The sequence below is a fragment of the Nicotiana tabacum genome, chromosome 4, assembly GCF_000715075.1.
Source record: "Nicotiana tabacum cultivar K326 chromosome 4, ASM71507v2, whole genome shotgun sequence".
Lineage (NCBI taxonomy): Eukaryota > Viridiplantae > Streptophyta > Magnoliopsida > Solanales > Solanaceae > Nicotiana > Nicotiana tabacum.
The window spans coordinates 82731133-82803221 of NC_134083.1; the positions used below are offsets into that span (position 1 = coordinate 82731133).

A 72089-nucleotide genomic window follows, 5' to 3' on the forward strand; every position below is an offset into this window, starting at 1 on the left:
GTAGGAACTGCGGCTAGAGTAGAGATCACTGAGTCTGGGAAACTTGGTGGTAAAAATAAAAAGAGGAAAGAAAAGGAGAATGAGGGTATTCAAGGCGATGTGAGGGGAACGGGACAAGGAGTGGATGAATCTTTACCCACTTCTATTGGTTTGACTGAAGAAACAGGAGCTATGGTAGTATAGAGTGAGGAATTTACTGGAGAAGAAGAAAGTGTGAGAGAAAACTGGGGAAATGGGTCTGGAGAAGCTGCTAAGGGGTTGGTTAGGTTGAGAAAGAGGTTCCAAGAACCTGTTCCATAAAGAAGTCACCTTCGAAATTAAAGTTAGCAGAAACTTCTACCTTGGCAAAAAGAACCAGGTCTGCCTTGAAGTCTAGAAAATTGAAAGTAGTGGAAGAAGAAGAAGAAGAAGAAGAAGAATATGAGGCAGAGAAGGAAAAGATGGTTAAGTTTGAGAAAAGAACCATCCTGAAAGGTAGACTCCTCGGGGACTTGGAGGAGGAAGGCATGATGATGCTACTGAAAAAACTACAACTGCAAGGTTGGAAAGACATAGTCCTTCAGATGGATGGAAAGCTTGCCAGAACTGAGATTGTGGAGTTTATGGCAAACTGTGAGATCAAGAATTGCAGAGTCACCAGTATGGTAAAGAGGGTGACTGTGAGCTTTGATGATAAGGAATTGAGAGAAATTCTGGGAGTACCTACTGAAGGGTACAATGACTACAAAAAGTTAAAATGACCAAGCCTAGAAAACCTTCCCACATCACTTGCCATTACAAGGAAGTTTGGTGACAATGAAGAAGAGCTTCAGCCCAAGGCATTATACAAAAGTGAGATGAAGACTCCCCACAAAGTACTGTTTGAATTTGTTAACAAGGTTGTGCTGCCTAGGCAGGACAGAAGGCACAATGCCACAATCATGGACCTAGTTCTTATTAAATGTTTGGACAGTAGAAGGCAAATCAACTGGCCTGGGTTTATCATCTAGTTTCTTGATAGGGTTCTGACTGGCACCAAAACTCATGCCATACCTTATGGTTTCATTCTCATGGTTGTACTTGCACACTTCAAGGTATCCATCAAGAAATAGGAAGTTGGTACAAGCAAGGATCACTTTAGGACAAACACTTTGACTGCATGTGACTATGAAGTCCACACCACTCATAAAGAACCTGGTTCATCCAAGAAGATACCTATGAACAACAAAGTGCGAGCTTTGGTGCAAGAGAGTGGGGCTATGGATGCTGAGATTGAGAAGCTAAAGAAGAGGCTGGCTGAAGTAGAATCTGAGAGGGATGCTCTCATAGCTGAACTTGCAAAGAAGAAAGACCAAGAACCAAGAACTTGGTCCTTCCTAACCTTGAAACCTTTCTAGCCTAGTTAGACAAACCAGTGACCCGGATGAGATTTCTTTTTATTCTTTTTGGTCATGATCCAGTATCTTTATTTTTCTTTATGCTTTGTGGATGACTAGTATCAATGTTAATCAACTGTTTTTGTGCTCTAACTGTTTGTTGATACTTCTTAGATAACTAATATCATTAGATTGATATATGATGCTTGACTCCATGAATGCATTTGAAGTAGCCCCAGTGACCATGAGTAATTTCTATTAAAATCTAGTTATCTAATATAATTATGTAACTTTTTGATGATGCCAAAAGGGGGAAGATAAGTTGTGCTTTTTACTTTGGATTGTGATGTTTTTAACCTAATGAACCTGGTCCTTGATGATTTATGACTTTAAAATGGAAAGTGTTCTTAACATTGTGTTGATGTTGAGCTGAGTTGACACAGTGTCTATGCTTATGAAAAGCAAAAAGTTTGTTATCATCAAAAAGGGGAAATTTGTTGGCCCAAGTGAAGATTCAAGCACAAGACATGCACGTGAAGGGGATAAGCTTAAGTAGTTATATGTGATATCTCCTGAAATAAAAGGTTGCATAAATGATAAGGAGAAGGACTCCTTACTCGAGAGAACTCTATCCTAGATAAGGGAGGAGTTAGAAGTTGAAGATAACTAGAACTCTTCCACCATGGAAGAGTATAACATTAGAACTCTAGTTATTTCCTATTCTACTAACTCTATATATTGCAGGATATTCTCATTTTACAGGTACGCACAAACGCTGAAGTTAAACATGAGTTGAGAGCAAAATAGCAAGCCATTTTACAAGCAATTCTTTTGTGATTCAAGTGTGCAAACCTGAAACTACATGAACCAGATAGAAGAACCAATTTCAAGTGTCTGTCTTTTATTCGCATTTCATTGTAGTATGTGTTTCAAGTTGTACCTTTCAACTTTATCTAGAAATAATTGTATTAGGTATTCTAAGTATTGTATTCAAGTTAGAGTTAACTTGAAATTGTCGCAACAGTTAGAGGTTGGTTGCCACAACGGGATTAGAGGTAATCCTTAGGTTTACAAAGAGTTTATAAATGTTGTTTTGGCTCAGTGATTTAGTAAAGTATTGAAAAACATTCTACTGAGTAGTAAATCGTGGTTTTTTTACCTTTTGAGCCGGGTATTTTTCACGTAAAAATACTTGTATTCTTTACTTTTCGCATTTACTATTTCCGCAACAGTAGTATAAGGAACACATAGAAGAAGCAGGTTCTTCTATAATGTATGCACGCAAAAAATTGAACACCACACAAATCATACTCCCCTCTCGTGTGGCATTGAAGTATAACATCAGTATTATATTGGTAGAACCCATTCACATTATCACCATCACTGTCTTATTATGTTATCAACGAGCACTCAGTGTTTAAATAGTTTCATACCAGGAATCATTGTTATCATTGTTAACAAAACATAGTAACAAGGACATGAATTTATATCTGTTAACGCAGCAGAATCAAATCTCAATCCAGAAATTGCTTTTAAGTCCACTTTATTTCACTTAGAAACAAATCAAAATTACTATGGAACTAAATGTCCTTTTGTTTTGATTGAGAAGAAGATGAGAAAGAATTTTCTGATGTCACTGTTACTCTTTCTTCTGTCGTATTTTTGAAGAAGAAAAATAACGCTTAAGAACAGAAGGAAATAGCAGTTATGGAAAAACTGCTCCCTCTCCGCTTAAACATGTAGTAGATTCTCTGAAAAAAGTTATTTTAAACCTTATCTCTTTTAAAATTCTTTCTTTTCCAAATGGGTTGGATCAACCCACGTGAAGCTACCCGATACCCGAATCCAATATCCAACAAATATTTTTGAATTTTTGAAGCAAACGCTTAAAATCTGTTTAGGCTCTAGCCTGGCCAAAATCAGAAGAAAATAAGATACGCACTTTTTGGACCGTTTAAACAATACTTGAAGCAGAGTATGAAAAATCAGGAGTCTGTAGAGTAGAATTGTGCTTGAATAGTGATAAGTTAGAATTGTGCTTGAATAGTGATAAGTCTTTGAAAAAAGGAATATTTGTGAAAGTGAGAAGATTTGAATATTTGTCCTTTGAATAACTTCACTTGAAACACACCTTAAAACCAATATTTAAACAGAAACAATAAAGACATATGTAGTTAATTAGCTTTGACCAAACTCAATTACATGTGTGACCCGTGCTGTGACATGTTTATACAGGCATACTAAAAAGGATAGTAGTTCGATGAAGTATAAATCGTCCGTTAAAGTAACTTTTTACGAATTAGCCTAACTAAGAAATCAAATAAAAATTCTCATAATTGTCCTTATGATACGTATAAATTCTCATAATTGTCCTTTTGTTCGTTATTTGTTTCTTCCTCTGTGTTGCTCAGCCTAAGACTTTTATACTGGTGTACACAGAATTTTTCGTCTTATAAAACAAAAAATTGAATAAAATACTATGATGACAACCAATATTTTTTATTTATTTATTTATATTCAATATTTTTATTTTGCTTAATATCTATATATACGTATTTAGTAAAAAGAATTTGACGGAAGTGAAATCACATGATACCGCTTTGGGTGAAGTGTATCAGCCCCTGGGGTCATATACCAACACATAGTAATCACAATTGCTAACTTGATCATAAAATTAATTGGAGGTCATAATGTTAGATGATAATGGAAACTAGCATATTTTTTATTTCCATCTATTTTGCATATTCTCATGTGTAAGTTTAATGTACGAGGAGGAAGTGGTCCGCACCGAATTTGGTTATGAGATATTTTAGTATTCTGTTCAAAGTCAAATCAAATTAGGAATAGCTACAATTTGTAACCAAAATGAGTATGAAATTAAAGTTGCAGTTTAATGCAATTGAATTCAGTAATAATCACCTTAAGTGCAAGATTTCCAATTTTCAATACCAACAAATCTTTCTCTTCTACTGCACCTTTTTACCTTTTCGTCCACTAGATTTTCCAGCCTACCTTTCCAATATATTTTTATTGGAAAAGTGAGTAATACTAAAATCCTTAATCATTCGTTACTCGTTAGATGTTTAAAAAATATATACTTGAAAATTGCATAACTAATTAACATATTGGTAGAACTCATTCAATATATAATTTCTTTTTGGGTAAATATCATTTTTAGCCCGTGACCGAAACTATTTACATTCGATAGCCGCAAAAAGGTATAAAGTTTGTATATAACATTAATATATATATAACAACAACAACAACAACAACAACAACAACAACAACAACAACCCAGTAAAATTCCACTAATGGGTTTTGGGGAGAGTAGTGTGTACGCAGACCTTACCCCTACCCCAAAGGAGTAGAGAGGCTGCTTCTGAAAGATCCTCGGCTCAAGAAAACAAAAAGACAAAAGGACAAAAGGAGACAATATTAGTATCACCACAACAATCATAGAAAAAATAGGAACACCATGAAATGCAGAAGAAAGATGCAAAGCAAAAGCGATAGCTAGTAAATAAGATATGCACTGAAAAGCGAAGTAGTAAAACACAACATTGTCACTAGCTATCTTAGATAAAAATCCTACCTGGCTAGTCCCACAATGGTACGAAGTAAGTCAAGACTTAACTACATCCTAAGCTACAACTCTAATACTCGACCTCCACATCTTCCTATCAAGTGTCATGTCCTCGGAAATCTGGAGCCTCGCCATATCCTGTATGATCATCTCTCCCCAATACTTATTAGGCCACCCTCTACCTCTTCTCGTGCCCTCCATAACCAGCCGCTCACACCTTCGTACCGTAGCATCTGGGCTTCTCCTTTGAACATGTCCAAACTATCTAAGCCTCGTTTCCCGCATCTTGTCATCAATGGGAGCCACATGCACCTTCTCCCGAATAACATCATTCCTAATCTTATCTATCCTAGCGTGCCCGCACATCCACCTCAACATCCTCATTTCTGCTACTTTCATCTTCTGGATATGTGAGTTCTTAACGGGCCAACACTCAACCCCATACAACATGGTCGGTCTAACCACCGCTTTATAGAACTTACCTTTGAGTATTGGTGGCACTCTCTTGTCACACAGGACTCCAGATGCTAACCTCCACTTCATCCATCCTACCCCAATACGGTGTGTGACATCCTCGTCGATCTCCCCTCCCCCTGGATAACCGAACCAAGGTACTTGAAGCTACCTCTACTCGGGATGACCTGTGATTCAAGTCTCACATCCACGCCCACTTCCCCTGGCTCAGTGCTGAATTTACACTCCAGGTATTCCGTCTTCGTCCTGCTCATCTTGAAACCCTTCGACTCAAGAGCATGTCTCCAAACCTATAGCCTCTCTTTAACACCGGCTCACGACTCATCAATCAGAACTATGTCATCGGCGAATAGCATGCACCATGGCACCTCCCCTTGAATATGGTGTGTTAACGCATCTATCACCAGTGCGAATAAGAACGGACTGAGTACAGAACCTTGGTGTAATCCCATTACAACCAGAAAATACTCAGAGTCGCCTCCTACTGTCCTAACCCGAGTCTTAGCCCCATCATACATGTCTTTAATCGCTATAATGTAGGGAACCGACACACCTTTTGCCTCCAGGCATCTCCAGAGAACTTCTCTAGCAACTTTGTAATACGCTTTCTCTAGGTCAATAAAGACCATGTGCAGATCCTTCTTCCTCTCTCTGTACAATTCCACCAACCTCCTAACAAGGTGTATAGCTTCTGTAGTTGAACGACCCGGCATGAACCCGAACTGGTTGTCGGATACAGACACTATCATCCTCACCCTCACTTCAACCACCCTCTCCCACACTTTCACGGTATGACTCAGTAATTTGATACCCCTATAATTGTTACAACTCTGGATATCACCTTTATTCTTATACAATGGGACCAACGTACTCTACCTCCACTCATCCGACATCCTCTTCGCCTTAAAAATAACATTAAACAACCTAGCCAACCACTCCAAACTTGCTCTCCCCACACACTTCCAAAATTCCACCGGAATCTCGTCTGGCCCGGTCGCTCTGCCCCTACTCATCTTACGCATAGCTCCCACGACCTCATCAACCTTGATACACATGCAGTACCCAAAGTCACGGTGACTCTCGGAATGCTCCAATTCGCCTAGCACAATATCCTGATCCCCTTCTTCATTAAGAAGTTTATGAAAGTAAGTTTGTCATCTCCTCTTAATCTGGGCATCTTCCATTAATACTCTACCATCTTCGTCCTTGATGCATCTCAGTTGGTCCAAATCCCGAGCCTTCCTCTCTCTCAACTTGGCCAACCGGAATAACTTCTTCTCCCCGCCTTTTTTCCCCAGTTCCTCGTACATACAACTATAAGCCGCAGTCTTAGCCTCTGTGACCGCCAGCTTAGCCTCCTTCCTAGCTGTCTTATACCTTTCCATGCATGCTCGCTTCTCCCCCTCATCTATGCTCCATACTAACTTCAGGTACGCCACCTTCTTAGCTTCCACTTTACCTTGAACCACTTCATTCCATCACCAGTCTCCTTTGTGCCCACTAGAGATGCCCGTCGAGACTCCTAACACCTCTCTCGCAGCCTCCCTAATACAGTCTGCTGTCGCTGACCACATAGTGCTCGCGTTACCACTGCTCCTCCAAGCTCCCATAGCCGACAACCGCGCCTCCAACTCTTGGGCTTTATCCTTAATTAAGGCTCCCCACCTGATTCTCGGACTTCCTCGAGTAGACCTTTTCCTCCTCTTTAACATAATACCAACGTCCATCACTAAGAGCCTATGTTGTGTCACGAGTATCTCACCCGGAATCACCTTGCAATCCTTGCACAGTCCTCTATCACCTCTCCTGAGGAGGAGATAGTCAATCTGAGTCTTCGCCACCGCATTTTGAAAAGTTACCAAATGCCTCTCCCTCTTTGGAAAGCTAGAGTTCGCAATCACCAACCCAAAAGCCTTAGCAAAGTCCAACAGCGATGTACCTCCTCCGTTCCTCTCCCCAAAACCGAAGCCTCCATGCACCTCGCCATAACCACCTGCAGTTGATCCAATATGCCCATTGAAATCCCCTCCTATGAATAGCTTCTTAGTAGGCGAAACCTGACGCACAATCTCATCTAACCCCTCCCAGAAGCGTCGTTTAACGTCCTCATCTAGGCCCACATGCGGCGCATAGGCGCTAAGGACGTTTAGGGTGCACTCTCGAACCACCAATTTAATAATCATCAATCTATCATTCACTCGTCTAACCTCGACCACAGACTCTCTGAGTTCCCTATCCACCAAGATGCCCACTCCATTTTTACCTTTCTGGACTCCTGAGTACCAAAGTTTATACTCGTCTGCGTCCTTCGCCCTCGACCCTACCCACCTAGTCTCCTGGACACACGCTATATTGACCCTCCTCTTCTTGAGGATCTTCGCTAACTCTATAGACTTACCCGTCAATGTACCTACGTTCCATGACCCAATTCTTAACCTACAGACACTCTTGTTCCCTTTACCTCCCTTGCCTCCCGCCCCACCCTCTAACCCCTGCCCTACCTCCCGCCCTACCCCACCCCCTCCCCCCCTCCCCTCCCCCCGAGGACATGACCTCACTCGACCATCCCAGACCACAGCCACTATATCTACGGCAGAGTAAGGGGAATCACTATCACACACAATATAACAGACCAAACCAGAAGAAGACAAGTTGCAGCTACAGGCACACTAATACGGTGAATAAACTAATACGAACTAAGCTGACAACAATTTAACTAAAATAACAAAGGAAAACTAGGAAACGGGAGGTACCAACTCACACGAGTCCAATATTAACAAATAACAAATTCTAAGCAAGAACAATAGAACCTGAAGTCACAACGAGTGTCGAGAAAGGTATTGTCCACAGCAGCTATGTTTTGGAAGTTCTCGCCCGCTTCGCCCGAGGCTCGCTGGAAAATTATCTCAGTCGCCGCCAGGTTAAGTCAGTGCGCCAGAAAATAGGGGGACGAGGTGGAAGAGACGAGGTATAGGGGAGAGAAAGAAGGAAAAAGAAGAAAAGGAAAATATAAAGGGGGGGGGGGGGAGGGCAGATCTGGAAAGCAAAAGGGGGACAAGAAAACAAGAAAGAAAGGGAGGGGGGAAAGGGAAGTAATGAGGAAGAGGGAGAAAGAGAGGAAAAGAAGACAAGGGGTGGTGTGGTGGCCGGGAGTCTTACCTGGTCCGGTGTTCGCCGGAGGTCCGGTGATAGGGATGATGGAGCGACAGGAGAAAGACGTTAGAGAGAGATTGATTTATCAAAGAAAGAATGACAGAGTTCAAATAACATAGATATATATATAAAAAAAAATATTTGGTTATTATTTTAAAAGCGACCATAAAATATTACTTTTCCTTTTCTCATAAAGATGACGGAACCATCTCAGAACCTTAGGATACACGTTTAAAATGAGTCCCTTTCGTACACTACTCAATAAAAGATCTGCTTTAACGATCTTCTAGTAAAATTATGGAATAACCAAATCAAATATGAATTGTTGTTATTTATGTATTATATTATGTTGTTTGATAAATACAATATTTTGATAGATTGTATTGTATACCGTTGTTGTTTCATGATGATATATACTAACAATATAAAAATAAACATGCAATATTACTTAAAAAAAATGATACAAAATAAAATTATTATATAAAAAATAGGATAAAAGATAAAATATACTTATTTAATAATAAAAAAGTATAAAATAAGAGAAAAAAATAAAGAAAAAAATGTCACCACACCAAATTTATTGTTTCTAACATTTTTGGATGACAAATGAATTTAATAATATGATTTTATAAATTTTAAATAAAAATATAAATAAATATTATATTTAAAGTAACAATAATAAGATAGAATAGGTAACAATTATCCAAATTCGTGAATAAAATGTAGTATTACTCTAATAAAATAATATATATAAAAAAGAGAACTAAGAAGAAGTGAAATGCAGCAATCGATTAGTAGTATTCATTTCAGTAAAATCTTTACATTTTAACAACCTTTAGTCATAATCACAACAACAATGGTTTTTTCCGTTGAGAAAAATTCAATCAGTTATTGCAACAACCAACAATCTTTAAGCTGTCCAAGAGCACTGTCCCTAAAATTCTGTACTCTTGCTAAACAGAAATGAGTGCAAAACAATCCCATTCCTAAACCAGCACCAACTCTACTCGTCTTCAACAAATAACAAGCTGGTGAACATTCTACCCCTTTCCCTTGTACTACTACTCCCCATGCTTTTGTTATACCTGATTCCTCTGATTCCTCTGCAATTTTCCCATTTTTCAATTCTTCTTCAGTCCCAAGTTCTTCAATAAAAATAAGCCCATCTGGGGATCTTTTTGCTCCACTTTCCCATTCACTTTTTACCACCGGCCAATCTTCCACAACGGCTCTCTCTGTCTTGATCTTGACTTGTCCTTCACCATCGTAAACGTGGACTAACAACGGCGCTTGCTTCAAATTCTTTACAATATCCACCATTGATTCTTTCATCCATTCTTCAAGCTTTCCAGATAATACAGCTTCTGAACTTTTTTGATCTTCTTTGAAAACTCCGCCAGAAGAATTAGAAGGTGGATTTGATAGAGATAGAGAGGCAGAAACACGATGAGAATACACCCTTTTGGAAACTGAGAGACAAGTGGTCAAGTTCAAATCAGAAATTAAATTGGGTTTGTTTACATGAATCAATGAATGGGTTCTAGGATGAATCTTTAACGATGCCATATTTGAGGGTTGAAAGATAGATTTTAATTTTCCGGGAAAACTATATGATCAATCTGTAAACCAATAAAAGATTGTTTTCCCGGAAATAAAAAGAAGTGGGATTGAGTAAAAAGGAAGAAAAGGATTTTTGGAGGCTGAGTAAAAATGGAGTCAGATTTGATGTGCTTCCGAATGAAGAGGGATTAGCTTGGTTTTTGGGAGGTTGCATTAACAAGAAAAAGGGGACCTCCCCCTTTTAAAGGGTCGTGTCCTAATGTATTTACAAGTACACGCCAAAGCAAATTGATAAAAGTGAGAAATTGCCACGAACAAGCAAATAGTAGGTGCGGACACTATTTTCACATGCCTATTTTCCCATGAGTCAAATCTATGTATTTTTCACGCGTAGGCCAATATTTACTAATTCTTGGTTTAGATTAAAAGAAAAAGACTAGTGAAATGAAATATTAGTTGTTATTCCGCATTTCTGCTTATAAATTTCTTGGTACTTAAGTTGTTATAAAGTTATATCGAGTAATAATATTATGCGCTGTAATTTTGTTATTTTTCGTCAAAACTTTTGAGTGGTTTAAATGGAGAGCAAGGACGTAAGTAGAATACGTGGAATAAAAAGGTGGCACGCGATTGGATTGCGCAGTTCGAGCAACGGCACAAGCTTTGGATGGGTCGGTCGACGATAGCACACGCCTTTCGCGTGACATGGATCCCATGAGCCCAATGCCATTCGTTTGTTTATTTTGCTGACGTGGCGACACTGACGTTTTGTACATTTATCAACTATTATGACGTTAGAAGGTTATGTTTTCTTGGATATTTTATGTATAAGTGTATAATCAGTTCATTAAAAAGAAGGAGATAATTTTATTTATTCAATTATTCTTAACACGAGTTTCATATGTCTATTTTATTATTTTTAATGAATCAAACATGTGATAACACGAGTTTCTCTGATCTTATATCATGTTGAAGTGTATGATTATTTAATCAAAAATTTTAAACAATTAAAAAATATACTTTCAATTACTTAATTACATCTTCAATGCACTTTCAATATTTCTTTTTTGGTTCGAGCTCGATTACCCTACTTTCTCTTGTGGACCAATAAATTTTGAGTGTTTTAGGAATAAAGTAGAGAATTAATTCTATGGATAACGATAACGACGGTATATCATAATGAGTACTATATGGTTGAATTTAGTTTAGAAAAATGAGCATTACTTTGGTATGGATTAAAAATAATAAGCATTCTAGTTTTTTATTATATAGAACCCCAAGTAGCAGATACAATGATAGATATAGAACCTTCGTCGGAATAAATTACCTGTATTATTTTTATATGTATATCAACAATGAAAAATTATAAAGTGCATAAGGAAATCGACATTCCAGAATCGTAGTCTAGTATTAATTAAGATTTTTAATCTAAGAGTCAACAGTAACAACCATGTTAATTACTTGTAAAGTGTTTGTTCAGTCAGTGCTTAAATAGAACTAAACTCCTAACTTCTGTGTACATAAAACAATTTTCAAGACCATCACCAATATTGAAGTGTCTTTTGGTGTTCTTTACATATTTAGAGTTTATTTACGTATATCAGTAATTAGAAATGTTGAGTGGTCATTCACTTTAAAATTCAATGGATCTTATTTTGGATCTTCAGATTTTATAACGCTACAAGAAATTAACTTTAAAAGATAGTTTGTTTCATTGAAAATTAGTTTGTTTTGAAGCTTCACTTATGAAGCAAAAAAAAAAAAAAAAAAAAATTCAAAGAAGAAGAAGAAGAAGAAGAGAGCAGTGATATAACTCAATTGGCATGCCTTGTGTTGTTCCCCCCGCTACTTCCTCTGATACTACTAGTTATATGCTATAGCCATATAGCTTACAGCTTGTTTGGCCAAGCTTCTTTAACGTTAAAAACATATTTTTTAAAAATATTTTTTTAAAAGTTAAAGTATTTGATCAAACTTTTAGAATAAAAAAATATATTTTTGAGTAGAAACAGAAGTAGTTGGAGAAGCAGCAAAAATAGTTTCTATCCAAAAATACTTTTTTGAAAAGTACTTTTGAGAAAAATACACTTAGAAGCACTATTTAAAAGGTTGGCCAAACACTAATTCCTGCTCAGAAGTATTTTTCAAATCAATTAGCCAAATATAAACTGTTTCTCACCAAAAATACTTTTTAAAAAAGCACTTATCTAAAGTAAGTTGATTTTTAGAAATTTGGCCAAACTATGCCTAGAGCTGAATATTCTTGTTCAATAAGTCCTCTGCATACTGATGGCCAGTGTAAGTGTTTTAAATTTTCACTTATAGGTAGAATCAAGGATGAGGATTCTTTAACATCTTGCTCATTGCTTTCTTTCCAACTCTGCGCTATCCAACAGAAAATGAACGTATTGACTATATATCAAACTACTCGTATCATATTTTTGGTCTTGTTATAAATTATAAGAACTAAACTAGTAACGAACTTGAAAAACTTAGATTATACCATTTTAAGGTTCGTAACTAAAAAAGCATAACTGCAAGGGGAAAAAAAAAGACATTTATTTCAGAATATTTTTTTTTTTAAAAAAGGTTACATCCTTAGTCTCATTTTGTGTGAAAATGTTTGGTTGAACACCATGTTGTATGACCCAAATTTAGATCTAGGTGTATACGATCAGATTTTATAATAAAGTAGGGTTAATCTTAGCCAATATTAATATCCAAAAGATAGACCAAATATTTTTGTAATAAGATCCCATGTGTGCTGTTGAGTAGCAATAAATGACAACAATAATGATATGATCAATGATTTAAGAATATGGAAGATAGCAATAAACAAGAATAAATGTCATTTAAATAAATAAATAGGTGAAGGTCACCCAAAAAGGGTGAGATTCCCCAATAATTGTACCTTGTGGGTGTAGGCATAAGTTGTTGCAGCTGGTTGAGGTTGGTACCATGTGTGGATGTAGGAATCGAGTCTTTCGAAAGTAAACTGATGGTGAGAAATTTAGTTCTAAGGCCTATCAGTATGAATGGATGGAATAATCTTTAGTTGAGATGGTGTCATCGGGCCTATATGGATTGGGGTGACGTGGGATCACCCGCGAGTATATGTATGGTAAGTTCACTCAGTGATTTGACGACCTCAGAATGGTTATTGACACGTTCGAGGATGAACGTTTATTTAAGAGGGGGAGGATGTAACGACCTGACCTGTTATTTTGAGAATTAGCGTCCCGTTTGGTGGCTTTAGGTCTCGAGAAGCTTCGTATTATATGTTATAGCTTGCATGTGTGGCCGAGTTCGGTTTTCGGATGATTCGGGGTCAATTTGAAAGAAGGATTCTTGTTTCTGAAGCTTAAGTGGTAAGAATTGACCAGAATTTGAGTTTTGTGTAGACGACACCGAAATGGTATTTTGATGATTCCAACAGCATCGTATGGTGATTTTGGACTTAGGCGTGCGTCGGGATTTGGATTTGGAGGTCCGTAGGATAATTTGATATATTTTGGCAAAAATTGAAAAGTTGAAGTTTTGGAAGGTTAAGAGGTTTGACCGGGATTGACTTTGTTTATATAGGGCTCGAATTGCGATTCTGAGAGTTGGACTAGCTTCGTTATGTCATTTGAAACTTGCATGCAAAAATTGACGTCATCCGGGTTGATTTGATATGTTTCGGCACGAATTTTGAAAGTTGAAAGATTTGAAAGTTCGTAAGTTCGATTCGAGGTGCGATTCGTAGTTTCGACGTTATTTGAGGCCTTGAGTAGATCCGTGTATTGTTATAAGATGTATTGGTATATTTGGTTGAGGTCCCGTGGGCCTCGGGTGGATTTCGGATGATTAACTGTTTGGATATTGGACTTAGGAGATTTCTGGGTTGCTGGTTCTGGACCGTCGCACCTGCGAGTTTTGGTGCGCAGGTGCGTGACCGCTTCTGCTAGATTCTTGGTCGCTTCTGCGATGTTGGTGTAGGTCTTGTTGCGTCGCTTCTGCGGAGAGGGGAGCGCAGATGCGAGCTCGTATCTACAGAAGGTCGATCGCAGATACGCGATATGTGTTCCAGGTGGTCGTCTACTTCTACGGTGTTTGTCATGCTTCTGCCCAATCACAGATGCGATTATTGGATCACAAGTGCGAGCTCTGGGCTCTCAAGTGAAGGCCGCATGTGTGGTGCTTTCCTCGCAAAAAGCGAGGCCGCACGTACGACATTTTTGTGCGCAAATGCGAAGAGCGCTGGGCGAAACACATATATGTCGAGGGGTTTGATATTTTCAACATATTTTGAGTTGTTGACCTCGGCTTTGGGAGATTTTTCGTGGATGTTTCAAGAAATTCATTGGGTTAAGTGACCTCTACTCGAATATTATTATATTTCATGAATCCATTTCTATTTTCATCATTTAATTAGTGAATTAAGTTGGAAATTTGGGAAAACTTCATAAAAAATCTTTCAAAATGTAAAATGATGATTTGAACAACGACTTGATGTCGGAAATTGATAATTTTGGTATGGTTGAACTCGTATCGGAATGGATGTTCGGGTTTTGTAAATTTTATCGGGTTCCGAGGTGCGGACCCAGGGGTTGACTTTTTAGATTTGTTAAAGACTGAAGCTTCATTATCCGGAATTGTTTCCTATGAGTTTGTTTTATGATTTGAAGTTATTTTGGCTACATTTAAACCGTCCGGAGGTTGTTTCACTCGAGAAGGTCATTTTAGAGTAACAGTCTAGTTTCTTTGAGGTAAGCATCTTGCCTAACTTTGTGTGGGGAAACTACCCCTTAGGATTTAAGTCACTTGTGCTAATTGTATCATGTGAAGGCCGTGTACGCGAGGTGACGAGTACGTACTCAGGCTTATTTGTGAAAATTTGACCGTTTAGGGCTCTTAGGTTCTTATGTCCATTAAATATGAAGTTGTTTTGTCATGTTAAATTTTCCCATTTACTAAATTCACCCTTACGTGTCTTATTTGGAATTAATTGCTTCATGTTTTACCCTTATTGCCGATTAAAACTCTTATGTGCCTTAATTGAAGTGTTGCCTCTTTTATTGCCATGCTATCCTTTCCGTAATTGTTTATCCTTGATTGAAGTTATTATTACCTTTTCCATAATCCGCTTATCCTTAATTGAATTTATTGTATCTCTTCCGTAATTGCTCAATCCTAAATGAAGTTTTGTTATCCCTTGTCATTGTTGACTTATCCTTATTTGGAATCATTGATTCATGTTATCCCTCTTATCGTTGAATTGTAATTTTGTGGAATCATTGCTGCACAACCACCCCGGCAAGTCACATAGTAACAAATGAGCACACAATGAGCAATAAATTGGGGGGGGGGGGGGGAGGGGGGAGAGGAGGGGAAGGGGGAGGTTCCGGGTCTATAGTACTCTAAACGATCGACCAGGTCGTTATATTCTTCCTCTCTTAAACAAACGTTTATCCTCGAACGAGTCTAGAATCATACCTAAAGTCTTAAATAGGTGTGGATATCTGCTCTGCATTTCCCGCTCGATCTCCCAAGTAGCCTCCTTGACTGGCTGCCCTATCCACTACACCTTCACTAATGTTATATTCTTTGACCTCAACTTCTGAACCTACCGGTCCAAAATGGCCACCGGCTCCACATCATAAGTTAAATCACCATCTAACTGAACCATGATGAAGTCTAAAACATGAGATGGATCTCCAAAATACTTCTGGAGCATGGAAACATGAAACATTAGATGAACACTTGATAGACTAGACGTCAATACAAGCTTGTAAGCCACCTTTTCAATCCTCTCAAGCACCTCAAACGGACCAATATACCGATGGCTCAACTTGACCTTCTTCCCGAACCTCATAACACCCTTCATGGGTGAAACTCTGAGCAATACCTTCTTTTTCACCGTGTAAGAAACATCACGAACCTTCCGATCGGCGTAACTCTTCTGCCTAGACTGTGACGTGCGAAGTCGATCCTGAATCAACTTAACCTTGTCCAAAGCATCCTGGACCAAGTCGGTACCAAATAGCCTAGCCTCACCCGGCTCAAACCAACCAACTTGAGACTGAAACCCTCTCCCATACAAAGCCTCATACGGAACCATCTGAATACTCGATTGGTAGCTGTTGTTGTAGGCAAAGTTTGCAAGCGGCAGAAACTGATCCTAAGAACCCCCAAAATCTATGACATAAGCGTGTAGCATATCCTCCAATATCTGAATAGTGCGCTCGGATTGTCGGTCCGTCTGAGGATGGAATGTTGTACTCAACTCAACCTGTGTGCCCAACTCTCGCTGCACTGCTCTCCAAAACTGTAATGTAAACTGCGTGCCCCGATCTGAAATGATAGACATCGACACACCGTGAAGGTGAACAATCTCACGGATATAAATCTCAGCCAACTACTTTGAAGAATAGGTAGTCCCAACTGGAATGAAATGCGCGAACTTGTTTAACCGATCCACAATCACCCAAATAACATCAAACTTCTTCAAAGTCCATGGGAGCCCAACTATAAAGTCCATGGTGATACGCTCCCATTTCCACTCCGGAATCTCAATCCTCTGAAGAAAACTGCCCGGCCTCTAATGCTCGTACTTCACATGCTGATATTCAAGCACCGAGCTACAAACTCCACTATGTCTTTCTTCATCCTCATCCACCAATAGTGCTGCCTCAAGTCATGATACATATTTGCGGCACCCGGATGAATGGAATACCGCGAACTGTGGGCCTCCTCAAGAATCAACTCACGTAACCCATCTACATTGGAGACACAAATCCGATCCTACATCCGCAACACTCTATCTTCCCCGATAGAAACTTCCTTGGCATCACCGTGTTGAACCGTATCCTTAAGGACAAGCAAATGGGGGTCATCATATTGACGCTCTCTGATGCGATCATATAAGAAAGACCGAGAAACCACACAAGCTAGAACCCGACTAGGCTCCGAAATATCTAACCTCACAAACTATTTGGCCAAGGCCTGAACATCTGATGCAAGCGGTCTCTCACCTATCATAATAAATGCAAGGCTACACATACTCACTGCCTTCCTACTCAAGGCATCCGCCAACACATTGGCCTTCTCAGGATGATACAGAATGGTAATATCATAGTTCTTTAGTAGCTCCAACCATCTCTACTGCCTCAAATTTTGTTCCTTTTGCTTGAACAAGTGCTCGAGACTCCGATGAAACGTATATACCTCACAAGATATATTGTAGAGATAATGCCTCCAAATCTTCAATGCGTGAACGATTGTTGCCAACTCCAAATCATGAACATGGTAGTTTTTCTCATGAGGCTTCAACTGGCGTGAAACATAAGAAATCACTCTACCCTCCTGCATCAAGACACACCAAATACCAATCCGAGAAGCTTCACAATACACTATAAACGAACCCGATGCTGAAGGAAAACCTAGAGCTGGAGCTGTGGTCAAGGCAGTCTTGAGCTTCTGAAAGCTCTCCTCACACTTATCTGACCACCTGAATGGAGCACCCTTATGGGTCAACCTAGTCAAAGGCGCTGCAATGGACAAGAAACTCTCCACGAAGCGACGATAATATCTGGCCAAGCCGAGAAAACTCTGAATCTCAGTAGTTGAAGACGATCTGGGACAACTCTGAACCGCCTCTATCTTCTTTGGATCCACCTTAATCTCGTCACTGGATACCACATGCCCAAAGAATGCCACCGAACTGAGCCAAAACTCACACTTAGAGAACTTGACATAAAGCTTCTTTTCCCTCAACCTCTGTAGTACAATCCTCAAATGCTGCACATGCTCCTTCTAGCTACGTGAGTACACCAGGATATCATCAATAAATACTATGACAAACTAATAAAAATATAGCTGAAATACACTGTTCATCAGATGCATGAATGCTATTGGGGCATTTGTCTGCCCAAAAGACATCACAAGGAACTCATAGTGACCATAGCAGGTCCTGAATGTCGTCTTCAGAATATCTGAGTCCTAAATCTTCAACTGGTAATACTTAGACCTCAAATCAATCTTGGAGAACACTCTCTCTCCCTGAAGCTGGTCAAATAAATCATCAATGCACGGCAAAGGATACTTGTTATTAACTATAACTTTATTCAATTGCCTATAGTCGATGCACATCCGCATAGTACCATCCTTCTTCTTCACAAACAGAACCGGTGCACCTCAAGGCGACACACTAGGCCTAATGAACCCTTATCAAGAAGCTCATGAAGCTGCTCTTTCAATTCCTTCAAGTCTGCTGGTGCCATACGATATGGAGGAATAGAAATAGGTTGAGTGACCAACACTAAGTCAATACCAAAATCAATATCCCTGTCGGGTGGCAATCCCCGCAGGTCTACAGGAAACACATTCGGAAAGTCTCGCACAACCGGAACAGTATGAATAGTAAGGGTATCAGCACCAACATCCCTCACAAAAGCCAAATATGACAAGCAACCCCTTCCCAACCATCCGTTGGGCCTTCAGATATGAAATCATCCTGCTGGGAACATAATATAGAGAACCTCTCAAGTCGATCCTCGGCAACCCCGACATTGCCAAAGTCACCGTCTTAGCGTGACAATCCAGAATAGCATAACATGGGGACAACCAATCCATACCCAAAATCACATCGAAATCAACAATACTAAGCAATAATAGATCGACTCTAGTCTCTAAACCTCTAATGGTCACCACACACGACCGATATACACAGTCTGCAACAATAGTATCGCCCACCGACATAGATACATGAACATGCGAAACTAAGGACTCACGGGGCATATATATATAACGAGTAAACAAGGATGGTACATATGAAGAAGTAGAACCAGTGTCAAATAATGTGGAAGCATCTCTGTGGCACACTGAAACAATACATGTGATCACAACGTTTGAAGCAATGGCCTTTGGCCTGGCAGGAATAGCATAGAATCGAGCTTGACCGCCACCTAATCAACCTCCCCCTCTAGGGTGACCACAAGCTTCCTGAGCCCTACCCAGAGCTGGCTGGGCGGGTGCTGATGTAACTGGTGTGGAAGTTGTAGCCTGACCCCTCTGCTGAATTGGACCTCCCAAGCGACGAGGACACTGCCCCCGCATATGACAAAACTCCTCGCACTCGAAGCAACTCCCCGATGGTGGTGAGGACTGAATAGGACCTCGAGAACTAGAATAACTGCTAGAAAAACCTAGCACAGATGAACCCTAAACAGATGGAGCACGAGGCAAACTCTAAGATGGGAGGGTACTAAGAGATGACTGACACAGACGAGCATTGTAAGAACCATGGCTAGCTGAGGTACCATAATGAACCGGACAAGCCATCTGAGCGGGCCTATAAGGATGACCCTGTTGTGGTAGGACTGCAATCCAGAAGAAACACCGCTGAAACCAACCAAACCATGAGGCCTCTTGGCCTCCCTCTCCTCATGCTCCTGACTATGGACCTGGTCTAGACGCCTAACAATATCAACCACCTCGTCAAACCTAGCACCTGATACAATTTCCGGAGTCATAACAAAGCGCAGTCCATAGGTGAGGCCATCAATGAACCTCCTAATCCTATCCCTCTCTGTGGGAACCAACCAGACCTCGTGACAAGCCAACTATGAAAATCTCATCTAGTACTGGGTCACGAACATACCCTCCTAGCTTAGCTGTTCAAACTGCCTACGCAACTCCTCCCTGCGGGTTGGTGGTACAAACTTCTCCAAGAAGAGAATGAAGAACTCGTGCCATGTAAGTGGTGCAGCATCGGCTGGCTTGCTCCGTTCATAGGCCTTCAACCATCTGAAGGCTGCCCCTGACAACTAAAAAGTAGTAAATGAGACTTCACTAAGCTCCAGAATACCCGTTGTGCGAAGAATCCGCTGGCACCTATCCAAGAAGACCTCAGCATCCTCTAACTCAGCCCCACTGAATGATGGAGGCTTGAGCCTCCCAAACCTCTCTAGTCTCTTCTGCTCCGTCACTCATAGTGGGACCCACCTGGGCCTAAGCAACTGCAATGCGAGCGAAACTGAAACCGCTTGAACAAGGCTAGTGCAAACAGTTAATATCTGGGCCAGAGCCTCTTGAAGGCCTGGAATCAAAATGGGCACAGCTGGTGCCTGAGATGGAGCAATCGGTTGGTCTACAGGTGCTGCTCTAGCTGCTGTACGAGTTGCATCTTAGCCTCTACCATGACCCCGGCCTCTCGTGGCCTTAGCTGGTGGACCTGGTGACCGTCCGCTCGATGCTGTCGCATGTGTCCTCACCATATGTGAGAGAATAGAATAACAGAAGTTTAGTTTTCAGAATCAACAAATTTGCACGACAAGAATACAAGAAAGTGAAGTTTTCCTAATGATTTGGCAGCCTCTCGAAGATAAGTATAGACGTCTCTGTACCGATGCGCAAGACTCTACTAAACCTGCTCATGACTCGTGAGACCTATGTAACCTAGGCTCTACCAACTTGTCACGACCCAAAATCTCATATGTTATGATGGCGCCTATCGCAATACTATACAAGCCCACAACTCACAAATAACCACGCATCATTAAGTTAAAATATACTGAAATAAGCTTAATAGTAAAAATCTCATAATTGACTGATAAGAAAATATCGCGACTCAATACAAAATTCCCTAACATTCGAGTATCACCGAGTACATGAGCATCTAAATGACAACATAATGTGACAGCTAAACACTGTTTAGGAAGATAGAATAATACAAATAACTAAAATGAAGGAGAGTCAATGTCTGCAAACGCCAAGGTAGCTACCTCGATAGTCTCCAACAGATAAAGTTCCAAAGCTAGTAATCGCCGTACCTGGAAGTACCTGGATCTGCGCATGAAGTGCAGAATGTAGTATGAGTACAACCGACCCAGTGTACTTAATAAGTAACAAGACTAACTTTGGGTTGAAAGCAGTGACGAGCTCAAACAGGTACAGTCCAAATACAGATTTAAACAGTACAGAAATGTAGACATGCTTTCAAGTTTAACAGTTTAAGTTCAACACGGATAAAATATGCCAAGTGTGACTGATATGAGGAATGATACATCACTATATCTACATGTAAATTATGCATGCCAATTATAATGCAACACAGTGATAAAGTCATATACATACTCTCGGAGTAATTAATTCACTTGGTCCTCCCAGTCACTCGTCCTCCTAATCACTCGGCTCTCGCGCTCGGCACTCGGACTCAGTAGGTACCTACGCTCACTGCTGGTATGTCAGACTCCAGAAGGGCGGACCCTACACAAGTACTAATATAAGTCAATCGTGGTATGAATCAATAAAGCATGATGTGACGTGCAACCCGATCCCATAATTATCACTCACAATCAGGCTCTCGGCCTCACTCAGTCATCAATCTCTCTAGACTCTCGGGCTCACAAATGATAGATGTGACTGAGTACATAATTGCAAATTAGGCAAGAAATTCAACTACAAAACAACCTTTGTGGGTCCCAACAGTACCATCATATAGCCTAAACATGATTTCTAACATGAATCAGAGCTCAATTCCTCTAACACATGGAGAGTTCATGAACAATTACAAGATTAGATGACTACACAGTTCCATGGAATCGACCGAGTCATAATTACTACGGCGCACGCCCGCACGCCTGTCACCTAGCATGTGTGTCACCTCAACACCAACCACATAACACTAATTCAGGGATTCATACCCTCAGAACCAAGTTTAGAAGTGTTACTTACTTCAAACCGTGCAAATCTCTACTCCAACAAGCCCTTGCCTCGCGAATTGGCCTCCGAACGACTCGAATCTAGCCACAAACAACTCGATACAATCAACACAAGCTATAGGAATCAATTCCATACGATAAATCTAAGTTCTTTAACAAAAGTATTAAAAAAAATCAACTCAAAAAGTCAACACCCGGGCCCACGTATGAGAATCTGAAAAATAAATTAACAAAATTTGAACACCCATTCAACCACGAGTCCAACCATACCAAAATTAATCAATTCCAATCATAACTTGACCTTCAAATCCTCAAATTAAAACCTATGAAGTTTCTACAATTTTTTCCAATTTTTCCAACCCAAAACACTAATTAAATGGTAAAAAAATGATAGGTTCATGTATAACAACCAAATCCAAGTTAGAATCACTTACCCCAATTAACTCCTTGAAATTCCTCTAAGAATCGCCCAAATCCGAGGTCCCTAGCTCAAAATATAAAAAATGGGTTCAAACTATACCTATTAATCGGGCAGGGCAGACCCGTTTACAACTCAGTTTAGCCCGGATCAGCCCAGTACTGTAGCATTGGGGGCGGGCTGTGACGGGTTGGGTGAGGAGCGGGTTTCAAACGAACAGTTTTTTATACCGATGCACCGGAACCCGCTAAGCCCGCTAACCCGTTAACGGGTTTATAACGGGCTACAGGCCGGTTCAACCCGGTATCCGTCTACAATTTATTTTTTTTAATTTTCTGGACCGTTACCAACGGTCAAATTCAAAAAACCTCATGTTGACGAGGATGAACTTACAAAAATGATGCAAAGCATGTGATGTACTATTTCTTATTTTTTATAATTGTTGTAAACTTTTAATTTGCAAGTTCAAAAATTAAAAAAATCAAAAAAGAACTTACAACTTAATTTAAAGTATTATATATTATTCAATAAAAATATCAAATGAAAGCCTTCAGAGCTTGATCCTTACATATTGCTTATTGGTCTTATTAAAGAATTTTTTGTAGCCACTTACTTTCAAATTTTAATTTTAAAATTTTAAAATTTAAATTTCAAATTTAAAACTTTAAACTACAAAGTTTAATTCTAAGCCTTAAAAGTTTGCAAACACTTAAGTATCAATAACATTGAATAAGAAAAATAAAATTTACTTTAAAAAAAAAAATAGCGCGGCCCGGTCCAGCCCGCTAAGCCCGAACCCGGACGAACAAAAAAAACTCAGAAAAGTACAACCCGCTGATTCAGCCCGGAACGTTAAACGAACGAGATGATTTTTTTTATGTACAGTCTGTCCCAGCCCACCCGTTAAACACCTCTAGTTAAAACCCTCGATTTTGAGATAAATAACTGCTGCCCAGATGCCCTTCTTCGCGAATGCGGAAACTGCCTCGCGTTCCCGAAGCACAAAACTCAGCCATCCAAAAATCCTCTTATATGAACGCAAAGTCTCCCTCGCGAACGTGATGCTTCATGGAACTCCGCCTACGTGAACGCATCCCTCTGACTGTGAACGCGAAGACTTAAGGCCTGATGCCCAAGCCGGCCTCATCCTCCTCCGCGAATGCGAGTACCTTCTCGCAATCGCGGTGCTCAACTTCCCCATACCTTCGCGAATGTGACTCCTTCTTCGCGAACGCGAAGAACAAACTTGCCCTACCTCGCAGATACTCTTCGCGAATGCGAGACCTCTCTCGCGAATGCGTATAAGGAAACTAAACACCAAAAAAACCTGTAGCTCAACAAGGCCAAACTTAATCCGTAAATAACCTGAAACTCACTTGAGGCCCCCGGGACCCCATCCAAACATACCAACACATCCTAAAATATCATAAGAACATAGTCAAACCCTCAAATCACATCAAACAACATTGAAAATATGAATCGCACCATAATTCAAGCCTAATGAACTATTGAACTTCCAAGTTCTAAAACCAATGCCGAAATACACCAAACCTACTCCAATTAAACTCAAATTTTTCACATAAGTCATAAATGGTATAACTGAATCCTCTCGGTAACCACAAAGTCAACTCTCGGTTAAACCTCTCAACTCTCCAAACTTTTATTTTTTCAACTTTCGCCAATTCAAGCTGAAATCATCTACGGACCTCCAAATTATTATCCGGATACACTCTAAGAATATCAAAAAATATATATTCTTTTTTCTGACATTCTCCTCTTTCTTGGCCTTGTCTCGAGCGGGCAAATAACTGTGCATGGTGATCCTTAACTCCATTTTGCATTTTTCACGAGGACCATTCCCTGCATTTTCCTGAAAGTCTCCAATAACAAAGTCTACAAATTCATAATGATCAAAAGAAATTGAAGAATGATGGTCATTGAAAATTGGGTTTGTGCATATGACGACCTCTTCATTCTCATTTTCTTCCAACTTAATTGTGATGACCCAATATATCATATTTAATTTTAAATATTTATTTCTATATTCTGAGACCTCGAAAAGCACTATTCAGTATTCCTTGACTTGCGTGCATAGTCCGTAAATTTTTTCGGAAAGTTTTTATCTAAAAAATTAATTAAAATGTGAAATTGAGCTTTAAAACTCAACTAATTGACTTCGATCAACATTTTCAGCCAACGGACCCGGATTAGTATTTTAACAGTTCCGGTAGGTCCGTATCGTGATTTGGGACTTGGGCGTATACCCGAAATCGAATTTGAAGGTCCCTAACTCAAATTATCGGCATTTAACAGAAACTAGAAATTTGGATTTGGAAGTCCGTAGGACAATTCGGCGCATTTTGGCGAAAGTTGGAAAATAGAAGATTTTTGAAAAGTTTGACCGGGAGTTGACTTTATTGATATCGGGGTCGAAATTCGATTATGAAAATTGGAACAACTCCATTATGTCATTTATGACTTGCATGCAAAGTTTTAGTTCATTCCGAATTGATTTGGCATGTTTCGGCACGAGTTATAGAATTAAAAATTTCATAAACTCATAAGTCCGAATCGACGCGCGATTTGTAGTTTCACCGTTGTTATGTATGATTTGAGACCTTTAGTAGGTCCATAATATTTTTTGAGACTTGTTGGTGTGTTAGGAAGGGGTCGCAAGGGAGCTCGGGTGAGTTTCGGAGTGGTTTCAGACCATTTTTAGGTCATTGTTAACTACTGGTTTTTGACAGTAGTGTGCAAAATATTTGATGCGCAAAGCTGACTTTGGAAGCTTATATCTTGCAATCTATAAGGAAATTATCAAAACATGAAAGTTGTAGCCCTTTTATTCTAGTTTCTAGAAAGATAAACCATTCATCATTTGGACAGAAAGTTACAATTGATTGACTGAAGGCTGGTAATGCAGTTTTTGTTTGCCTGGCAGTGTGTATCGCCAGAAATTTCTGATACACAGGGCTGATTTTGGAAGCTTATATCACGCAATCTATAAGGAATATGAAAATTATCAGAACATGAAAGTTGTAGACCTTTGATTCTAGTTTCTAGAAAGATAAACTATTTATCATTTAGACATTTATACAGAAAGTTATGATCGATTGAATAAAGGCTGGTACAGTAATTTTTGGCTTGAAAGTTTTGAGACAAGTCGTATCTCACAGATGCGACTTTCCTGGACAAAATATATATGTCTGGAGTCCGACATTTTTGTTCATTTTTAGAGTTTTAGACCTCGATTTTGGGCGATTTCAGAGGCATTTTTTACGAGTTTGAGTTGGGTAAGTATTCTTTATTCGAAATTAGTTATATTTCATGATTTCATACTCATTTACATCATGAAACCGTGAATTTATGGAAGAAAAATTAGATTTTTATAAAATTTTCCAAAAACGAAAATTTAAGGTTTGAAAGCCAATCTGATGTTGGAGTTCGATAATTGTATGGTTGAACTCGTATCGGAATGGGTGTTCGGATTTCGTGAGTTTTTTCGAGATTCGAGACGTGGGTCCCACTGTCAGTTTATTAAATGAATTTCGGATTTTAATCCAGAAAATTAATAATTTTATATGGAATTAATTACTACGATTCGTGTTGAGAATATTGAATTGTTTGTGACTAGATTTGAAGCTTTCAGACATCAATTCGCGAGGCAAAGGTTTATTGGAATCTTGAATTTGGTTGCGAAGCGAGGTAAGTGTCGTGGTTAACATTGACTTGAGGGAATAGAATCTTGAATTAATTGTTACGTGAATTTCATATGTAATGACGTATAGGCAAGGTGACGAGTGCCTATACGTCGTCAAATTGATTGTTTGCACATTTATTTGGAAATCATAAATTATTTTAAATCATGAATTAATTATTACATTAATTATTTCTCTCATATTCCTTGCTCAATATTATGCCTTGAATCCATGCTATATTTGTTACATGCTTATTTGATTTATGTGACTTAATTGTTACTTGACATTTAGCATACTAAATATTAAATTGCTTATTTCCTCCTTAATTTTCACAATTAATTGCTACTTGTCATCACTTGTTTCAAAATAAATCATAATTATCATATGGTTGTTGTCTTACAATTTCATATTAATTATTGCATTTATTGGAATAATTTCTTTTATAAGAATTGATAAATTATATTATTGAGGAGCGGGTTGCACGCCGTAACGAAAATGAAAGTGAATACATTGGAATAGCGGGTTGCACGCCGCAACAGAATTGATTGAAAGTGAATATATTAGATGAGCGGGTTACATGCCGCAGCAAAATTGATTGAAAAGATATATTGAGGATCGGGTTGCACGCCACAACGGAATTAAATAAAAATGAATATATTGTGGGATTGGGTTGCACGCAACAATGGAATTGAATATGAATATATTGTGGGATCGGGTTGCACGCCGCAACGGAAAGTGATTTAAGTAATAATTGGTTATGTCACGCCCCAAAACGAAGGAGAGCGACCGGCGCTCAACCGAGTGAACCCGAACGAGCAAGCCTGTCAGATTTTATTCTACCCAAACTCATCCACAAATGGAGATAATACATATTTTCATTAATTAGACAAAATGGTGTTCACGTCTATAATACCAATTCATTTCCAATAGCTTCATCATTTTTAAAGTCTCAATGGACAAGTAATATAACCACAACATAACATATTTTGTCTTCCCCAGCACCAATACACAACCCACACTATGTCTACAGAGCCTCTACAGATAAAGAAGTGTACAATGATAATGCCGGTAATAAGGCCCCGGCTATACCTCAACCATAATACATAAGGAACAAAAGATACATAACCCCGGGATGAAGTGGGGCTCACCAAGTCAGCTGGGAAGAAGATGTACTACTATCATTGATCAATGTCTCCTACTGTGGAACCACCTGCATCCATTTAAAGATGCAGCGCCCCCGGCAAAAGGGGCGTTAGTACCGTCGAATAGTACTGGTATGAAAACTAAACACCAATTTAAGAATTTAGAAATACAAGATAATTATGATGAATCAGTGCGGCAATAGAATAATATAGATAATCGTCTCAACCATAGCAAGCTTATTAAAAGCTATCAATAACATTTATAGGATTTAAGATGAGATCCTCTATAACCATCTTCACACAAAGCGGCCCCGTCGCCTCACCCGATGTATACATGTGGAGGTGTACCTACAGTATCACAACTCTAATCAAGAGGCCCTGCCGCCTCACCTCAATGTATGCGGGTGGATGTATAACCACAGTACCAAGAACCTACACAAAGCGGCTATGCCACCTCACCCCAATGTATGCGGGTGGAAATGCATCAACGATACCAATACCAACACAAAGAGGCTATGCTGCCTCACCCCAATGTATGCGGGTGGTGGTGCCACAACAATACCAAAACTATACACAAAGCGGTCGTACCGCCTCACCCCAATGTAAGCGGGTGGAGGTGCAGTCCCACAATACCATAATCCCTACACAAAGCGGCCATGCCGCCTCACCCCAATATATATGCGGGTGGAGGTGTGTCACAATCACAATCTCTATACCATAATCCCTACACAAAGTGGTCATGCCGCCTCACCCCAATGTATGCGGGTGGAGGTGTTTCACAATCGCAATCTCTACACAACTTGGCATAATAACTTTCACATAAATCACGACTAGAAATTATAACATGTGGATCCTCAATTTATAATGCAATATGATAAGAGCATTTGAAATACAAATTGAACATATATCTTCATCACAAAACTTATCGGAATACTCGATTTATAATCAACATCTCGGAACTTACAAGGATAATGAGAATTCCAATTCTTAAAGAAGAGTTTAGCCAACATACCTCAATTGAGCTTCCTTAAACTCTAAAACGTTCCAGAATTCTTAGCAACTTCAATCTATTTTAGAAATATAACAAATTGAACCACAATTAGGAAGATGATTATGGTTCTACCTCATTTGAGCATTTTATCAACACTAGGTGTGCATTAAGGTTTCAAGGCCCTTTTTATGGAGGATTCCACCATCCCACAACCCAATCTTTATCATTTTTAGCTCAAAAATCTTCTTACATCCTTTGATAACACATACATGTAAAATAACCAATCCTCTTGCCCAGAAATTATCTTGCTTATTATCTATTTCTACACAAAATTCGAAATTGAGGGTTAGGGTGTAGAACCTTACCTCTAGGATGAAGACCTAGTGGGTTTCCCTTCTTAATCTTCCAAAACTTGGGCAAGAATTGAAGGACAAATATTGGAGAACACCTTCTCACTCTAGGGCACCCTCTCTCACTCTAAAATATTAGATAATAGCTCAAAAATGACCCAAAGAGTGTATTTAACGAAATAGGGTCGGGTTTTAAAAACCCAAAAATGGAGCTCCGGAGCAAGGTGTGCGATCGCATAACCGATATGCGGACCGCATATCGGTCGCATAGTTAGTTACAAAATAGCCAAAAGAACTGTCTGTGTATGCGGTCACTATGCGGTCCGCATAACTATTATGCGGTCGCATAATGCACCGCATAACAGTTATGCGGTCACATAGTCGACCGCATAGTTGCTTCCAACTGACCCAATTAACTGCCTCACTCTGCGGCCATTATGCGGTCCGCAGAGTGATTCTGCGGTCGCATAATGGATAGCAGAAATGCACTTTTCCGCCAAAACATTTCCTTTACTTTCCGGTGCATTGTTCGACCCAAAGAATTTCTACAATCCCCAAACACGTAAGCCTAGTCTGTCCCCATGAAACATTAGTTTCTTTGTAGAATTTTCCAGGCCTTACACTTAAGTACTTTGAAATTTTCCAGGGTGTTACATTCTCCCCTGCTTAGGATCATTCGTCCTCGAATGAGGGTCAAATTCTGTTATTAGCATTTTATGCAACTCAGGTTTTTCATACCACACACCAACAACCCCAAATTTGACTAACTCCTTAAGTTTCCAAAATTTTCGCCAGAGTTTCCTTTGTAACTAGGCCTATCCACCTGTCAGAGTGCCCCAGAAACACATCCTAACAACATATACGTATGCCAGCGACGTAACATAATACAAAACAACACCAACTGTGGCCTCACAAGCAATTATATTACTAGAACGGAACACCCTTAACATCAAATGTGTAAATCATACATAATTCATAGAAAGCAACTCTTAGAAAATTACATAATCCACAGATCACAACTTATAATTACATGGCTATTCAAACAAATAAGGATACTTTTTCTTCATTTCTTCCTCGACCTCCCAAGTAGCCTCTTCAACCTGTTGGTTTCGCCATAGCACTTTCACGGATGAAATTTCTTTGTTTCTCAATTTTCGGACTTGCCGGTCAATAATAGAAACTGGAATATCTTCATAAGTCAATTCTTCATTTACCTCAATAGTCTCAACCGGAACAATGACTGTCGGGTCTCCAACTACTTTATTTAATATAGACACATGAAACACCGAGTGTACTAATGACATCTCAGGTAGTAGCTCAAGCTTGTATGCTACCTCACCGATCCTCTGAATGATTTTGTACGGTCTGACATACCTCGGACTCAATTTCCATTTCTTACCAAATCGCATTACACCCTTTATGGGGGAAACTTTCAAAAATACCCAATCATCTTATTTAAATTCCAAATCTCTACGACGGACATCTGAGTAGGATTTCTGACGACTCTGAGCAGTCTTCAACCGCTCCTTAATGATTTTAACTTTTTCCATAGCCTGATGCACGAGGTCTAGCCCTATCAACTCTGCTTCCCCAATTTCGAACCACCCAATGGGAGATCTACATCTCCTACCATATAAAGCCTCGAACGGTGTAATTTGAATGCTAGCATAATAACTATTGTTATATGCAAATTCTATGAGTGGTAAATGATCATCCCAGCTACCTTTGAAGTCTATAACACAAGCGCGCAACATATCCTCAAGCGTCTGAATAGTCCGTTCTGCCAGCCCGTCAGTTTACGGGTGAAAGGATGTACTAAGATTCACTTGAGTACCCAAACCTTGCTGAAATTTCTTCCAAAAAAAGCAGTGAATTGTGCCCCCCCAATCAGAAGTGATGGAAACTGGGGTGCCATGCAACCTGACTATTTCTTTGATATACAACTGAGCATACTGATCCACTGTGTCGGTAGACTTAACCGGCAAAAAGTGTGCTGATTTCGTGAGTCGATCCACAATCACCCAAATTGAGTCAAACTTGCGCAGAGTACGCGGTTATCCTACCACAAAGTCCATATTAATCATTTCCCATTTCCACATTAGAATTTCTATGTTCTGTGCCAACCCACCGGGCCTTTGGTGTTCGGCCTTCACTTCCTGACAGTTCGGACATCTTGCTACAAAGTCCGCCACATTCCTCTTCATATCATTCCACCAATAGACTTCCTTAAGATCATGATACATTTTTGTAGAACCTGGGTGCATAGAATACCTCGAAGTGTGAGCTTCAGTCAAAATTCTTTCACGAAGACCATCCACATTTGGAACACATAGTCGCCCTTGGTACCTTAGTGTACCATCATCCATGCCAAGAGAAAAGGCCATGGTCTTATGTTTATGAATCCCCTCTTTCAATTGCACCAACAATGGATCGCTGTATTGCTTCTCTTTAACTTCTACAACAAGCGATGATTCAGCTCTATTTTGCACAACTACCCCTCCTTCACTAGAGTCCGTAAGATGAACTCCCAAACTAGCCAATCGGTGAACTTCCTTGGCTAATGGCCTCTGATATGCCTCCAAGTGAGCCAAACTACCCATAGATTTCTGGCTAAGAGCATCAGCCACAACATTGGCCTTTCCCGGATGATATAGAATATCAATGTCGTAGTCCTTGAGTAACTCAAGCCATCTTCTCTGCCTCAGCTTTAGTTTCTTCTTCTTGGAAATATATTGAAGGCTCTTATAGTCCGTGAATATATCCACATGGACCCCATATAAATAATGACGCCAAATTTTCAATGCAAATACCACTGCCACAAGTTCTAAATCATGTGTTGGATAGTTCTTTTCATGATTCTTTAGTTGCCTAGAAGCATAAGCTATCACCTTCCCTTGTTGCATTAATACACACCTAAGCCCGATTCTTGAAGCATCACAATATACCACAAATCCATACATACCCTCTGGTAGAGTCAACACCGGCGCCGTAGTCAGTCTTGCTTTTAATTCCTGGAAACTCTTTTCACAAGCATCTCACCACTGGAACTTAATTGCCTTCTGCGTCAATTTAGTCAATGGAGAGGCAAGAGTAGATAACCCCTCAACAAACTTTCTGTAATATCTAGCTAAGCCCAAAAAACTGCGAATCTCTGTTGGAGTTGTAGGCCTTGGCCAATTCTTCACCGCTGAAATTTTCTGAGGATCAACCTTAATTCCCGCACTAGAAACTACATGACCCAAGAATATGACTGATTCAAGCCAAAATTCATACTTTAAAAACTTTGCATATAACTGGTGCTGATGCAGGGTTTGCAGTATTACCCTGAGATGATCGACATGGTCTTCTCGACTTCGTGAATATACAAGAATATCGTCAATAAACACTATCACAAAAGAGTCGAGGAATGGCTAGAAAACGCGATTCATAAGATCCATGAAGGCTGCTGGGGCATTTGTTAGCCCAAAAGACATCACCAGAAATTCAAAATGCCCATACCAGGTTCTAAAAGCTGTTTTCGAAATATCCCGCTCCCTGATCTTCAATTGGTGATACCCAGATCTTAAATCAAGCTTGGAGAAGTACCTGGCACCTTGCAATTGATCAAACAAGTCATCTATCCTTGGCAGTGGGTACTTATTCTTGATTGTTACCTTTTTAAGCTGCCGATAGTCAATACACATTCTCAGTGACCCATCTTTCTTCCTTACAAAAAGGACTGGTGCGCCCCAAGGCGACACACTTGGCCGGATAAAACCCTTTTCTAACAAATCTCTCAATTGTTTCTTTAGCTCTTTCAATTCTGTCGGTGCCATTTTGTAGGGTGGAATAGATATAGGATGCATGTCTGGCATCACATCAATCCCAAAATCAATCTCCCTGTCTAGGGGGTTCCCAGGGAGTTCATCCGGAAATACTCCAGGAAATTCATTCACAATAGGCACAGACTCAAGTGTAGGTGCCTCAGCATCGGTGTCCGTAACTCGGACCAAATGGTAAATACATCCCTTGTTGATCATCTTTGTGGCCTTAAGGTAGGAAATAAACCTACCCTTTGGCACCACATCATCACCCTTCAACTCAATAACTGGCTCATTTGGAAATTCGAACCTAACAGTTCTAGTTAGGCAATCAAGCTTGGCGAAACATAAATAAACCCAATACATCCCCATTATCACATCAAAATCGACCATTCTCAATTCAATAAGATCGGCCACGGTGTCTCGACCACGCAATGTGACAACACAATTCCTATAAACCCGCGTGGCCAAAATAGACTCACCAACCGGAGTAGATACAGAGAATGGCTCATAAAGCTGTTCTGGTTCTATCCCAAATTCCATAGCAACATAAGGTGTGACATATGACAAAGTGGAACCGGGATCAATAAGAGCATATGCATCATGAGATTGGACAGTCAATATACATGTGACAACATCTGGAGAAGTCTCTGATTCCTGATGTCTCCGCATAGCATAAAATCTGCTGGGTCCTCCCGAATTCTGTGCACCACCCCTAGCTGCAGCACGCCCTGCAGGTGCTGGGGTGCCTCGAGCTAGAGGTGATGTGGATGTAGTAGCTGCAGAATTAGCTGGTTGTGCCGCACCTCTGCCCATATTTCGGCGGGACGAGCGGCAATCTCTCTGAATGTGACCCCTAGCATACTGGTAGGTCCATAAAACAGGACCCAAAGTGCATCCTTCAATACTTAGGGCATAGAAGACTCCACTGATAAAACCTTCTATCGGGCCGACCCTGCTGGTGGGGTCCCCTATTGCCCTGACTGGGTCCAGATGACTGTGCACCCATCGAAGACTGGGCGAATGATTGGGATGGTCCTGATAACGCTCCCTTGAATGCCGATCTACCACCACCACCACCGGAAGAACCACCAAAGTTGCCCGCAGACCGGGCCTTGCTGCTACTCTGACGCTCCATTCTATTCTTCAATTTGCGGGTCTCTGTGGCTTGAGCAAATGCCACCATCTTACCATAGTTCATATCGGCATTCAAGGCAGCTGTAGAGGCCTCATTAATAACCAAGGGGCTAAGGGCCTGTACAAACCGGTGCACTCTAGCCTCCATAGTGGGCAACATGTGAATAGCATACTTGGACAGGCGCGCAAACTCCATATGGTACTCCCACACATTCATACTACCCTGCTTCAGGCTTTCAAACTCAGCGGCACGAGCTGCCTTAGTTTTGGCAGGCAAGAAATGATCCATTAAGGCATCTGTAAACTGACCCCACCTTGCCGGAGGGCTTCCCTCCTCATGGGATTCCTCTCACAACTCAAACCAAGAATAGGCCACCCCTTTCAGGTGGTAGGAGGCCAACTCTACTCCCTCCATCTCTGTAGCATGCATAACCCGGAGAGTTTTGTGCATCTCATCAATGAAGTCCTGGGGGTCCTCCTCGGGATCAGTACCCGTAAACACTGGAGGATCTAACTGAAGAAACTTGTTCACCCTGGAACTAGCAGATTCCCCTGGATGACTGGAAGAAGTAGGCCCAACACTCGATCTCTGGTCCTGAGAAGCCACTAACTGTGTCAACATTTGTATGGCTCCCCTAATATCAATATCAGACACACCAGAATCAGAAACTGGAGCTGGAGGTGGAACTGGAATATCAGTTGGAAGAACCGTTGCACCTTCTGTAGGTGTAGGGACAGGTGCAGTCAGATCAGTTGTATTAAAGTCAGGCAGTGTAGTAACTGGAGGAATATTCTCACTCCTCGGGTGCTCACCCGCATCATCAATTATAGGGTCAACTGTCACTCTGTGGGTGACATTGGCTCTTTGTCCAGTTCTTGCCTTCTTCTTAGGCGCCATGTACTGAAAATTGGAGCAACGCAGGAGTTAAAGGAGGAACAATCTTACAACAAGTTTTATCGCACGATCAAGAACATAAAAGAAGGGTATTATTTGTAAATGCCCATGTAGCATCCTAATTATAGATGTAGTCGACAACACACCGATAATAAGGACTCTACAAGACACGGCTCCGAGATATCCTAGGACACTTTAAAACCTTAGGCTCTGATACCAAGTTTGTCATGCCCCAAAAACCGAGGAGCGCGACCGACGCTCAACCGAGTGAACCCGACCGAGCAATCCTGTTAGATTTCATTCTACCTAAACTCATCCACAAATGGAGATAATACATATTTTTATTAATTAGACAAAATGGGGTTCACGTCTACAATACCAATTCATTTCCAATAGCTTCATCATTTTTAAAGTCTTAATGGACAAGTAATACAACCACAACATAATATATTTTGTCTTCCCCAGCACCAATACACAACCCACACTATGTCTATAGAGCCTCTACAGATAAAGAAGTGTACAATGATAATGCAGGCAATAAGGCCCCGGCTATACCTCAACCATTATACATAAGGAACAAAAGATACATGACCCCGGGATGAAGTGGGGCTCACCAAGTCAGCTGGGAAGAAGATGTACTGCTATCATTGATCAATGTCTCCTGCTGTGGAACCACCTACAAACATTTAAAGATGCAGCACCCCCGGCAAAAGAGACGTTAGTACCGTCGAATAGTACTAGTATGAAAACTAAACACCAATTTAAGAATTTAGAAATACAAGATAATTATGATAAATCAGTGCGACAATAGAATAATATAGATAATCGTCTCAACCATAGCAAGCTTATTAAAAGCTATCAACAACATTTATAGGATTTAAGATGAGATCCTCTATAACCATCTTCACACAAAGCGGCCCCGCCGCCTCACCCGATGTATGCAGGTGGAGGTGTACGTACAATACCACAACTCTAATCAAGCGGCCCTGCCGCCTCACCTCAATGTATGTGGGTGGATATATAACCACAGTACCAAGAACCTACACAAAGTGGCTATGCCGCCTCACCCCAATGTATGCGGGTGGAAATGCATCAACGATACCAATACCAACACAAAGAGGCTATGCCGCCTCACCCGAATGTATGCGGGTAGTGGTGCCACAACAATACCAAAACTATACACAAAGCGGTCGTACCGCCTCACCCCAATGTAAGCGGGTGGAGGTGCAGTCCCACAATACCATAATCCCTACACAAAGCGATCATGCCGCCTCACCCCAATATATATGCGGGTGGAGGTGTGTCACAATCACAATCTCTATACCATAATCCCCACATAAAGCAGTCATGCCGCATCACCCCAATGTATGCGGGTGGAGGTGTATCACAATCGCAATCTCTACACAACTTTGCATAATAACTTTCACATCAATCACGACTAGAAATTATAATATGTGGATCCTCAATTTATAATGCAATATGATAAGAGCATTTGAAATACAAATTGAACATATATCTTCATCACAAAACTTATCGGAATACTCGATTTATAATCAACATCTCGGAACTTACAAGGATAATGAGAATTCCAATTCTTAAAGAAGAGTTTAGCCAACATACCTCAATTGAGCTTTCTTAAACTCTAAAACGTTCCGGAATTCTTAGCAACTTCAATCTATTTTAGAAATATACTAAATTGAACCACAATTAGGAAGATGATTATGGTTCTAGCTCATTTGAGCATTTTAACAAACACTAGGTGTGCATTAAGGTTTCAAGGCCCTTTTTATGGAGGATTCCATCATCTCACAACCCAATCTTTATCATTTTTAGCTCAAAAATCTTCTTACATCCTTTGATAACACATACATGTAAAATAACCAATCCTCTTGCCCAGAAATTATCTTGCTTATTATCTATTTCTACACAAAATTCAAAATTGAGGGTTAGGGTGTAGAACCTTACCTCTAGGATGAAGACCTAGTGAGTTTCCCTTTTTAATCTTCCAAAACTTGGGCAAGAATTGAAGGACAAATATTGGAGAATACCTTCTCACTCTAGGGAACCCTCTCTCATTCTAAAATATTAGATAATAGCTCAAAAATGACCCAAAGAGTGTATTTAATGAAATAGGGTCGGGTTTTAAAAATCCTTTAATGGAGCTCCGGAACAAGGTGTGCGATCGCATAACCGATATGCGGACCGAATATCGGTCGCATAGTTGGTTACAAAATTGCCAAAGAATTGTCTGTGTATGCGGTCACTATGCGGTCCGCATAACTGTTATGCGGTCGCATAATGCACCGCATAACAGTTATGCGGTCGCATAGTCGACCGCATAGTTGCTTCCAACTGACCCAATTAACTGCCTCACTCTGCGGCCATTATGCGGTTCGCAGAGTGATTCTGCAGTTGCATAATGGACCGTATGCACTTTTCCGCCAAAAAATTTCCTTTACTTTTTTGTGCATTGTTTGACCCAAAAAGTCCGAGTCGCGGCTCGCAAGCTCGCCACAAAGAATTTCTACAATCCTCAAACATGTAAGCCTAGTCCGTCACCATGAAACATTATTTTCTTTGCAAAATTTTATCAGGCCTTACACTTAAGTACTTTGAAATTTTCCGGGGTGTTACAGGTTATGACTGCCGAGTTGGCTTGATTGTTGATATGATTTACCGGTTTAATTTCTATTCTTGTTCTCCAATATTTTTATTATTATTATTGCTTACAGGTTAATGTAAGTGACCTGCCTTAGCCTCATCACTACTTCGTCGAGGTTAGGCTTGGCACTTACTGGGTATATGGGGTTGGTTGTACTCATACAACACTCTGCACTTCTTATGCGGATACCAGAATTGGTCCCAGCAGTGTACAATAGATTTGCTCGGATTCAGCTATCCACAGGAGACTTGAGGTATAGTTGAACGGCATTCGCAGCTCTGAAGTCCCCATCTACTTTATTTTAGCTGTGTATTTCTGTCATACATCTTTATTTTCATTCAGACCCTTATTTATATTATTCTAGTAGCTAGTATACTTGTGACACCAATTCTGGGATAGTATTTAGACATCACTATTAATATGGTTTACTCACTTGTATTTCAGATTTTATTCCAGTTATTAGTTTCTTTATTATTAGTTAAATTAAATTGTTAAAAGAATGGTTAAAATTATTCTAACATTGGCTTGCCTAGCAAGTGAAATGCTAGGTGCCATCATGATTCCGAAGGTGGAAATTTTGGGTCGTGACATTAATCAATTTATGTGAATAAGAAAATTGGAGTGAGCACTCATCACCTATTGAATTATTTTAAACCAAACCTTTATTGTCAGCCTTCTCGATTGGATCAGGATATTTACCATAAGTGGTAGATTCTTTCTCACAAAGCTCAATTTGATCTATTGGTCCATCCTCACAAGATGGATTTTCATTTAAAATCACGCCACAAAAATTCAAGGAGATTTCCATACTTATTAATTGATTTACTTTTATTGTTTGATCCGTAATGGCTTTATGATTCGGTGCATATTTTTCATCGGTGTTTTCTATGAAATTATGCACGGGTTTTTTCATGTTTACATTCTCCTCTTGAGGTGATTGACTCTCAATATTTTGATTCTTTTGTAAATATTGATTGCACTCCGAATTGCAATCATATTCACGAGAATCAATAAGTCTGCAAGAACTAAGAACAACATTAGATTGTTCATTAGATAAAACTAAGGAATAGGAATTACCTAGTTGGCATTTATGAGTAAGGTGACTTCCACCACAATATTCACAAGTAATGGACCTTTGACTGATTTTATTAATTAATTCTTGAAGGTCATTCATTCTCCTAGAATCTGCATAGGAGAATGTGTTACTTGTTTGACATTCAAAGCTTTGATGGTTGCCTCCACAACAGTCACATATGATGGCCTTTTAATAGTATTCTTCTATTAACTCAACAAGCAATTTACTTGGTTGATTGAAATTTATTTGAAAGTATGTGGAATGAGTTGATCAAACGCACCATTTTGGAGAGCAGTTTCAATAAACGTGCATCTTTATTATTTCGAAATTGTTTCTTTGATTACATCATTTTTCCCTTAGGCAACCTTTGAAGAAAATTACAAGTCTCGGGTGTTGGCTGGAATTCCAGTGCCATTCCCTGTATATCTAACCAATGTATCTAGTCTCTTCATTGTTCGACTTGGAGATTCTTGAGGAGTCGGGCAATGAAAAATACGTCTGCTCTCATGTACTCCAACTCGAAATGTCCCATACGCTGCCTCATTAAAAACCTCCTTTATAAAATACTATTGGGACAAAACTCAAGTGAGGGAAAAAAAAGTACGACTTACGAGGAATTTCTTATTTTTCAGAAGTTGAAGTACTTGAGATGGGTGATATTCTAATTGTTTGGTAGGAGCTTCCCTTCCATAGTTTCCAATTGGAATGAACCCTTATCTACTTTGCCTATGATTTTGTATGGTCCATCCCAGTTGGTTCTTAAGTTGCCTTCTCGTAGGTCCCTATTTGCTTAGGTCTTGGTTTTGAGCAGGTAGTCCCTGATCATGAGCAATTGAACCTTTGCCTTTTTGTTGTAGTAGCGTTTTTCTTGTTGTTTCTGTGCGACTATCCTAACATATGCCATATCCCTGTCACAACCCAAACTGATGGGCCGCGACGGGCACCCGGTACCTTACTCAACCGAGTACCAGCATAATATATCTTCCTTATTACTTCATCATATACACGTGACATACGGGCCTAATAGGCCAACATAATCATTTATAAACTCAAAACAAAGGCCGACAAGACCGTACAATCTTTCACGTACACGATATTTGTCTACAAGCCTCTAAGAGTACATAATCGTCATAAAGGTCGGGACAGAGTCCCCCCATACCAAAACATATACATCTAAATCATACTGACCAAACAAGCAACTCCAGAGCAAATGGAGTGCACAAATATCTTCTGCTGAACTGATCGCCTACTTGGAGGACTCTCGACCTGTCTATCGAGACCTGCGGGCATGAAACGCAGCGTCCCCAGGCAAAAAAGACGTCAGTACAAATAATGTACCGAGTATGTAACGAATAAAAATCAGTAAATAATAGACATGAGAGAAACATGGAGTAAAAGACTCAACATGTATGTCTGAATAGCTCGGTAAATCATTTCATATTTATAATGTCATGCATATGCGTATAATGTCATGCCATGCTTAGGTATATGCGTTCATAACATCATCAAGCCTCTGAGGGTATCCCATCATATCATTTCGGCTACTGTGGACAAATCATCAACGTATACCAGCTGATCAGGTGGTGGTGCGTATATAAGGCCATAACCTTTCCCATATCCCATATATATATATATATATATGCGTATATAACGCCATCTGGTCATGGGTCAATGTGCATGTATAAATGCATGAAATGCATATGAAATATGTTAATAAAATCTCTCAGTACGTCATAAGGCCATTATGCCTCTAATTAATATCATGAAATAAACTTTACCAACTTACGTATTTTTGAGACTCATGAATAGATGATAAAATAATATGACACGTGGGGAATCAAGAACATAAACATCTCTAATATTTCTATGAATAGAGTCATCTATGGAAATTGTGTATTTTCTCATTTTATTTGTATCGTATGGATCATGCTAAAAGAAATAAAGGATAACCTTAACAAACCTGAACCGATTCTCTTAGAATTTGCAATTCACGCTTTACAAAATCAATCAACCAACATTATCAACTTTTGGTGTACGGATTTGTTTTGCTCTATAAAGAGCTCACGATCAGCCACGGATTTGGTACGCTATCAATTGCTTTGCAATTCACGTATTTGGTTTGTAGGACATATGAACTTACATTGCCAAAAATGTGAAGTAACGTGATAGTCTTACTAGTTATAGAAAGATTTTGGTTGTGCAAATTCATGTTGAGAGCTTGTAGGAAGATTCTAATGTCTGGTGGTGTCTTTGTATTCAAGACATGAGAAAATGAAGTATTTTTGTACATTACCTTTACAAGTCTTAGTTTCTAAATATTTATTGTAGAAGAATGAAGAGACTTAGAATTACTAAATTTTTATAGCAAACTCACATTGCTAATTTTATGAATGGGTTGCTGAATATCTCTTTGAACTTTGTAGAGATTGAATAGTGAATTAGAGACTCTCTTTTACTATTTGGGTGTAGGCCCCATTTGAATAATGACTAATGTCACATAATTTACTAAATTTTGCCACCTTTCAAGTATAATATATGAGTCATAATGCTAGATTAGTGGGCTGCTACGTTTTTGAGTTTAATCTTTATCCAAAACTTCAATTACTCCACCACTAATTATCAATTAAATAGGTAATATCCCATTACCCAATAATTAATCAATTACCCATATCATTAAAAATTATTTCCACTTACTTAAAATACTACTCACTTTTTACATATCTTATATACCTTACTATCATGGCCATGTGGTACTTTGTATGGTACTAATCCACAAATACCGGGTATTTTGGCTCGGACCGTATTTTATCCCAAAATGTCAAATTTCAACGAAATTCATTTTCTTCAATTTTCTTACCCTCTCACCTTCACGAATTTACTCATCACTTGTTTGAAATAGCATAATACTTATAATCTCACAATAATCTCATTCCCGAACTTACGTCGATTACCTTACGACAAAACTTTAACATACGAAAATACAGAATGTAACATATCATTTTCGATCTTATCTCAATTGACTTATGGCGTACTTCCATATACGAAAACATGGGGTGTAACAATCTCGTTGCTCTTCGACCTCTTGTCTCCCATTCTTGTCATTGTAGGCGCCGCTTTCATGGGAGTACCTTGGGCTGGGTTCTCCGATTTTGACTGGTATTACTACTTCAGTTCCATAGACTAGAGAATAAGGTTTCTCTCTTGTTCTCGTCTTCGGGGTCGTTTTGTGCTCCCATAATACTTTTGGGAGTATCTCCGTCCACAAGCACTTGGCATCCTCATGTTTTTTCTTCATCATGTTTAGGATAGATTTATTGGAGGATTATTCATACCGGTTGTTGGCCAGGTGGTAAGGAGTTGAAAGTATCCTTTTAATGTTCCACTTCTTGAAGAACTCGGTCGTTTTGCTTTCCGTGAACTGGGGCTCGTTGTCACAGCTTATCTCTTAGGGTAGGTCGAATCGACAGATGATGTTTTTCCATATGAAGCCGATTACCTCTTGCTCACGAACTTGGGTGAATGCTCCTACTTTCACCCACTTAGAAAAATAGTCAGTTAAAACTAAAAGAAACTTTATATTACCTCATCCCAGCGAAAGCGGTCCTACGATATCCATTCCCCATATAATGAAAGACCATGGAGAGGTGACGGAATAGAGGTGTTTGCCTACTTGGTGGATTATCAGGGCGTATCTTTGACACTGCTCGCATCTCTTCACAAATTCTAGAGCGTCTTTTTCATGGTGGGCTAATAATATCCGGCATGTATGAGGCACCTGACAAGTGCTTGAGAATGCGTTGGGTTTGATTCAGACGTAAGCATTTTGCCAAGGGGCCGTCGTACGTTCTCTTATACAAGTCATTGTAAAGGTGGTTGTACTTGGCGGCCTGCATTCTCAGCTTTTTGTCTTTCTTTTTGTCGTTTACAATTGCGCCAGTCCTAAGTTAAATTTATAGATTTACCTCGATGTGTTCCAATGTCGAGCTGAGAAGATAAACTACACTCTTATCCCTGGGAGTTATGCTTTTGGTGGCGGCAACCAATTTGGCGAGACCATCTACATCGATGTTTTGAGTTCGTGGAATTTGGTCGAGCTGGCATTCGTCAAAATTGGGCAGCAATCTGCAGATCTCAGTTTGGTACTTCTGCAACCTTTGCTCTATGATTTGGAAAGTCCTAGTAAAACGGAGCTTCAATCGTTTCACCCCTTACTTGAGTGTTAGTCTCAATCCTGCAAACACGGCCTCAGTCTGGATCCGCATGCATTAGACGTGCCATCAATGTGTAGGACCCAAAGGTCGTGTGTTTGAACAGAAGCTTGAGTGGCTTCTTTTTCAGCCTCAGGCATTACTTTTGCGCTAAAGTCTGCGAGGACGTCAGCGGGCATTTGCGACTTTATTGCCATGCGAGGCTGATAAGTGATTTCGTGCTCACTTAATTCAATGGCCCATTTGGCCAGCCTACCCAACAACTTGAGTTTGTGTAATATGCTTCTTAAAGAAAAGGTGATGACGATTGAGATCGGGTAGCACTGAAAGTATGGCTTGAGCTTTTGTGAATCTACGACTAGGGCCACGGCTAGTTTCTCGAGGTGAGGGTACCTCGTCTCTACGTCGACAAGTGTTTTACTAATATAATAAATTAGATATTGCGTACCTTTATCTTCCCAAACTAGGATCGCGCTTACCGCTACTTTCGAGACGACGAGATAAACAAGGAGACACTTCTCAAGTTTGAATTTTGAGAGCAAGGGTGGTGGCGACAAGTATTCCTTCAGTTCTTGGGATGCTTTCACACACTCGGGCATCCATTCGAGACCGTTATCCTTTTTGAGTACGCTAAAATACTTGTGACACATATCAGACGACCGCGAGATGAATCTGAACAGGGCGGCAATTCGATCGGTCAGTCTCTAGACTTGCTTCTTAGTGGTTAGTTGTTCTGGTATCCCGTCGATAGCCTTAACTTGATCTAAGTTGACCTCAATCCCTTGCTATGATATCAAGAAGCCCAAAATATTCCCCGAGGCTATGCAAACACGTATTTCTCGGGATTTAGTTTCATTCTCTATTTTTTTAGTATATCGAAGGCTTTCTTTAGGTGGTCGATGTGATCCTATGACTTCACGGACTTGTCCAACGTATCGTCGATATATACCTCCATGGTTTTGCCGAGTTGATCTTTGAACATTTTCATGACCAATCTTTGATAGGTAGTCCTTACGTTCTTCAAACCGAATGGCATGACCTTATAACAATATGTTCCCCTGTGGGTGATGAACGTAGTCTTTTCTTGGCCATATTCCACCATGAGTATTTGGTTGTAACCTGTGTAGGTGTCCGGAAAATTTAACAGCTTGTGTCCTACTGTTGCGTCGATGAATTGGTTGATGTGGGGCAACGAGAATGAATCTTTTGTGCATGCTTTGTTCAGGTCTATGAATTCCACACATATCCTCCATTTCCCATTTTTTGTTTTAACTATCACCACATTTGCAATCCATTTGGGGTACTTTGACTCCTGATAGAGCCGTTGGCCAATAGCTTTTCTACCTCTTCATAGATGGCCTCGTTGATTATGAGGTCAAACTTTTGTCGGACCTGTCTTACTAGGGGTAGAAAGGGTCGACATACAACCCGTGCGTGGCAATTTCCTTGGGTATGTCTGGCTGCATGAATAAAGGCAAATAGATCTGCGTGAGTTACTAATAATTGATTAAATTTACCTGGGTCACAGAGTTTGCAGCCGATATAGGCCTTTTTGTTGAGGTCACTATGATTTAGCTGGACGGGGTCGAGGTTTTCTATAGTTGAGTTTGCGGCTTCGACCATCTTTGGGTCCATGATGACTTCTTTGGCTTCGACCTATGGCGACCTCAACCCTGCTGATTTTTATGCTTATTTTTCCTTTTATTTCTTTTGTTGAGTTATCGTGCCGTCTATGGCGATTCGATAGCACTCCCAGGACGTATGTTATTCCACTTGTATGCTGAATATTCCCCAAGGTGTAGGAAATTTGATCACTTGGTATAAGCTAGAGTGGATGACTCTCATAGAGTGTATCTATGACCGTCCCACGATGACGTTGTATGTGGTGTCCTGGCTCATGATATGGAATGTAATCTCTAGTGTCACTCCACCAGTGAGGACAGGGAGTTTGATCTCTCCTGAAGTCCATTCAACTGCATTATTAAAACCGGTTAGTGTGATGCAATGTGGCACTATCTTATCCTTGAGTCCCATTTGTGCGAGGACTCTGGGATGGATGATGCACGCTCCACTTCCGTCATCTACCATAATTCTTTCGTCGGCAGCTAACTCAGTGAAGATGCTACTTTCTTCGAGTCCGGCATGCCATTCGTGGGTGATCAATCTTTTGAGCTTGTGGGTGGTGGTGAATTTGATGCCGTTGACAGAGGCGTCATCACTGCCACCAATAATCATGTTGATGGTGTGGGTTGGTGAAGGTGGCTTGGGTGGACCTGGGCATTCTTGACACCTCACTAAAGTGTTCCTATCTTTGTCGCTGAGTAGTTCCTTAAGATGCCCTTGCTGCAACAAATTTGTTGCCTCTAGTCTTAGAGCGATGCGATCTTCTATTTTGTGTCCATGTTTTTTTGTGGAACCCGTAGAGGGCATCTGATTTTCTGGTGCCTGGGTCGGACCTCATCTTTGGCGGTCATTTTACTTTTATTCCGAGATTCTCAAGAGCATAGGCCACCTCTGTAGGTGACAAAAAGGTTGTGAGCAGATAGTAAAGGCTTTATACCTCGACCGTTCCTATAAGTTACTGACCTCAACCTAAGTGGGCAATCTTCTTAACGAAATGAGGGAATAGGCACCCTGACATAGGGCTAGTGTCGTTCCCTACCTAGCCATGATACTGGATGGTCTCTCCTTGTATTATCCCTGCATTCTTTCCTGTGTTCGGATTATGCCGAGGTGAGTCGTCGAGTTGGTCTATTGAGGTCATCGTCGTCTGCTCTGACTTTAACGACCCGACCGGTTGTTTTGAGAATTTACGCTCCTTTCAACTATTTAAAATCTTGAATAACTTCCTATGAGGTATAATGACTTGTGTGAATTATCGATTTTGGTTTTAAGGTATTTCGGAGTTAGCTTGGAAGAATAAATTTCAAGTTGGAAGCTTAAATTGAAATAGTTGACCGGATGGTGACTTATGTGTAAACGACCTCAAAATAGAGTTTAGATAATTCCAATAGCTCCGTATGGTGATTTTGGACTTAGGGGCGTGTCCGGAAAATTATTTGGAGGTAATTAGGCTTGAAATACCGAGAGTTGAATTTTTGGGAAGTTTGACAGGGGAGTTGACTTTTTGATATCGAGGTCGGAATCCGATTCTGGAAATTGGAATAGCTTCGTTATTTCATTTATGACTTGTGTGCAAAATTTGAAGTCATACCGAATTGATTTGATGTATTTCGGCACAAGATATAGAATTTGAAAGTTCAAAGTTCATTAGGTTTGAATTGAGCTACGATTCATAGTTTTAGCGTTGTTTGATGTGATTCGAGGCTTCGACTAAGTTCGTATAATGTTTTAGGACTTGTTGGTATATTTGGTTGAGGTCCCGAGGGGCTCTGGTGAGTTTCGGGGTGGTTTCGGACCATTTCTACGCCATTTTTAATTGTTGGTTTCTGCCTACAGAGGTGTGCATCACGATCGCGAACATTTGGTCGCGTTCGCGAAGAGCAAATAGCAGTTTGGGGCCTTGTGAATCGTGGAAGCTCTTTTGCGATCGCGTAGAACAAAATCTCTGCTGCACTGACCCGACTTTGGAAGCATATATCTCGCAATCTATAAGGAATTTAGAGATGATCCAAAAATGAAAGTTGTAGCCCTTGATGTCTAGTTTTCAGAAACGTAAACCATTTATCATTTGGAGAGGTGTATAAAACGTTATGGTATATACACTAGAGGCTATCTAGGAGATGTTTGGAAATATATGTGGCACATGGCTGACTTTGGAAGCTTATATGTACCAATCGATAAGGAATTGGGAGATGAGCGATAAATAAAAGTTATAGCCCTTGGTATCTAGTTTTCAGAAAGTTAAACCATTTACAATTTGGAGTTGTGTACAAATAGTTATGACCATTATACTATAAGCTATCTGGAAGAGTTGGGGAGTTTGTGCTTCGCGATCGTGATTGGTTTTCTGCGACCGCGAAGAGCAATTTCGGGGCTGAAAAATTTTCTGCCTCGACAGAAGATATATTTTGAGATTTCGGCCATTTTAACACATTTAGAGCTATGGAGCTCGGATTGAAGCGATTTTTGTGGCGAATTTCATCATATGGATTGTGGTAAGTTATTCTAACTCGTTTTTGGTTAAACTGCACGAATCTATTATTGTTTTTACCAACAAATTAGTGTTTTCGGTTGAAAATAGTAGAAAAATTCATAGACTTTAATTGAGGATTTGAAGGCTGAGTTGTGATCCAATTTGAGTAATTTTGGTATGGTGGGACTCGTGGTTAAATGGGGGTTCGGATTTTGTGAGTTTCATCGGATTTTGAGACGTGGTCCCCATGAGCGATTTTTGAGCTAAATTTCGGATTTTTATGGAAAATTAGTATTTTCTTATGGAATTAATTCTAATAAATTTTACTGACTGAATCGAATTAATTGTGGCTACATTCGAGGCGTTTAGAGACCAATTCACAAGGCAAAGGCATAACGGAGTAAAGAATTATACGGTTTGAATTAAGTAACACTTCTAAACTTGGTTTTGAGGGTATGAATCCCCGAATCTGGTATGATATAAATTATTTGGAGGTGACACACACGATAGGTGACGAGATGTGGACGTGCACCATATAAATTGTGTCTTGAACAAATCCTATGAAGTTGTAAGGTTAATGAATCATGTTATTATCTGAACATTCTTCACGTGTTAGAGAAATTGAGCTGAGGCTCCTATTAAAGATCATGTTTAGGCTACGTGCCAATATTTTGGGACCCATGAGGTCGTGTTGCTGTTGAATTAATTGTTCAAAAATATACATTTCACACTCAGTAATATTTTTCCATTATGAGAATATTTATGGGATTGAGCTGCGTGACGCAGCAGGCCATAATGGCTTTATACATTATTATTATATGGATCGGGGCTGCCCGCCTGCAGTAGGCCTTATAGGCTTTACTATTTTATGGATCGGGGTTGCCCGCCTGTAGCAGGCCTTATAGGCTTTACTATTTTATGGATCGGGACCGCCCGCCTGCAGCAGACCTTATAGTCTTTATTATTATACGGATCGGGACTGCCCGCCTGCAGTAGGCCATATTGGCTTTATATCACGCTTGGGCTAAATGAGCCCCCCCGGAGTCTGTACACACCCCCAGTGAGCGTAGAAGATTATATATATTCGGGATGGACTTCCCCGGGTATACATTTGGGATGGACTTCTCAGGGCGTGGACTTGCCTTACTTACTGATTATATATATATTCGGGATGGATTTTTCCCAGGGCATGGACTTGCCTTACTTATTTGTATTTTAATAAATTTACCTGGACATGGATTTTGTCCGTATTATTTGCATTTAGGGATAAATTACCCTAGGGCTGGATTGGCCTTATACGGTACTGAGTGACTGATTGTCAGTTGATGTGTATATATATATACGGGTTGGAACACCCCTTGGCTGGATTGGCCATAACTGTACCGAGTGACCGAATAATTTGTGACCAGTATTTACATGAGCTCTTTTTTTACTGAGATGTCATATTCTTCATATCATACAGTATTGATCTATTTCACTTGTATTGAGTTTAACTGTTAAATTTAAAAATATGTCTACATTTTGTACCATTATTTTTACTGGACTGTACCTGCGGAGCTCGTCATTGCTTTCAGCCTAGAGGTTAGTCTTGTTACTTATTGAGTTAGTTGTACTCATACTACACTCTGCACCTCGTGTGCAGATCCGGGTGCTCCTGGATACGACGACTGTTAGAATTCGGAGTTTTTTCCGTTGGAGACTATCAAGGTAGCTGCTTGAAGACCACAGACTTGATTCCCTTCTTGTTTAGTTATTGTATTGTTCTATATTTCAGACAGTGATTTTTACCAGTCAGACTTTATATTCATTTAGATGCTCATGTACTCAGTGACACCGGATTTTGGGAGTGTTTATATATGTATTTGTGAATTTTCTTTCGTTGAATTTAATCATTTTGTTTTTTAAACATAAAAGATAAGGGAGTTTATTGAGATTGTCGGCTTGCCTAGTATTGAGATAGGCGCCATCACGACAGGTGAGATTTTGGGTCGTGACACTAACCTCGGCACAGTAGGCATTATGGATTTCGTCCCAAATGACCGGTAGGTACTTCATTAAGCGACTCAGTAGCTTTCCGGTTGCCCTCGAACCCTCTCTACTCAACCCATTCTGAAAGGCTGCCACGACCATTCCTTCAGAGACGTTTGGCAAGGTCATCCTTACCCTGTTGAATCGGGCGAGGAAGTCCATCAATCCCTCTCCTGGGATTGTTTGATGGCGAAGATATAGTTCACCCTTGTCTCAGCTTTCTTGGCCCCGGCATACGCCGTTACGAACTTATCGGCCATCTCTTCGAACATTTCTATGAAATAAGCTGACAGTTTTGAGTACCACATCAATACCCCTAGTGAGAGTCTCACCGAACTTTTTAAGCAAGATGGAGGACACACGCTCTTTGGTGAGTTCGTTGACTTTCACGGGGGTGACACAGTGGGTTACATAATCTTGAGGATCGGTTGTCCCGTCGTAGATTCTGAGATATTGGGGCCTCTTGAAGGTCTTTGGTATGGTGTGTGGAGCCGCTTCTTCTCTGTACGGCTATTCCACAAACCTACTGGCATCTCTTTTTGGTAATAATTTGGGAACGCCTGGTATTGTGTCTACCCGTTCTTGGTGCTCTTTCATTTGATCCCTGAGTGCATTGTTCTCATTTTCCATCTCTTCAATTCTTTTCAGCACGGCAGCGAGGATGTTGTCACCTGCACTGTCAGTAATAGTGTGAATTAGACCTGAAGTCAGAGGGCCAGATTGGTCGTCTTTTTCGTTCATGCATCGTGCTGCATAGACTCTTGTGGTTTATGTGGTCGTGCATGGGGATTTTTTACTGAGCACGCTAACTAGAGTATCAATAAGCCATGCTTCGATGAGCTTTTTCATAGTGGGTGGCGTCCCCTCTCCAGTGGGCGTGGAGGCCCCTTTCCCATTTGGTTTTGTTGTGCTGCAGAATAGTGCAATCGACATTTCTCGTCTGGGAGAGGCTGTGAGAGTCACCTCCACATCCTAGGTGTCATAACCTCCATTGATGACACACGTGAGGTTGAGGGAAACATTATCTGTTGCCTTCATTCCTTTTCCTTGGTCACCTGTCATGGAAATATTTGTACGCATAGAGAAAAAAGATAAACTTTATGGTTTGTTAGATTTGCAAGTAACGTGTGTTACAAGTCTAAATAGAAACTTAAAAGATTGGCTGAGAAGATCCCCACAGACGGCGCCAAACTATATGACCCAAATTTTAGATCAAGGTTTTTACAATCAGATTTTATAATTAAGTAGCGTTAATCTTAGCCAATATTAATATCCAAAAGATAGACCAAATGTATTTGTAATAAGATCTCACGTGTGCTATTGAGTAGCAACAAATGACAACAATAATGATATGATCAATGATTCAAGAATATGGAAGATAGCAATAAACAATAATAAATAGCATTTAAGTAAATAAATGGGTAGAGGTCACTCGAAAAAGGGTGACATTCCCCAATAATTTTTCTGACAAGGATAGATAATAATAAGCCTTTGAATATTCGGATCCTCCATGGATAGAGGGAGAAAGAGTAGATAAAATGTGAGAAAAATATGAGCTTTGTATGTATATGATAAAGGAAGAATATTGAGAGAATGTCAATGTCTTCTTTTCTTACAATGAATGTCTCATCCCCTCTATAACTACATATCTTTTTATTTATAAGAGTACATGGGCCACAAAACCCTAAATAGTACAATTGGGAGGAATATTTACTCGAATATTCTTTGGGGAACCATAATCACAAAACTAGCTATTACTGCTTTAATAAAGGGAGTGCTCGACCTCGTCTTCGTCCTCTGTTGAGTCACCTCGGCCTCTTCGATGACATGTTATTTTCTCATGACATCGACCTTTAGAAGCCAAGTCATTATATCATGTTGACGACATGTGGCAGCCTTCGAATGCCCGCTTAGTATCGACTTGGTCCACATATAATTATGGTAATTTTAGCCCATACATGTATTTGATGGTATGGACTATGGAGCAGGTTCAAGCCTTCATGTTCCTAAATAAGGTAAATGTCCTTATGCTCTCATTAAAAAGTTTATCCGGACTGTTGAGTGATAATTCAAGAAGAGTGAGTTTTTCTTTCCCGATAGCTGACCGATCGCATAAATCAGCAAATAGTTTTGGGTCTAAAATAATTAGGGCAATGCTCAAGCAAGGCGGATCCAAAATTTCAAGAAGATGGTTGCACTATTACAAAAAGGTAAATCTAGAATTTATATTTGAGGGATTCAACCTTTGGGTTCTTATCATGAATCTATTACCATTTAAAAATTATAGATTAAATTTTTTTTTTTTTTACTTACAATTTTAGTGATTTTTAACCTATATACTTATACTTAACATATAAAAGATGATGAGATCATTGAACCATGCTACATCTTCCACTTCTACTGTGATGACAAACGGATAACAAGAATTTCAATGTGTTAGACTTGGGAATTTTGAATTAATAAACCAAATAGAAAAAGAAAAAAAATACTTGATTAAAACACAAGAGGCGTCACTAGATATGCCTATAAATTGAGGTGCACCCAATAATCATTGAACCACATGACTTTTTGAGTTTGGGTGCATACATGTATATTTAAGCAACGTTAAAAAAATATAATATTATTATAAATAGAATAGAGAAAAAAGCATGGGTTCACGTGCCCCGTGCTCCAACACGTAGATACGCCCTTGTGCCCAACAAATAGGTTTCACCAAAACTACGTTGCTACTCCGCAGACCTCAAGACGTCAGTTCTTCCGCACGAGCCCCAAAAACTTGAGCTTCCCAGTAAGTCCCTAATATTGTTCGAATTAATCTCAAGAGAGTTTTTTGAATTGTACAGATATGATCTTATGTCGTAAAAACTCTATGTATTTCTATTAGATGACTACTATTTCGAATCGAATGGAGATTCATATCAGAGAACTTTTCATGAGAGTGGGGCGGCTCTAAAAGCTTGGCCAGTGAGGCCATTGTCTTAGGCTCCGAAAATAAGTTTGGCCCAAAATTTACTTTAAACTGTTATTGTTATTATTACTACTATATACTATATAATTTATATAAATAATTATTATAAAGAAAATTATTACAATATATTTTTTTATTATTTGATTGAAGCTATTTTTGTTAGGGCATATAGTATTAACCACACATTTAGATATAATATACTCTAATAATTATTATGGTTAAAAGTCTAAGTGAGAGATTGTTGGAATATATACTATTAACCATGGATTTGGTTTGGATATAGTATTTATTATGGAATAATTGTTTATTCAATTTTAATAAAGTTTTAAATAGATTATATATTCGTTTGTGCCCTTTACTTATATAGTAGATGATTTAGCTAGCGTTTGGCCATATAGTCCCAAATTTGTTTTGAAAAATCTGATTTGGGTGAAGTTTGTTTTGAAGATGAAAATGTGTTTGGACATGATTTTTCAAAACATATTTCACTTTTTAGTTGAAAAAACATGAAACATGACTTATACCCTACAAGTTCTAAAAACTATCACAAATACCCAATAGTACCATTATCACAAACTATAGTCCTGAACATAAATAAGTTTGGTATAAAATTATCATTTTTATAATGAACTATATAAAGCATTAATTACAATAAAATCCCATTAGAGAATTACGGCTCCTAATTAAAAAGAAAAAGTTAACTGATATGAGTATTCAGAAAGCCATTTAGCCTACAAATCAGAAGCAAAAGTAAGATGCACAAAGGATTGAGCTGATAAGGGAGCATATTCATCAAATATTTAGTTGGTCGTAATGAATGTGGGCTCTTTTACAAACTATAAAAGTTTAGGGTAATATTTAAAAATTTTAAAAAATATAGTGGTCATGTTTTGGCCTAAAATCACCAATTGAGGTGATTTTGGGATTTTGGATTTGGGATTTGAGATTTTGCCAAAATGTGGACAAAATCTATGGCCAAACATGTGTTTGCCAAATAAATCCCAAATTTATTTTGGCAAAACTCATGGCCAAACGGGTCCTTAGTGTATAGAGTTTATCTTATACACGAAAAATTAAATTATCGGTTCTTATAAGTATAAAAATCATGTTCACGATCTAATGATGGAATTGGACAAATCATTAGGAATAATTGTAGCACACAATTAAATATAATTTATCTTGATTATGGAATGGTTTAATTCCGACTTCTTGTGCTAGTACATTTTGTATGTATTGAACGGACCAAGTACATATAAGTATTTTATACTGACTTAATAAAATAACTTCTCTGACCACTAAACGTACTTATACTCTTAATCTTGATATAATTATTATTAGTTATGTATATTATTTATTGTTTTGATTTAAAAGGCGAGATTCTTTTGTGGGTCAATATACCGGGTAACTTGGACAATGATGATATATATTGGCGAAATAATAGTTAGTTGAAGGAATTTATGTCTCGGTTTGGAGATTGATGATACACCTTTATGAAAGCTTATAAGTTTTCATGTGTAAATTCTGCAGGTGGATTTTGTATCCGTCACATGAAATAAGTTAAGCGAAAGTCTAAAGGAAATAATCAATGAATTAAATTGTCAGTAATTTAATTTATTTGATTAGTATCTGAATCTTAACATGGGGAGTTAAATAAGGTTTAATGGAAGAATTTCGAAATTGAACTGAAGAGTGCAATTATAAATTTTTAGTGAATAATTCATAATTTACTATGGTAGTATTAATTCAGATATTTTGAATTAAGTCCATAATAGGAAGCCTCGTTAATTAAGTATTGCAGTCCCTGCTGTACTCGAATAATTAGGAATTAAACGTAATGATATTTCTTGGTGGAAAAGGAAGACCCAACAGGTTTAGGAAAAGGTTTTAAACCCTAAAACATGTGGCTACATAAAAAGATCTTATTCCATAAGGAGGCCAGGGTTTTTACTAAACGATTTTCCTAGGAGAAACTCGCCCACACGAGTTTCGCTATTCTGGGCATTATTTGGATCACACAGTAGAAGACAGTGGAACTGGAGGATGATCTTGTGGACGACTTTGCTCTTGCTTGGAGGTTCCTATCGCGATCGCGGTCACGCTTCAAGAGATAAGTATCGATTTTATATTTGATTAAAATCTGTGATTATGTGTTGTCTATATTACATGCAAGTGATCCCGGCTATTTGCTTCCGCTGTTTATATCTGTTTTTCGTCTGGGAGAGGCTGTGAGAGTCACCTCCACATCCTAGGTGTCATAACCTCCATTGATGACACACGTGAGGTTGAGGGAAACATTATCTGTTGCCTTCATTCCTTTTCCTTGGTCACCTGTCATGGAAATATTTGTACGCATAGAGAAAAAAGATAAACTTTATGGTTTGTTAGATTTGCAAGTAACGTGTGTTACAAGTCTAAATAGAAACTTAAAAGATTGGCTGAGAAGATCCCCACAGACGGCGCCAAACTATATGACCCAAATTTTAGATCAAGGTTTTTACAATCAGATTTTATAATTAAGTAGCGTTAATCTTAGCCAATATTAATATCCAAAAGATAGACCAAATGTATTTGTAATAAGATCTCACGTGTGCTATTGAGTAGCAACAAATGACAACAATAATGATATGATCAATGATTCAAGAATATGGAAGATAGCAATAAACAATAATAAATAGCATTTAAGTAAATAAATGGGTAGAGGTCACTCGAAAAAGGGTGACATTCCCCAATAATTTTTCTGACAAGGATAGATAATAATAAGCCTTTGAATATTCGGATCCTCCATGGATAGAGGGAGAAAGAGTAGATAAAATGTGAGAAAAATATGAGCTTTGTATGTATATGATAAAGGAAGAATATTGAGAGAATGTCAATGTCTTCTTTTCTTACAATGAATGTCTCATCCCCTCTATAACTACATATCTTTTTATTTATAAGAGTACATGGGCCACAAAACCCTAAATAGTACAATTGGGAGGAATATTTACTCGAATATTCTTTGGGGAACCATAATCACAAAACTAGCTATTACTGCTTTAATAAAGGGAGTGCTCGACCTCGTCTTCGTCCTCTGTTGAGTCACCTCGGCCTCTTCGATGACATGTTATTTTCTCATGACATCGACCTTTAGAAGCCAAGTCATTATATCATGTTGACGACATGTGGCAGCCTTCGAATGCCCGCTTAGTATCGACTTGGTCCACATATAATTATGGTAATTTTAGCCCATACATGTATTTGATGGTATGGACTATGGAGCAGGTTCAAGCCTTCATGTTCCTAAATAAGGTAAATGTCCTTATGCTCTCATTAAAAAGTTTATCCGGACTGTTGAGTGATAATTCAAGAAGAGTGAGTTTTTCTTTCCCGATAGCTGACCGATCGCATAAATCAGCAAATAGTTTTGGGTCTAAAATAATTAGGGCAATGCTCAAGCAAGGCGGATCCAAAATTTCAAGAAGATGGTTGCACTATTACAAAAAGGTAAATCTAGAATTTATATTTGAGGGATTCAACCTTTGGGTTCTTATCATGAATCTATTACCATTTAAAAATTATAGATTAAATTTTTTTTTTTTTTACTTACAATTTTAGTGATTTTTAACCTATATACTTATACTTAACATATAAAAGATGATGAGATCATTGAACCATGCTACATCTTCCACTTCTACTGTGATGACAAACGGATAACAAGAATTTCAATGTGTTAGACTTGGGAATTTTGAATTAATAAACCAAATAGAAAAAGAAAAAAAATACTTGATTAAAACACAAGAGGCGTCACTAGATATGCCTATAAATTGAGGTGCACCCAATAATCATTGAACCACATGACTTTTTGAGTTTGGGTGCATACATGTATATTTAAGCAACGTTAAAAAAATATAATATTATTATAAATAGAATAGAGAAAAAAGCATGGGTTCACGTGCCCCGTGCTCCAACACGTAGATACGCCCTTGTGCCCAACAAATAGGTTTCACCAAAACTACGTTGCTACTCCGCAGACCTCAAGACGTCAGTTCTTCCGCACGAGCCCCAAAAACTTGAGCTTCCCAGTAAGTCCCTAATATTGTTCGAATTAATCTCAAGAGAGTTTTTTGAATTGTACAGATATGATCTTATGTCGTAAAAACTCTATGTATTTCTATTAGATGACTACTATTTCGAATCGAATGGAGATTCATATCAGAGAACTTTTCATGAGAGTGGGGCGGCTCTAAAAGCTTGGCCAGTGAGGCCATTGTCTTAGGCTCCGAAAATAAGTTTGGCCCAAAATTTACTTTAAACTGTTATTGTTATTATTACTACTATATACTATATAATTTATATAAATAATTATTATAAAGAAAATTATTACAATATATTTTTTTATTATTTGATTGAAGCTATTTTTGTTAGGGCATATAGTATTAACCACACATTTAGATATAATATACTCTAATAATTATTATGGTTAAAAGTCTAAGTGAGAGATTGTTGGAATATATACTATTAACCATGGATTTGGTTTGGATATAGTATTTATTATGGAATAATTGTTTATTCAATTTTAATAAAGTTTTAAATAGATTATATATTCGTTTGTGCCCTTTACTTATATAGTAGATGATTTAGCTAGCGTTTGGCCATATAGTCCCAAATTTGTTTTGAAAAATCTGATTTGGGTGAAGTTTGTTTTGAAGATGAAAATGTGTTTGGACATGATTTTTCAAAACATATTTCACTTTTTAGTTGAAAAAACATGAAACATGACTTATACCCTACAAGTTCTAAAAACTATCACAAATACCCAATAGTACCATTATCACAAACTATAGTCCTGAACATAAATAAGTTTGGTATAAAATTATCATTTTTATAATGAACTATATAAAGCATTAATTACAATAAAATCCCATTAGAGAATTACGGCTCCTAATTAAAAAGAAAAAGTTAACTGATATGAGTATTCAGAAAGCCATTTAGCCTACAAATCAGAAGCAAAAGTAAGATGCACAAAGGATTGAGCTGATAAGGGAGCATATTCATCAAATATTTAGTTGGTCGTAATGAATGTGGGCTCTTTTACAAACTATAAAAGTTTAGGGTAATATTTAAAAATTTTAAAAAATATAGTGGTCATGTTTTGGCCTAAAATCACCAATTGAGGTGATTTTGGGATTTTGGATTTGGGATTTGAGATTTTGCCAAAATGTGGACAAAATCTATGGCCAAACATGTGTTTGCCAAATAAATCCCAAATTTATTTTGGCAAAACTCATGGCCAAACGGGTCCTTAGTGTATAGAGTTTATCTTATACACGAAAAATTAAATTATCGGTTCTTATAAGTATAAAAATCATGTTCACGATCTAATGATGGAATTGGACAAATCATTAGGAATAATTGTAGCACACAATTAAATATAATTTATCTTGATTATGGAATGGTTTAATTCCGACTTCTTGTGCTAGTACATTTTGTATGTATTGAACGGACCAAGTACATATAAGTATTTTATACTGACTTAATAAAATAACTTCTCTGACCACTAAACGTACTTATACTCTTAATCTTGATATAATTATTATTAGTTATGTATATTATTTATTGTTTTGATTTAAAAGGCGAGATTCTTTTGTGGGTCAATATACCGGGTAACTTGGACAATGATGATATATATTGGCGAAATAATAGTTAGTTGAAGGAATTTATGTCTCGGTTTGGAGATTGATGATACACCTTTATGAAAGCTTATAAGTTTTCATGTGTAAATTCTGCAGGTGGATTTTGTATCCGTCACATGAAATAAGTTAAGCGAAAGTCTAAAGGAAATAATCAATGAATTAAATTGTCAGTAATTTAATTTATTTGATTAGTATCTGAATCTTAACATGGGGAGTTAAATAAGGTTTAATGGAAGAATTTCGAAATTGAACTGAAGAGTGCAATTATAAATTTTTAGTGAATAATTCATAATTTACTATGGTAGTATTAATTCAGATATTTTGAATTAAGTCCATAATAGGAAGCCTCGTTAATTAAGTATTGCAGTCCCTGCTGTACTCGAATAATTAGGAATTAAACGTAATGATATTTCTTGGTGGAAAAGGAAGACCCAACAGGTTTAGGAAAAGGTTTTAAACCCTAAAACATGTGGCTACATAAAAAGATCTTATTCCATAAGGAGGCCAGGGTTTTTACTAAACGATTTTCCTAGGAGAAACTCGCCCACACGAGTTTCGCTATTCTGGGCATTATTTGGATCACACAGTAGAAGACAGTGGAACTGGAGGATGATCTTGTGGACGACTTTGCTCTTGCTTGGAGGTTCCTATCGCGATCGCGGTCACGCTTCAAGAGATAAGTATCGATTTTATATTTGATTAAAATCTGTGATTATGTGTTGTCTATATTACATGCAAGTGATCCCGGCTATTTGCTTCCGCTGTTTATATCTGTTTTTCATCAATTTTATACCATTAAGTTCATAAATTATGATAATTTTCTCACTCATTAATTAGTATATTTGCTTCACTCTTCAATTTTAATTTTATCCTTCAACAACATAATGAATTTCTTTTGCAATTTTCTCTGAAACTGCATGAACACAAAAGTATTCATGCATCGATTTTCTTTTAGTGTAATTCAACATATTATATTAGGTTATTTATAATTTATTTTAGATATTCACCAATAGTGCTACTAATTAATAGAATAAACTATAATTATTGTTTAAATTGATCAGAAGGAGTAAATATTTTTGACACCGTCAATGCTCAAAACTTAAGCTATTATGTTATGTATGTTAATTTCTTTTTTTTGATTGTGATGATAGCCAAATCATAATTTTTACTTTGAGTTCTAGACCTCAATATCCGATAATCCACCACTTTGTTCTTTGTGCTCTTCTTCCTATATTTTGTGTTAAACGCACTACTTGTTGTCTTAACTTATTAATTTGTTATTTAGAAAGCAAATTTTTTTATTAGTGTAAAATTTTTTATAGAATAAATTTAAGGGCCTCTCAATATAGTTTCGCCTTAGGCCATAAGATCCGTTGAGTCGCCCCTGCATGAGACTTGGTATTTCTCCTAGTTGATCTGATAATGATAATGGTGACCGGATCATAGGCTTCATGAAAGGAATTTTGAATGTTACAAACACTATTGCTGAACTAATTGCTCTTATGCAAGGTTTTTCAAATAGCAGTTCAAAATTACTTGGCTCCTCCGGAAATTGTTTCAAAATCAGCCGAGGTAATTAACATGTTTCATACATGATATAAAATTTTACAGCTCTTTAATTGATTAATGCAGGTCATTAATGTCTAGGTTGGGGAACCTAGTGCCCAGACACTGCTACATGGAGCAGAACAGGGTCGCTGATTTGGAAGGGTTTTTTGATAGGCTTAGAATTTTACTAGTTTGGACAGACATTTTAGGAATGACTTTTACTAGGCTAATTACGGATTGTAATGCTAATGTTGATATGGTAATAGTGAGCTATCCAGAGACCTCCCTCTTTTTTACGACTGTTTAACCAAAGAATTAGATTCTCAGTCAAAGCTTATTTTTAGAAGTACTCGGGTTACTGATAATCAAGAAATTCAATATTCTCTCAGAAATAAAAAAAAGAAAATTAGAATAAAAAATGACAAAGTAATCAATAGAAAGCACAAGAAAGTAATTATATTTCAATAATAATCACAACGTGTCTATACAAATGATATTTCTTTCCCTTATATAGAGGTTTCAAGTACAACGTCTTTTCCCTTTTAAGACCAGGTCATTATGAGCATTAATGACATTAATGAAACGTTATAATTGGTAATCGTAACTGTTCGTGAAGATTCTGTTACGTTTGTAATCATCCACGCTCATTAATTGAAGATCCATGAATCTGCTTTTTTTACTGTCTTGGTTCATTCCACCGGTGCCTCTTCATATAACTTAAAGAGACTCGAGCAACCATTTCTTTTCACCTCATGGGTGATTTGTTCGTATCTGCTGCGACTCGTGTCTCTTTTGGTGCTCCTCTCCAGCTGTCACTTTTCTAGTGATCCACGTACCTTGCCATGTCAACCACATAATTAACTCCACATGTAATATTTATTTTTACCAATACAGATAGTCCCCCCACTTACTAATTATTCAGCAATTGAATATTTGGGATTTTTCAGTATTAACTCCACATAACATTTATTTGTTTAGGGTCAGTATTTGTACGTGGTTCTCCTTCTCAACCCAGTACTACTACTCCATCATCTTCTAGAACTAGGGCTTCTTCTTCACATAGAACTTTCGCTAGAAGTAGGGATTCTAGTGAACTGCTTCGTGAACCTACTGTCGACGAGAGCTGAACTTTCCTTTGTCACTGATAGAGAATTAATTAAAAATCAGGTCACTTCCATGACTTCTCACGATCGTGCTGATGTTTACCCTTCCCAGATTACTGAGGGTTTAGTTTCTATTATGCGGAGAGATTGCTATTGGAAATTTGACTTCCCGATTCTGGTCCCCCATGAAAATCAAAGGATCACTTCCTTTAAAGCTGATTTTTCTTTTGTGTATACGTATCCCTTCACATTAGGTTTTAGGCCAATTATTGATCCAGTTATCATTGAGTTTTATCGTTTCTTCGATGTGTGTTTAGGACAGATTGGCCCTATCGTATGGAGGGTTGTGGCATGCCTTAGATATTTGTCAAATTTGGCTTCTTTACCCTTCACCTTTTACCATCTGATTCATCTTTACTCTCCCATATTATTTCGTCATGGGATTTTTACTCTCGTGGCGAGAAGTAAGAGGGTTTTGGTTAGCCCTGAAGACGACAAAGATCGTGGCTGGTATGCTTGATTTGTTGCTACTCCTACAAGTGTGTTAGTAGGTGAAGATAAGGGTGCAAGTGGGCCGGTCCAGGCCTGGGACCCGGTCGGGATCGCGGGCCAAACGGGCCAGGACCATTTGGCCCGATTTTAGTGGGCCTGGGCCGGTCTCGTGGGCCGGTCCTATGATTTGGGCCCGCCAGGCCGGGGACCATTTAGCCCGCCAGGGACCGGGATCGGACCGGTCCCTTAGCGGGCCAAACGATCCCAACGGCTATTTATAAAATAGCCATTTAATCGCCATTTAACCTCCCCAACTTTGTTTTAATCCCAAACTTTTTATAATTACACTTTTTCCCTATTTTCAACTATAAATACCCCCTCATTCTTTCATTTTTTCTTACAAAATCATCAATCTATCACAATCTCTCTCTAATTTCCTTCTATAATTGCTACTATTGCTTACTTTATTGTTACTAATTGTATAATATATAAGCTATATCCGATATATATATATATATATATATATATATATATATATATATATATATATATATATATATATATATATTATATATTATACATTATACATTTAGTATATATACTATACTATACTATATATACATCTTATATAAGCTATATAAGATGTATATATAGCTTATCGAATATAGCTTTATATATATATATATATATATATATATATATATATATATATATATATATATATATACACACTTATACAGCTTATATACTATACACTTAGTATATATATACTTTTTAGTAGTAACATGAAATGACCAAAGTATGGTGCTTTTTAGCTAGTATAAATATGGAATGATAGAAGATCAAGTTTTAGCTCAACTCAGTTTTAGTTGAAAATGTAATCTGAGTTGAGCTAAAATTTGATCTTCTATCATTCCATATTTATACCAGCTAAGAAGTACCATACTTTGGTCCTTTCATGTTACTACTAAAAAGTATATATATATATATATATATATATATATATAAGATGTATATATAGTATAGTATAGTATATATATAAGCTATATATACATCTTATATACTATATATAAGATGTATATATAGTATAATATATATATATATATATATATATATATATACTAACTGAGATGTATATATAGTATAATATAGTATATATACTAAATGTATAGTATATAAGCTCTATATATATATATATATATATATGTGTGTGTGTGTGTGTGTGTGTGTGTGTATACTAAGTGTATAGTATATAAGCTATATAAGATGTACATATAGTATAGTATAGTATAGTATATAGTATATATATATATAAAAGTTATATTCGATATAAGATGTATATATAGTATAGTGTATATATATATTAAATAAAATTTAGGTCACAATTCTATAATGAAATTTACAAAGCATTGCTTTAGATATTTTTTTTAACATCCTTTTGTCTCTAATATCTATTTAATTTTTTTTTAAAAAGAAAATCTGTTGGGCCCACTTAGCCCATTTAGCCCGCGGGCCGGGACCGTTTAACCCGGGACCAAACGGTCCCGGTCCCGGGCCGGTCCTTACAAAAAGACTATTTAGCCCGGGACCGTTTGACCCGTTTAATTTGGGACCGGCCCGGGACCGGGATCGGGACCGTTTAGACCGGCCTACTTGGCCCGTTTAGGCCCGGGACCGGCCCACTTGCCACCCTTAGGTGAAGAGAACATGCTCTTCCGTGAGAAGTGGAACTTTGCACGTAAGTCTTTCTTTCAATCTTTTATTTCTCTTCTTTTTCTGTGAAGAACTTGTAATCTCGTAACTGTTTTACTTTTCTTTTTCAGCAACCATGAGAACTGTTGAGGAGATTTCTAATCTCCGTGGTTGGGTAGAGAAATTATTAACCGTTGCTCCTATGGAAGAAAGGTCCTGGAAATACCTTTCAAACAGATTTGGATGGAAAGTTAAGACTCACGGTAACTTTCTCTTTCACTTCCTTACTTCCATGTTTATTTTGGAACTTATTAACCCCTTTCTTTGTTAGGGTTTGCCATTCGAGGTGTGAGTGTTGCTTCAATCACTGCTTCGAGGCTCTCTCTATCAAAGGCTCAAGAGATAATCTTGAGTTCTTCGTCAAAAAGAAAAGTTGATAGACCACAGAACTTTGACGATGAAGAAGAACGGGATGAAGGCTCGTTGGTTCGTAAGCCACGGGCTAGGAGACGGGTCATTTCAGATGACGAAGCCACTCCCGCTCCTAGTTCTGTTCCCCATGTCCGAGCCTGAAAATGCTACCTTAGTGAATTCTGATGAAGAGACGCCTGCTGCACCCCGTGACTCTACTGAACAGCTCTTTTCTCGTGGGTTTGATGAAGAAAGCCTTGGCTTTATATCTGAGGAAATGCCTCTTGCCACTTTTCATGCCTCGGCTCCGATTGAACCTCAGTTACCCATTCCTGCTACTGTTTCCACTGTTCCGCCCGTGGCTATTTTGATTTCCTCGAGTGCCCCTACTGTTAAAACTTCCCATGTTGAAGTTGGTTCCTCCAGTAACAGTAGGGCAATGAAACAAGTTACCATCGAGATTCCTGAAGATGGTAATATTTTGAAGAAATCTGGCCAAGCTGATGTATGGCTGAAACCACTGATTGGCCCAGTTGAGAAGTCAAAACTGGAAAGTCACGGCTTTCTAACGTGGATGAATGATATTGTGCATTCGTCTTTAAAGGTATAAACCTTGTTTTTTTATTTTATGTAATTTCTCTTTTACTGGTATCACATTCCTCTTTTCATTGCATAGATCAATCTCATCGGAACGAAGATGATGAAAAGGATCGTCCACACAGAGCAATTGATGAATGATTATCACATTGAGGCAGACAACTGGAAAGACCAGTTCGAGGGGCTTCAACTTGAGATGGAGGTTTTAGAGGAAGAAAATTGCACCTTAGAGCAGCAAGTAAAAGTTATGGCAGCGGAACTAGCGGTTGAGAAAGCCTCATCCAATCAGGCGGGCAAAGACAAGAATCTTCTCGAGTCTTCATTTACTGAGCAACTTTCCAAGGCTTCTGAAGAAATTAGGAGCTTAAAGGATTTTCTAAACCAAAAAGAAGCTTACTCTGGAGAGCTTGTTCAAATACTCACGCAAACTCAAGAAGATCTTCGTGTATCCTCAGACAAGGTTCAGTTTTTAGAGAGATCTCTTGCCCTCTATAGGCTTCTTACGATGTTGCCTTGAATGAGAAGGATGAATTAAGAGCTGAGGTTGAGCAGCGGGGAAAATATTATGAGTCCCTTGAAGATAAAGCCGTTGTTGATGTTAGCTGGGCTTTTTTGAACACTCGCCTCGAAACGTTAATGGAAGTAAGCCGGGAAGGCTTTGACTTAGATGCTGAGATTGCAAAGACTAAAGAGATGATTGAAAAGACCCTGCAGAGTCAAAGCTTTTCTTCACCTGAGGTTGGCATTCCCGAGGGTGATGAAATCGCTCCTGGTGAGGCTGTTGTTCAACCTTCTCCTGGTCAAGTTGCTCTTCCTTCTGGTGACGATGCCACTCTTCATCCTACTGGTTCAGATTCTGCCCCATAGTGAAAGTTAAAAAGTTTGAAATGTTTCTTTATTTTTTTTATTATTGGTGGAACATTTGGAGATTTACCCCTGGTCCCATTTGGGGGTAATATTTTGGAAAATCTTACCCCCAGTCCGTTTTGGGTTTTTTGTATAAGACAATTAGGTTGGAACTAAGTTCATACTTGTTTTAACCAAGTTATTATAATATCATCTTCTAAGTTTTTGTTCAACTTCTATGATATTTTATTCCGAGTTTCTGTACTACTCTTTTGTTATGCATTAAAAATGCTTCAGTACTTCGTGACTTTTTGAAACAAGCACGATTTATAAAAGAGGGCCCTTTTATAAACGACACTTAATGAAGAAGACGTCTCAACTTCATAATGGTGTAAACATACGAAAGAAGAAATAGGAACACACACGTTTCTTTGAATAACTTTGAGGAAGTTTTGTATCTTTCGAACTTTCAAATTGTATAATACTTTACATGTATTCAAGTATCATCTCTAACTCTTTCATAACTGTTTTCTTTACAACAGATTTTACAAAGTTCAAGGGTATATCTTGCAACCCATGACTAAATAATATCTTGCAACCCATGACTGAATATTGCCATTCATAAGATTTTGAAATTTACATCCACGAGTATATTCTTCATAGGTTTTTGATTCAGGCTTGCGTTTTTGGCTCTTGACTTTGCTCTTAACTTTCGATTTGTTGGGTAGACCATAGGCTTGACTTGAATTCTGACTTTTCCAGTCTTCTTTGCCTTCCTTATATATATATATATATATATATATATATATATATATATATATATATATATATATATATATATATATATATATTTAGTCCCCCAAGTGTTTGAGCTTTGAAGTATGAAATCTCTAACAATTGATTATTCATTTCATGTGGTCCATTTCCTGAAAAGGAAAAACATACGGGACTCGGAGGTATATATAATTTAGATGATGACTTCTTGACCCTTTATATTTCCATCAGAAAGGTTGCAATCCTAGACTGGGAATAGTGTTTCTTCCGCGTGTCTTTCAGGTCTAATATCATCATTTGGTGTGGGCTCGCTTTTTGTCTATCATCTAAAATTGCTAGTATAATTTTAACTGTACAAAACAAAAATCGTAATTGAACGATACCTCACAGTGGGTATTACTTTTGCTCAGAAATAGTATTTCTTTATATGAACAGCATTCCAACTCAAGGGTAAAATCTTGCCATCCATGGTTTTTAACTCGTAGGCACCTTTTCCAGTAATACCTCGAACTTTATAGGGTCCTTCCTAATTTGGATTTAACTTTCCCGGTTCGGTTGTTTTCATTGATTGGAAAACCTTTTTAAGAACGAAGTCCCCAATTTTGAAGTACCTGAGGTGAGTCTTTCTGTTGTAGTATCGTTCTATGATTTGCTTTTGTGCTGCCATCCATATTAAAGTTGCTTCACTTCTTTGTTCGAGTAAGTCCAAGTTTGTTCTTAATTCCTCATCGTTCGACTCTTCTGTTGCTAATGTGAACCTCGTGCTTGGTTCTCCTATTTCAACTGGGATTAAAGCTTCTGAACCGTACACAAGCGAAAATGGAGTTTCTCCCGTAGCTGTTTTTGCGGTGGTTCTATAAGACCATAACACTCCTGGTAATTCTTCGGGCCAATTCCCTTTTAATTTTTCTAGTCTCTTCTTCAAATTATTGATGATAATCTTATTTTTTGACTCAGCTTGTCCATTTTCCATGGGATGGTAAGGTGAAGAGGCTACTCATTTTATTTGCCAACTTTGAAAGAACTCCGTGATTTTCGAGCCTATAAATTGTGGCCCATTATCACATACAATTTCTTTTGGAACTCCAAACCGGCATATAATGTTTCGCCAAATGAAGTCTTTCACCTCCTTTTCTCGTACCTGTTTGAAAGCTCCTGCCTCTACCCATTTTGAAAAGTAATTTGTTAACACTAATAAGAACTGTACCTTTTCTTTAGCTTGTGGTAAAGGCCCTACTATATCCATTCCCCATTTTATAAATGTCCATGGGGAAATAACTGTATGTAATAACTCTGCAGCTCGATGCATATTGTTGAAATATCGTTGACACTTATCACATTTGGCTACAAAATATTCCGCATCTTCTTCCATTTTAGGCCTGTAATATCCTGCCCTGATTAGTGTTTTAACTAAAGATATTCCACCTGCGTGATTTCCGCAATGTTCTTCATGTACTTCCCTCATCACGTACTCCGTTTGATTGGGTCCAAGGCACCTTGTTAAAGGACCGCCAAATATTTTTCGATATAAATTATCTCGAATTAGGCAGTAACGAGCAACTTTTCGTCGAAGCACTTGAGATTCTTTCTTGCCTTCAGGTACGATCCCGTACTGCAAAAAATTAACAATCTCATTTCTCCAATCCTAGGTTAAATTATTAGAGCTTACCTCATGTTTATCCTGGTCAAGTGTTGAATGAAATAAATGTATTACAATAGCATTTTCTTCACTCGTTACTTCTGCAACTGAAGCAAGGTTAGCCAACGCGTCTGCTTCTGCGTTTTCTTCCCTGGGTATTTGCACGATCTTCCACGATTGGAATTGCCTGACCAGTTCTCGTGTCTTTTCCAAGTATTGTTGCATTCGTGCCTCTCTAGCAGTGTAAGTCCCCTGCATCTGATTGACTACCAGTTGAGAGTCACTTTTAATTATGATTTGCTCTATGAAGAGTTCTCGTGCTAGTTCCAAACCTGCAATTACAACTTCATACTCTGCTTCATTGTTAGTAATAGGGTAACATTTAATTGCTTGTCTTATATTTTCACCTGAGGGTGGGATTAAAACAATACCTAAACCGGCTTCTTTGACATTTGAAGAGCCATCAGTAAATAAAGTCCATGTACCTGGATTAGCTCTAGTAAAAAATTGTAATTCCTTTTCTACTTCAAGAATTATTTTTGTATTAAAACCTGCGACGAAATCTGCTAAAATTTGAGACTTTATTGTTGTTCTAGGTTGATAAATAATGTCATATTCACTTAGTTCTATTGCCCCCTTGGTTAGTCTGCCTGACAATTCTTGTTTATGCAAAATATTTCTTAATGGATATGCAGTTACTACGGAGATATGATGACATTGAAAATATGGTCTCAATTTCCTAGCTGCCATGACTAATGCTAAAGCTAGTTTCTCTAGATCAATATGAGATTGTTTACCTTTGTCCTCACTTACTAAAACTGCACTTACAACTACTTCTGCAACTGCAAGATATACAAATAGTCTTTCTCCATCCCTTGGTTTAGACAGCAGGGGAGGATTTGTTAAGTATGCCTTCATATCTTTGAGGGCTTGTCGGCATTCCTCAGTCCATTCAAACTGATTTTGCTTCTTCAACACTGAAAAGAATTTAATGCTTTTCTCTGAAGATCTTGAAATGAATCTTCCCAAAGATGCAATCCTACCTGTCAATATGAAGCTACGCCAAAAGCGCACTTTTCTGGGTTTAGTTTCATATTATATCTGCGGAGGATCTCGAAGGTAGTTGAAAGATGTTGAAAATGATCTTCCGCTGTGTAGATTTAACCAACATATCATCAATGTACACTTCCATCGTCTTCCCCAGGTGTTCTTGGAATAAATGAAGTTTGTAACAATAAGTTCCATCGTCTTCCCCAGATGTACACTTCCATCGTCTTCCCCAAAAGGCATGACTTTGTAATAATAAGTTCCCCTATTTGTAATAAATGAAGTTTTTTCTTTGTCTAAGGGGTCCATTTTTATTTGATTATAACCAGAATACGCATCTAGAAAGCTTAATAATTCGTGGCCTGCGGTAGCATCAATCAATTGATCTATATGCAGTAAAGGGAATGAATCCTTCGGGCATGCTTTATTTAAATCAGTGTAATCCACACAAACTCTCCATTTACCGTTTTTTTTTCAGAACTACCACAGTATTAGCTAACCAATTAAGATATTTTACCTCGCGTATTGAATCGATCTTTAAGAGTTTCTGTACCTCTTCATCGATCACTTGATTTTTGAATGATCCTTGCTTCCTTTTCTTTTGTTTGACAGGTATGAATGATGGATCTTCATTTAATTTATGAGTCATCACCTCCGGAGGTATACCTGTCATATCTGAATAGGACCATGCAAAAAAATCCACGTTAGATTTTAAATAGTCAATTAACTTACCTCTCATATTTGGGTTTAACCTTCCTTCGATATGAATTCTTCAATCTGGTCATTGTTCGAATAGTGGAACAGCGTCAAGCTCCTCAATCGTTGTTTTAATGTTTTCGTTCTCCTCGGGCTCTTGAATTACATATGGTCTGGAGTCAACGTCTGTTTGTTTTGATATAATTTCTGTTAAAATTTGATTTACCGCATCTTTCTCACTTGCACCCGCATCTTTTTGACTTGCACTCGTTTCTTTTTGACTTGTATTCGTATCTTTGTGACTTGGATGTATCACCGAATTGATACTCCTTGAAGTTTGTTGATCTCCTCAAATCTGTTGAATTCCTCATTTTGAAGAGAATTTGATAACCTGATGTAATGTGGATGGCACAACATCCATATCATAAATCCACGGCCTCCCAAGAATCACATTATAGGCCATATCCGTGTCTATCACTTGAAATTTTGTTTCTTTGATGACCCCTTTTGCGTATGTGCTTAGTTCAATCTCGCCTTTTGTAATAACGGTTGAGTTATCAAACCCAGATAAGGAACGTGCTTTTGGAACTACACGATCGCCCATCATCATTTCGTTCACCACTCGTAATAGAATGATAGTCACGGAGCTACCTGGGTCAATCAAAACTCGTTTTACATTTGTATCATGTATAAGTAAAGATATTACCAATGTATCATTATGAGGAATCATTAATCCATCAGCATCTGCATCATCAAAGGTTATGTTGCCATCTTCCAGAGTTTGGCGAGTTCGCTTCCCGTGAGTTATTGTGAACTTTGTTGTTTTTCTCGCGGTTGTATAGGTTACGCTGTTGACTTCTTCTCCGCCGTTTATCACATTTAATGTTTTCTTTGGAGACGGAAGTTTTGGGGGCTCTTTCCTATTTTTCATGTAAGCTTGTTTGCCTTTCTCGCTGAACAATTCCGTCAAATAACCCTGCTTCAATAAATGTTCCACCTTACCTTGTAATAATCTGCAGTCTGATGTTCTATGGTCGTGATCATTATGGAATTCGCACCAAAATTCTGGGTTTCTTTTATTTTGGATTTGATCTCATTTCTTTAGGCCATCGTACCTTATCCCCCATGTTTCTTAAAACAGTGACCAACTCGGAGGTACTCACGTTAAAATTGTAGTCCCCAATCCTTGCGTTTGTATTAGCATATTTGTTACGTTCACCTCGATCTTTTCTGAATCTCGACGATGACGAATCTAAATCTCTATTTGCGAACCTGTGATCAGCCCGCATGTTTTCGAATTTGGAACGAGCTTCTCGCCCCGAAGGTCCCATATAAGGCTCGTACCTATTCTTACCGGAACTCTTCTCAGATTCTGACCGCCTTGAACCTGTTGTTTCTTCAAACCTTGACTGAGCTACGATATCTTCTTCGATCCTAACTTGGTACTGTACCTATTATAGACATCATTCCATGTCGTGGTAGGAAATTCTCGTAGGCTCTCTTTAAGCCTCCTCGTAGCTTCTGAACTTTTCTCGTTTAAATTGCTTGCATATGCCATGGCTGCCCAATTGTCAGATACTCTTGGTAGCAACATTCTTTCACGTTGGAATTTGTCTACGAATTCTCATAGCAATTCTGTATCTCCTTACTTTACTTTGAATATATCCTCCATTCTCTTTTTAACTTTTTGTGCACCCGAGTGTGCTTTTATAAATAGATCTGCAAGCTCAGCAAAAGAGTCAATAGAATTTTCAGGTAAAAGAGAGTACCATGTTAACGCTCCTTTAGTAAGTGTTTCCCAAACTTTTTGACCAGCACAGATTCAATCTCCCACTTGGTTAAATCATTGCCTTTTAGTCCCGTAGTGAATGCAGTAACGTGGTCACGTGGATCGGTCGTTCCATTTTATTTTGGGATGTCATGCATTTTGAACTTTTTGAGAATTGGCAATGGAGATGTGCTTGGTTTCCATGGTTGTTGTGAATATTTGTCGAAATAAACTCCTTTGATCACAGGTGGTACGCCGGGCATTTGCTCAATACGGTCCTTTTGTTCTTTCACATGTTTCTGCAAGGTTAGTATTAAAGTTTGTAAATCAGAATTATTAGGCGTACCTGGTCCCCCATCATGTGACTCGTTGGGAGTTCCTCCGCTTCCAAAATTAGCCAACCCTGATCGTGGAATTTTCACAGTTGCAGTATTATTTGGTGGAGGTGTGGGTGGCACAGTTGGTAGTCCCATCACGAAAGCCTGGAGAGCATCATTCACGTACTCAACAATTAACTGCTTCACAGCATCCTGCTCGACAGTTTATTCATTTCCATGTTGTTCATTATTATGAGTAGTGGATCTTTCTGGTGATGCTTCTTTTGAATTGCGTGGGGTTCCATGAGGTGACGGAATTAGAGTTCCTTCTACCTGCTGGTTGTTGTCATTGACATTCGACATGATTCAGTTGAGAGAGAGTGATTTAGAAAGTAAGAGAAGATTATCAGATTCCCGGTAACGGAACTAAATTGTTTAACCAAAGAATTAGATTCTCAGTCAAAGCCTATTTTTAAAAGTACTCGGGTTACTAATAATCAAGAAATTCAATATTCTCTAAGAAATAAGAAAGAAAATTAGAATAAAAAATGACAAAGTAATCAATAGAAAGCACAAGAAAGTAATTATATTTCAATAATAATCAGAATGTATCTATACAAATGATATTTCTTTCCCTTATATAGAGGTCTTCAAGTACAACGTCTTTTTCCTTTTAAGACCGAGTCATTATAAGCATTAATGACATTAATGAAACGTTATAATTGGTAATCGTAACTGTTCGTGAAGATTCTGTAACGTTTGTAATCATCCACGCTCATTAATTGAAGATTCATGAATCTGTCCTTTTTACTGTCTTGGTTCATTCCACTGGTACCTCTTCATATAACTTAAAGAGACTCGAGCAACCATTTCTTTTCAACTCGTGGGTGATTTGTTCGTATCTGCTGCGACTCGTATCTCTTTTAGTGCTCATCTCCAGCTGTCGCTTTTCTAGTGATCCACGTATCTTGCCATGTCAATCACATAATTAACTCCACGTGTAATATTTATTTTTACCAATACAACGACAAAAGCAGATACAGTAGCAAAACTAATTGAATAATCTGGATACTTTTACGTGCAAGCTTGAACATCCTAGACAAAATGCATATACTCCATAAAACTTGATTTTTATTAGTCATAAATTTATGCTCTTTCATTGGTTAACTGTTGGGGACTAGGAGTGTATTTCCTTCTAGTATTGAAAGGGAACTTTTTTATCCTTTAGCAAATATGTCCCTTTCCTTTGTAGTGGTTTGTTAGAACCCAATTAGCTCCATAGATCTTGGATATGGGTAACGGATTCAAGCCTATGAAATAACAGCCTCTGAAGTCTAATTCAGATGCGTTTTTTTTATTTATTTATTTTTACTTGAAATACACTCTAGAAAAGATAACACTAAATGACAAGATAAAGAAGTTATGTCGTTATGACTAGAAATATATAAATTTTATTTCAAAAAATTTAATCTTATATGTCCAAATTTGTGCTCAAAATTGAGAAGTTTGACACTCAAAATCCTAACTGCATCGAACAAATTGGGATGGAGAGAGTAGTATTTTTCTCATTTCAATTTAGTGATTCGCCTGCCCGTAAACTAACATATGATATTGCATTCACTACATAAGGAAAAGAAGACTTGAAAATTCAGGGGCAGATCTACATTAGGCCAAGCGGTGTCACATGATATCGTTTCGCCGGAAAATTTTACTAAATATGTATATATAATTAAAATGCAGAAACACAACAACAACAACAACAATCCAGTATAATCTCACTAGTGGGGTCTGGGGAGGGTAGTGTGTACGCAGACCTTACCCCTACCTTGGGGTAGAGAGGCTGTTTCCAAATGACCCTCGGCATCCTTATCTCCAAGAACTCCCCACCTTGCTCTTGGGGTGACTCGAACTCATAACCTCTTGGTTGGAAGTGGAGGGTGCTTACCATCAGAGCAACCCACCTTGTCAAAATGGAGAAACACAAATAGGTTAAATAAAGTAAACGTGACACCACTTGACACATTTGTTGTGTAGCACATTTGGTCAAAGCTGCAGATGTTTGGGTTCGAAACAAGGCAACTTCATATTCTGTTTCAATTTTTTTTTTTTGCGTCATCTACATTTGGCTGATATTTCAACTTTTTTTTAATCTTCTTTTTTCCTTTCATCTTCTCTCTCGGCATGAAAATAAT

General features: G+C 38.5%; 3 protein-coding genes across 3 annotated transcripts; all 3 read right to left on the reverse strand.

The window, feature by feature from the left end:
- Nucleotides 1-9344: 9344 nt before the first annotated feature.
- LOC107798646 (uncharacterized) lies at nt 9345-10380 on the reverse strand. Its single transcript, XM_016621667.2, has one exon. The coding sequence runs from the start codon at nt 10129-10131 to the stop codon at nt 9454-9456; it is 678 nt and encodes a 225-aa protein (XP_016477153.1). The 5' UTR covers nt 10132-10380; the 3' UTR covers nt 9345-9453.
- A 33677-nt stretch (nt 10381-44057) lies between these two features.
- Nucleotides 44058-44633, reverse strand: LOC107798645 (uncharacterized). The gene has a single exon (XM_016621666.1). The coding sequence runs from the start codon at nt 44631-44633 to the stop codon at nt 44058-44060; it is 576 nt and encodes a 191-aa protein (XP_016477152.1).
- Nucleotides 44634-64210: 19577 nt separating this feature from the next.
- On the reverse strand, nt 64211-69101 carry LOC142180009 (uncharacterized). Its single transcript, XM_075250926.1, has 6 exons — nt 68928-69101; nt 68519-68788; nt 67869-67893; nt 66100-67112; nt 65638-66042; nt 64211-64261 (listed from the first exon to the last, which is right to left on the reverse strand). The coding sequence occupies exons 1-6, from the start codon at nt 69099-69101 to the stop codon at nt 64211-64213; spliced, it is 1938 nt and encodes a 645-aa protein (XP_075107027.1).
- Between the last annotated feature and the right edge of the window lie 2988 nt (nt 69102-72089).

What these genes read in the sequence shown, in the direction of transcription:
- LOC107798646 (XM_016621667.2), bottom strand. Translation starts at nt 10,131, where the DNA reads ATGGCATCGTTAAAGATTCATCCTAGAACCCATTCATTGATTCATGTA.
- LOC107798645 (XM_016621666.1), bottom strand. Translation starts at nt 44,633, where the DNA reads ATGCCCTCTACGGGTTCCACAAAAAAACATGGACACAAAATAGAAGAT.
- LOC142180009 (XM_075250926.1), bottom strand. Translation starts at nt 69,101, where the DNA reads ATGCGGGCTGATCACAGGTTCGCAAATAGAGATTTAGATTCGTCATCG. An exon ending in TAAGAAACATGGGGGATAAG is followed by an intron (nt 68,789 to 68,927) that starts GTACGATGGCCT and finishes TTATTGAAGCAG; the next exon opens with GGTTATTTGACGGAATTGTT. An exon ending in TACCACAAGCTAAAGAAAAG is followed by an intron (nt 64,262 to 65,637) that starts GTACAGTTCTTA and finishes GGCAATATTCAG; the next exon opens with TCATGGGTTGCAAGATATTA.